The 72,089-nt window shown below is 48.5% G+C and overlaps 1 protein-coding gene and 2 long non-coding RNA genes across 3 annotated transcripts; 2 read left to right on the forward strand and 1 right to left on the reverse strand.

Annotated features, from left to right (window-relative positions):
- Positions 1-443: 443 nt before the first annotated feature.
- LOC122375467 lies at positions 444-53,301 on the reverse strand (the record flags this gene model as incomplete). Its single annotated transcript, XM_043354876.1, has 5 exons — positions 52,755-53,301; positions 23,658-23,725; positions 19,384-19,557; positions 1,067-1,271; positions 444-614 (listed from the first exon to the last, which is right to left on the reverse strand). Coding segments are annotated over exons 3-5 (512 nt in total), but the record flags the coding sequence as incomplete, so codon positions are not given.
- LOC122375466 lies at positions 9,103-15,320 on the forward strand. The gene is made up of 3 exons (XR_006255396.1): positions 9,103-9,128; positions 9,566-9,686; positions 14,904-15,320. It is a non-coding gene; the product is annotated as an uncharacterized LOC122375466 (long non-coding RNA).
- An 11,245-nt stretch (positions 53,302-64,546) lies between the features above and the next one.
- LOC122375468 lies at positions 64,547-67,978 on the forward strand. Its single transcript, XR_006255397.1, has 2 exons — positions 64,547-64,629; positions 67,492-67,978. It is a non-coding gene; the product is annotated as an uncharacterized LOC122375468 (long non-coding RNA).
- Positions 67,979-72,089: the final 4,111 nt, after the last annotated feature.

Genomic DNA, 72,089 nt, shown 5'->3' on the forward strand with positions numbered 1-72,089 from the left:
CACCAGCCACATTCAATCAATCCACCGAAGCTCTATTTGGACAAGCTCAGAGGGTTATATCATCACGCCGTAGTACTAGCGTGTAGCCGGAATTTCCGAGCCGCCGATAAATCCCCGGGAGAACTTCAAACAACGTCTCAGTTTACACAACCCACGAAAGGCTATCAAAGTCGAGAAGATGGCATATCATCATAAGCACGGTCCATTGAATCAGTATTACTTCATCGATTACATCAAAGCCCAGCATTAGCGTCTCTGTTCGAGCCATGAAGCCACCCACCGGCCCCTCAAGCCACGTCTGCTGCATCAAGGCATCTTACTGACTTCCTACCCGTCTTGTGATATGACCTGTCCCGCAACCTGTGACATACAAGCCATAACCCGCCCGACTGATCTGTGATGACCTGACCTGTGACCCGTGACGTGACCTGGCGGCGACTGACCTGTGACGGCGCCCCAGCGGGCCGGCGTACATGACGTTATACATCAGTAAATCCTGTTCGTGTTCGTAGCCGGGTAGCGTCCACACCTCCAGGTTGATGGTGGCCTCGGGTTCGACCACGGCTTCTTCTCCGTCCTGCTCGTGCAGGTACAGAGGACCCAGATCCACGCACCTGCCGTACGGGGGGGGGGGGGCATGAGAGGAGTTGCAGGCGTGTGACAGATGTGTGAGATGGGATATAACGAGGGGTATACTCCGTAATGGGAGCACAACAATGGTGTGGCAAAGGTCAAAGGTGTGATACGGACACTGGGCAGCACAGAGAAATAAGAGTGATGTAACACAGGTAAAGGACACATGTAAAGTGTATTGGAACTTATGCTTGTCGCAGAGACGATACAATAACAGCTGACTCATTTGTGGCAGGATGGTGGACCGCCTCACGGGCAAGTTTCCATGTAGCTGTGACGTTTCTTTAACTCTAAGTTAGCAATATTCCTATTACAAAAAGTCAAGCTAGCCAAACAAGTCAAGCTACCAACCTCAATTAGGTATGCGGACATTTCGCATTATCTCTGACGGTACGACCACCACAGCAGATCAGGCCGCAGGGCGCAGACTGACCTGGGACAGTCAGAGAGTGTGCGAATGTAGGTGGTCATGTTGTACGTGTCTCGCACGTTCACCAGCTCGACCCGCTCGTAGCCGAGCGCCTCCTCCAGGAACAGTTTGAAAATCCAGGCGGTGAGCTGCGACTCGGGCCGGTCGGAGACCTGCAGTTTCATGGCGATCTCGCGCTCCTCCCAGTGCATGTGGCGCGCAGGAGGAACTGCCCGCAGACGAGAGAAAGATGGCTAAGATGGCTAAGATGGTTGGGAATGTGGCTAGGTGAGTCCACTGTCTATTGTGTGAAAGGGTTGGGCGCTTTACTGACATCGATATATAAATCTATGGATGTTCGCTTATGTATTTCTGAGGGGTATCGGTTGCCTGAATTATTCGGTCCGTACGATCTATGAGCCATATCACCATTCACCCTCATACACTGGCAATACTGTTTTCGTTGGGTTATCAGCCATTCATTGAGTCCAGGCTGCGACGCATTCCCGGAATGAAGCACGCTCTTTTCACACAGCGCCAGCTTAGCAAATGTGAGCGTCAATGCGAGGTGATTGCATAGGATCAATGTAGATCACATCACTCATCGATGTGGTTATGCATTTTGTATGCCCATAGCATTTCATCAGGATTCGAACGATATGCCCTGCGATTCATAATAAATTAATTATCGAGTGTTTCTTTCAAACATCAAACATATAAATAATCGATCCAAGAAACTTGTCAGCTGAGCTCACATTACGCACGCAGGCGAGAAGTAAGTGGTTTTGAACTATTTGTAGGTTGGCACTAAGTCGAATAACGGCTTGAAAAATACGCAGCTGTGGATCTACATTCACCTTCAGTGTGCTTAAAGGTTCAAAATGCTCCGTTAGGAGGAAAACTTCTGAGTCTTACGGCGACCTATATTCATGCATAAGGTCATAGCCGAAACTAATGCCTTCCAAGCCAACAGTCACTTATATGAGTATAAATGACCTTGTAATAACATTAGGCATGACAAGCAGCTATATTCCACGCAATACGGGCGATCTCCAGCTCACGTACACATAAGATATATCACTGTCACGGGCGACTGTTCCGCGACAGGTGGCACTGTCTCGTGGGTGTTAGCCACCCACGAGACAATTTTCCGGAGGCTGGCCACCGAAAGACACTTTCCGGCGGCATGTAACGCCCCCGAGGCAATTGAACAGTTTCATGAGATGTGATCACTGCTTGCATCTGAGCAAACCCATCAATATGAATGAAAGAGACCAGAATCAGATGATTGTCAGGCCACCCTGCAGCTCTGCTGCCTTCTGTTGCGAAAAGCTGTAAATCCGCGCCAGGCCAGGCCAGGGATAATTGAGCGAAAAGGAAGAAGTGAGCATTATTCGTAGACTGAGAGCAGTGATGCACTACACATTATAGACAGTTCAACTGCTGAGGCGTGAATGTGACGGCTGACAGGGTGACATCCGGTAATCGATTATTGTAACAGCAGCAGTACATAGGTTACATGAGCAAAGGCACGCAACGAGCAAGCTTTTGCGACAAGCTGGCTAAACATATGGGCATCGTGGTCCTTATATATGTAGAATGTTGTAGTTTTGATCTCTTGATACAACTTCTCCAAATAAATAAAGACCTATAAGGCACATTTTCAGCACTGTCATGCTTCTTTGAACTCATACGTTATTTATACACACGGTCGGTTTCGAGGCACGCCTTTTATTAAGGTGAACTAACCATTCCAGACACGACCCGCGAGGTCGCCCAGTGGAAACACAAAAAGGCTGCAGTTCTGCTGTCAAATCCTGGCCCACTGAGCTAAGGAGTAGCGAGGAATAGTTTTGCCAGAAAAAAAACAACAAAAACAGATTGTTGTGCAATGACACTTGCTTTCACATTAAAAATGGCAATAAATGATTTGCTGTTTTTCATTAGCTAAACGATAATTGTTAGAAAATAATAGTTATTATGAACTGAAGTGATCCCACTATATTGTTTTAATATGCATTGTTTGTTCTTTTACTGTGATGCATAACATTTTTTTATCAAAATATCAGCTTCCGTATTAAAATCAAAATTTTATTAGGCATTTCAACAGATCACGAACAAAGATATGTTTTAAAATTGACGTAATATATGTACATATGTACTCTGTAGACCTAAGAGGGCAGTACGAACACTGGGAAGTGTACAAATAAATGATCAAAGTCACGCATAACCTGCAGTGCATATGCCTTTGAGTTACCCGATAATTAAGTAGTGACTAGGCCGCAATTAATGCCTGCATATCCAACACATCATTGCCCGCATTCCCATCAGCCGTCCATGCAAATGCTATGTCGATCACCGACCTACGTGCTCGGTAGTCAGAGCCAATATATCGTGTTTCGTGGTTACCATCTTGCTGATAGCATAATTTGACAAACAACAACTCCATAATGATAGACAATTTTAAGACGACTTTGAGGAAAAGAGATTAAAATTGCTGTCTATACGCAGAAATGTATTCTGAAATATAAACCAGAATTAAACGATTACCAGTGACCGCCGTTTATCAGCTAGCACTGCGCAGTCGGAAGTATACCTGTTGTGATCCATAACAGTACCCCCGCAGACGGCAATCCCCGCCTGCACAGCGCGACTAACCCGGCGGTGGGCCGGTCATTTATCAGCCCGGGGCGGTCTGCTGCGGTCACCGGGGACCACCGACACGGGGTCAGATCGGGGTCAGATCCGGGTCGCCCAGTCGCCGGCGCAGGCTGCTGAGTCCTCTTCCCCCGCTCGGGTGGGCCCCGCTCTCAACCCACGATCAGTAGTCAGTACCACAAGGGACACTCTCGCGGGCCCCCTCTCAAAGCCCGGGTCACCTCTATACAGTAGGTACCAAAAGGACGGAACAGTCTTGTCTCCTTATACTCCACTAACCTTTCTCACTACCCATGGGTTGACGAAATCAGAGCAGCGCGGAAGCCGTGGGCCCCGATTACCGCCCACACGACTCTGACTCCTGACCAGGATGGTTCTTGGTTTGGCTCGCATTAAACGCCAGCGAGCGGTATTGGCAGCCGGCAGGCGACCATCAACAGCGACGAATGTGACGCACTTTGGCGAGTCTTGCAGTGTCGAACGCGTACCATTTGTTACCAAAAGTAGTCCCGTCCTGTTGCAAGCTAGCAGAGAGCGCACTACTGATCTAAGACAGTACCATTAGAGGCGTGGACCCAGGAGACAGCCATTCTTGACATACAATGCCACTGAAGTGCAAAGTAGCGTTGAGACCGCATTAAATTGTTCTTCAATAGTCAATGGTCTCCGTGGTGTGACCTGCTGACCCACACATTCCCCTTCGTATCACCATGCCTCAGCGCACAGACAACAGTGAGCGCAGACGTGACAGCGAAGCCAAAACTAGGTGGTGGTCCAGCCTGTGACAAACGTCATGGCCGAAGCCGGGAATCCGGACAGTGTGGCGGCTAATTGGGTCTATCGATGGAGGAGGGAGGGGAAAGAGGAGGAGGACGGTTGTTGAAAAGGAGGACGGTTGACGGAGAGGACGGTTGTTAGTGGAGATCACAGAGCAAGGCCAGGAGTGAAGGAGTGAGAGAGAGTGAGAGAGAGAGAGAGAGAGAGAGAGAGAGAGAGAGAGAGAGAGAGAGAGAGAGAGAGAGAGAGAAAGAGAGAGAGAGAGAGAGAGAGAGAGAGAGAGAGAGAGAGAGAGAGAGAGAGAGAGAGAGAGAGAGAGAGAGAGAGAGAGAGAGAGAGAGAGAGAGAGAGAGAGAGAGAGAGAGAGAGAGAGAGAGAGAGCGAGCGGCGACAGTGAAGAACGGTGACGGCAGCCATGGACCGTGAGAGACAACAACCGCGACCACGGAAAGGTTTGGGACGTCGGACCCACCACGTGCTGGTGAGGGGATCAGATCAGACCCACGCACTGGGTAGTAGGCCCACCAACACGGAAAGACCTGCTGCAACCACGACCGGTGCCCACAAAGGATCATAGTTTCTTTCCCGCAAACTAGTGTCATTGATAATTAATGAGCCGTTGAATCATGAAATTATTGAGATCGAAAATGCGACAGCGTGTACGCCTGCAATAATTATCCCGTGTGTGTTGAACAAGAAAGGTTAAATATTTTCTAACAGTTCACTCTCATTGAGAAACGAAATATAACGATACTTTTCAGCTCAGTTTATGTAACATAGCATTCTCCTCCTGCAACGTACTGCGCATATTCTTACCAGAACTCCGCATTCATACAGTCCTACGACGCCAGACATGTTTCAATTACGCCACAAGCCTTCTCGGATGGGGAGGGGCACTCCATTAGTGCACAGTACTGCACATTTCTGCGCCGCGGGTCAGTTGGGAATGGGGAGGGGAGGGGCAGGGATGGACGAGGGGCAGTCCAGACCATAACATCCGGTCGACCCCTCCCCCTTGCCCCAGGGTCAGTCTCAGCTGCGCGAGGGGCGTCTTCCATCGAGTCACAACTATAAATCGTGGTCCATCAAAAGGTACATACCACACAAACATCATGAGTGTTATAGTGACAAACGCACAGCGACATCAAATCTGCAGCGGTGCGCGACGGAGCCAAGTCGCTCCGACAGCTCTGGACAAGCCCGCAGCATAATGATCCGCCGCCTGCAGCTCGTGCTACCGACACGACCTCGAAGATCCCAGCCGACCACCAAAGAGTGTTTATCAAATCCCAGAGGCGTCTCTAGCGAGCATGAGGTGGGGTCGACATGATACTTATAATGTCGACGTCATGCTCACGAAGGCAATGTGATCTTCGAATTGTTTATTACGACGCAGAAAGCTGATACTTTATGGACTATTAGGGAAATCATACTGCAGTCGGGGTTTTATAACTTAATTTAAAATCTTCCCATCCGACGGACAGACGTCATGGGGCCGTTTCTGAGCTGTTTCTTGTTTCGCCATAAGAACTAACTACGTCAGATGCAGGAGCCAATGATACAGCAGTGATTGTTGGCTTTCGGAAACGTCATTATCACAGCTCTCCGCTCCAACTGCGGAGATGAAATGGCGTCGCCGCCGAACGAAGACGGATGCGAAGCACGGCGCAAACGAACAGCCAGGGGCAACATTTTACGGAACGCTTCTATAGTTGATCCCGTTCCAGTGGACCACCATCACGTGACACGCAACCCACCGATATTCTGAATAATAAATGCCCATTCACTCATCAATCGCCCATTTACGAGTATTTATAGCATGATCCGTTCCCGGCAACAACCCGAATTTTACCATCGTGACGTATTTAGATCATTATTCGTCTGTTCTGTATCGCTGGCAATTCCTGAGCATCGTTGGCACGAAGAACATTGGAATCGTTTGCTAGATGACTTTTGAAACACAGACAACCGTGGCTGTTCCGTGAAGTATGATCAGCTTAGCGTGGTTTGCACGCTTGAAATCGTGGTACTTCAGCTAACCAACGGAGCATATCATGATTTCATACGCATTCATTTCGAACATCACCTCATTTTGAAATCAGTCGTTTACAAGTTACAGTTTTGGCTAGCAACTATTGCATTTTTCAGTGAATTTTGGGGACTTCTCCGCCATTGTCGGTCAGCAGTGGTCTGTCCGCCGCGGCTCTCAGCAGAGGCGTCCGGCGGGCCGACCAAGCATTCGACCATAAACACAACTGGCAGCGGCGGGTGGGGCCGACGCGGCTCGCGGGGCTCCGTACGGGGGTCGTACGCGCGCCGCACGACCCGGCGACCTTCGAGCGCGGCGTCTGCGCCGGCCGGCCGGCGGCTGCCCCACGCGCCGACGGCCCGGCCGAACCGCTGCCGACACACCTCGACAAGTGTCGACAAAGGTCCGGCCAGCCGCCGCCGACGGCAGGGCGTGGGCGACGCACGTCTGTCCGATCAGCGGGGCTCTGGGCTCTGTCAGGTGGGCCGGTTGGACGCATTTAGTGTACGCAAGCCGAGGGCTAAGACGTCAGCCGTGAATGCGCGTGTCGAATACAAGCTGCATATAAGCCTTTATGCAAAATTGGATTGCAAGACAAGGCAACCACTAAACCATACTCTTATTTGGGGTTGGTCGTGCGTTGCATTCTGTTTTCCTCAATGGTGATCTCTGGTCAAGTGACTGACCGCGACTTCTACCTGAGTCATGCAAGAGTATGGCAAAGATAAGACGCATGAGTATGCAGTTCAGCGTCTGAATGGCGCGCACGCGCAGGCCACTGCCTTTCGTGCCGTGCCGGCCTATCATATAAGGGAAAGATCCAGACCTATGGCGCACGTTACACCTGTGACGCCTGTGAGTTTGACGATTAAAAGTCCGGCCAGTGATGCTTCTGGGATAACATTATTGCCGATTTATTAATAGAAACATTTATAAGCTTGCAATAAAATCGAGGTTATTGTTTCATGGACTATGCTGAGTGGTTGAACAATCCGTTGAATCTCTCGACATGTAACTGATAAAATGCATTCAATAAAACTTCGATGGAGATTGCCTCCTTTCGTATAAAGCGACTATTTAGTAATTACATACCTACATAGTTGCAAGATATTTTGATGTGCATGAGCAAAGTGCAGTCCCCAACTCATAACCTACTGGTAAGGTGCAAAGTTACAAGATGCAAAGCAATTTGACAGAAATGAACAAAATGCATTCCTGGGCACATGGCACCGTCTACATAGTGCTACTCTTTCATGCCTTCTACTTGGACAAATATGCTGACAAAAAAGAGCCTTTTTGAGTCGGATAATGCAGCGATGAGACGATCAAAAGTTATGAGTCATCTGCGGGCGCTACATGAGCCATAGGGTACAACCAGCATACAGCACTCGTTGCACATCGATACATGCGAACATCTTATGCCCTGAGCATGCACCGTAAGTGCAGTTGCACTGACCATGCATTCCCAGCAAAATATGCAGGCGGCGTATCATTTGCAAAACCATCAAGGGGTCCCCAGCTACCAGTGCGATTATGATGATGATGATTTGGGGCTCAGGGCGTTCGGACTGTGGAGGTCATCGGTGCATGCAGCCACAAGTGCCAGAGAAGCAATAATGCGGCAATAATTAGTAGTTAATTTGGATTAGAGTTGCAAAATTTCCCTACCGCACTACCGGCATGTCGGTAATTTTTCACTACCGCAGGTTTTTTCGTGGTATCTGGCATGTCTTGCCGGTAGCATGCCGGTATTTTTGATTTTGCACACAAAAAAACTTATCAGCATATGATTCAAACTTTGGACACTAAGAGGCTATTGAATTGTAATAACAGCAATCTTAGCCACTGCAAAATACATTTTGTGGTAGAAGTTCCATTGCTAAGGGTAGGCAGGGTAGGGGACAGGGGTAAAACATGGACCTCAGCATTTCGTTAGGCGGCACGGGCGGACATCGATAGCAGCGCCTCTATCGGTCACTAGGGAAAGCTGGGCTGTAGGCGACGAAATACCGGCTGAGTTGTCACAAGTTAAATAGGTTTATAGACATCCGTCTTGTGAAAAAGTTGAACTTTTGCCTTCAATATTTCTACAGGCAATTTTAGAAGTGCCTTCACATACACTGTAAAAAATGTTAGCACAGTTTGAGTTTTCTGACTCACTTTAACGATGTGTTCAAACAACTAACTTGCTAATGAATCCGTATTTATCGAGTAATTTAAACCTTATTGCGAAGCAAAACACGGTTAGTCCAAATCAGGATGAACTAGCTCGGAATCCCCATGTACAATGACACTGTTCGAGTAATCGCCATGTATTCATACCCGCAATTGGCGGACACTGTGTTCCGAAACACGAATACGATTTTGTGGAAGCATTTTTGCGCACGGTTCTACCGTGTTGAATGACACGTTGCCGTGTTTTACCCCTCTGCGTCGAGTTTAAAAACCCGAATGGGGTTATTTGGGCCGCGATCTTGAGGGACATTAACACCAATTAACACTGTGGGTTGTTAACTTACTCGGTTCAGTTTCGCGCCAAATGCAGCGCCGCGTGGGCCTCAGTCGCCATCTTTGTGCGATCCAGGGAGGTCGTGCATCTGTGCTGCGTGTGACGTCTTGTTGGTAAGTACAAGTGATGCTTGCTCCAAATTTTTCTTAGCAATAACATCAGTGATATTAAATGTCTTTTAGGCGTGGTTTCATAAATATTATCCGTGTGGTGACTAGTGTGGCGTTATGGATGGAAAGGAGGAGCCCTCGGCCCTGATTCTCATTCTGCCACTCCACCACTGGTGGCTATGTGTGCGTTTGTAAACATGCTACTTACATGAATAATTTTGACTGTACCTTTTCAACTTTTGCCATATATCTACCAGCTAGTTATAATTAGTCTGCCTGGTTTCTCTCTTGCCCTCTCTCTCTCTCTCTCTCTCTCTCTCTCTCTCTCTCTCTCTCTCTCTCTTTTCCATGGTATCTCCCTCTGCTTTTCTATTTGTCTGTGGATAAGAAGTAGGTAGACATCTGTTTGGCTGCGAACTGACACAATTTATTTATTTCAGAATACGGCTCAAGATGAGCAGAATGAAGGTAAATCTCCAAGTCCCACAGTCAGAGCTCAAGACTGTGAGGCAGGACTTCATTCCTTGATGAATGCGGCTCAACTGCTAACAGGATAAGAAGGTATTGTCCTATTTCTGCCGATTTATTATTTCACATATCACAAATCACAATTAGTGTCTGCATGGGACTCCGTTGTATTTTAGTAGACTAGGGTTTTGTCTTCTATAATATGAAGCCGATATTGAAAATTAAAATCACATGTTTAACATATTTATTATCGTCAAAAGCATAACCGATTACCCAAATCCGACGAGAGCCCGGGCGCCCCGGCGCCCCGCTCTACCCCTGCGCTCTCCCTCTCTCGTCCCGCTCCCATGGCCAGCTGTCCCGCTGTCCAAGCGCCAGGCCGTTGCCATAGCGACGGCTGACGGCCTCCTCCGGCGGACGGATCCGGACGCCGAAACTCAGCCGTCTGTATTTTGATGGTTCTTATAGGTATCTTGTTTTGATGTGCATTGGCTATTGGGTTGATCAGGGTCAGAGGCGGATCCAGCTCAGAGTTTTTGGGGGGCAAACCTTAACAATTTATCGATTCTTTCCATGCATCGTCCATAGGCGTAATGTTAAAATTATGCCGTTTGGGGGGCAAATGCCCATTTTGCCCCCCCCCCTGGATCCGCCACTGATCAGGGTTGATGTTGGACGTTACCGATAATAGGTATAAACTATAGAGTCGATGGTGAACTTACCTAATCGCCAAGTATGTGTTAGTTTATAAACGTTGGCCTTTCGTGTAGAGTATAATGGCAGGGAATGGCCATTTAGAGGTCAAGGGACGGTCACTTCAGTAAAGGGTGCGAGCTTAACCCGCGACGCCCGCGACCCGCTGGGGAGTGGGAGGCACCCCTGTTGTTTTACGCTGATAACTCAAAAAACGGCCGCGATTTTTAACTCGCCGATTCTAGTACTCCTCCGGACATCAATTTCACTCAACTCCTGAAAAATGCGTCCTAGGTCACCTCAGGTCATGAGTTATGGGGGTCAAACTGAGGTCATGTTCGGACATTTTCCGTCTAAAAAATAAAAAAGTCGTTCACGGGAATAAATCACAAAATAGATTTTCAATCAAAAGACTCAAAAATCGCACATTAGGTACAAAATGCATGGCAAAGGAAACTGCTACCACAAAATTTCCGAAAAAGAAATATCAATATTTTGATATTTCTACACTCAAAACTCCTCCAGTTTTTTTTTTTAATTTAGGGAAGTTAAAAACGGAGCATATGTCGGAGAGATCCTTATTCCTTATTGCCTTTACAGGGTGTCATAGGCGGCGGAACGGGGGTGGCACCGGGGCACCGTGCCCCCCCTTGAATTCTGCAAGGGGGGCACCAAAAGCAAGGTGCCCCCCCTTAAATTTGATGTATTAGTACCAGGGCGGATTCGGGAAAACTCTAAGGGGAGGTTCATGAATCGAAGTGGTGCCCCTACCTATGCCCAAAATTAAAACCTCAACGGATTTCGGCCACTTAATTTTGGTGGTGCCCTATTTTCAGTTTTTTTCTTTATTTTTGGTTAGTCATGTGATGACTGGTGCCCCTGCTAAGCCGCTGGTGCCCCTGGAAAGACTGTGGTACCTACCTACCCTGCCCCCTGACAAGCCTACGGTGGGCCCTGACATGACTTAGGTGCCCATGGGCCCTGACAGGCCCGTGGTGCCCCTGACAGGCCTGTGGTGTCCTTGCTAGGCCTGTGGTGTCCCTGGGCCTTGGCAGGTTTGTGGTGCCCCTGTTAGAACGCAGGTGCCCTTGACAGGTTTGTGGTGCCTCTGACAATCCTAAATTGCCAACGACAGGCTTGTGGTGCCCTTGACAGGCCCATGGTGCCCTTGCGAAGCCGGTGGTTCCCCTGCGAAGCCGATAGTGTCCCTGACAGGACTCTGGTGCCCCTGGCAGGTCTGTGGTGCCCCTGGAAGACCTGTAGTGCTTTTGCTAGGCCGATGGTGCTCCTGACGGGCCTGTGGTGCTACTGACAGGCCCGTGGTGCCCCTGCTAGGCCTTTGGCACCCCTGGCGGGCCTGTGGTGCCCCTGTCGGCTGTCAGGCCTGTGGTGCTCCTGGCAGGCATGTGGTGACCCCAGGCCCTAAGTCATGACCCATGTGACCTCCACCCTGGGATTCGCCACTGATTAGTACTGCGATGGCTTCTTGGGAATTATACATGTAGGATAAATGGAATTTATCAAACGACAATAAGGAAGAGACAAACACATATTGAGGATCAGCTTAAAGTTAACCACACATACGGGCAGGGGTGTAATTTTCCTAAAATGATTGTGGGTGCCCAGCTGTAGGGGCGCCCGGCGCCAGGCCGTTTTGGGGCGCGATAGATATTCTTTATGTGGGAGCCTAAATTAACACCGAATTTGATAACATTGCTAGCCGAATGGCGCTTCAAGTGACGTGTCTGACTAAGCAAATACACGCTGAAAAGTGGAAACTGACCGGAAGGACGTAAAAAATATGTAGAGAGGCGCCATCCAGTAGGAGGGGCACCAAATGTGGAGGCGCCAGACGGTTACGACTTACGAGGGCGCCGTGAGACGATGAAAAGGGCGCCATTCTCTTAGGAGGGCGCCGAGTGATTGAAAACGCTATGTGGTCCAGGGGCGCTAAGAGGCCAGAAGGGCGCCGCACAGTCAGTAGTGCTACGTTGGTGGGGACGTGGGGGCGCCAGATGGTTACGAGGGCGCCTTGAGATCATGAAAAGGGCGCCATTCTCGTAAAAGGGTGCCGAGTGATTGAAAACGCTATATGTGGTTCAGGGGCGCTGAGAGGCCAGAAGGGCGCCGAATAGTCGAGGGATGCACGGTGAACAGAGACCTAAGGACGCGAGACGGTCAGGAGGGCGCCGTTAGACCATGAGAATGGCGCGGTGCTGTCAAAAGTGCGCCATTCTCCCAGAAGGGCGCCGAGTGATTAAAAACGCTATCCATGAACGCGAGACGGTCAGGAGGACGCCGTTAGAGCATGCGAAGGGCACCGTGCTCTCGAAAGGACGCTTGCAGCCTTGTAAAAGACTTGTGGGTGCTTTTTCATCATTGCGGGGGCATAATTCAGGATTGTGGGTGCATATGCCCCCACAAAGAGATATAAAATTAGGTACACCCCTGCATACGGGGGTGAACTGCCATTTTCGTTTAGTAAAAAAAAAATAAAAAAAAATCATCGTGTCAGGGCTGTGACGAAAAATAAGTGGCCTAAATCCGATGAGAAAACAGGATTTGGGGTACCCTAGGTTTGGCTCCTTGAGCCATGGTGCCCCCCCTTGTCTCAAATCGTTCCGCCGCCTATGCAGGGTGTCTCAAAAAAGTGTCACGGTTTTGAACATCTCCCGTTTCGTAACCATACACATCCTAAAAATTAACAAAATATGTGTCTGTAAAACTGCCAGTGATATAGTTATTTGAAAGACTAAAAAATAAAAAGCGACTGTTCTCGTGACGTCCGATTTTTTCAGAACTTGTTAGGTACTGAAAGTAGTCTAGAGTAATATCTACGGTACTTGCCCCTCTCTTCCTGACTAAATAGGTATTAACGTTTTGTCGTCTCTTTTAAATGATAAGTCACTTTAATAAAATGTTTGTCATTATAAACTGCTACAATTTGACCTTGCTCGCCGTCCTGTGATGTCATAGGTCAAAGAAAAATGACGTCGGGGAGACGCGTCGAATAACCTATAAGTTGACCCGAAAAGGTCAACTTAAAAATTTGACCTCAGGTCAAGGTCACGGAAGAGGTCATGTTGCAAGTCATTCGATTCGTATTGTTAAGCTGAACACATTCCTGGTGTTTTCAGAAACTGTTTGAGACGGTTCGTGACCTGAGATGACCTCAGAGGCATTTAAGGGGGTCACAGGTGCAATTTTCCGGTTCATTGTGCCATGTTCATCTGTGTCCCGATGTTTGAGGGTATTTACGGCCAAAAGAAGCGGATTTCAATTTTCTTCCATTGACTAAAAGTCAATGGAGGGGTCACAAAATCGACCTGACCTTAGGTCACAGATATCAAAATTCCGAGAAATGCAAATTGTTCATACTGACAGGCTCATGCAAATAACATGAGTTTCAAACTTCTGGGATGTACGAATATACTTTAGAAATGACTGAATCACAAAGTTTAACCCTCGCCCGTATAGGGGGGGGGGGTCGAACGGACCCCCCCTCGGTTTTTCGCAAATAACTCGCGTAAAAAGCGGCCTATCGCGACGAAACTTTCAGTACCCTCGCGTTAATCAATTTTACACCTACCCTGAAATTTTCATGACCCTGACCCTAATGACCTTTGACCTGTGACCTACTTTTCGAGACCATGTTTGGCCGGAATCGCGATTCGGCGTATGTCGGCTCGCATTAGCCGCGCATTTGCAGTCTTTTCGTGGTTTTAAGCGTTCAAACATGGGATATGATGTTGCTCCCATGCATTAGGGTTGGTGTCAAGGTCACCGGAAGGTCAGGTCAGGTCATTGACCTTTGATGACCTCGGTTCACTTTTTCGAGTTTTACATGTTTCTAGGCCAGTTTTTTTAGCTGAATTCGAATTTAGCAACCATATGAACATTTAAGAAGTGGTTTTAGCACCTTCGTAACATGTTACGAAGCTGTAGAGACGGTTGCCACCTACTACGAATACCTTTACTGGTTGACCTGACCTGACCTGACCCGACCTGGCCTAAATGCATGAAGACATCATCTGTGATCAAAATTAACATGATATTCGTGATCAGCACCCCGAAAAATCCCATAACAGCCACGCTTTACGACTTTCTAACAGGTCCCGATTTTCCCGACTTTTGGGTCATTGACCTGACCTGGAAGGTCAACCGATGACCTAGTACCTTAAAATTGGGTATCATCGGCTTCCTCTCGTCACGGGCAATACGCTCGTTTTTTCCGCGAAGCTCTAGCTCGATCAGGGGCGAAACGGCAAGGGGGGGGGTCCAACGGACCCCCCCCCCCCCCTTATACGTTCGCGGCTGGAAAAACACCAATACGGGCGAGGGTTAAAGAGGCATGATCACTTAACTTGGACTGTGACCTGACCTTATGTGACCCGGGATCGAAAATATTACTCACGATGTGAAATTGATGTATTATAAGCTATACCAAGTTTCGCAGCGCTGCTCGCCGATTTTTTTTACACTCGCAAAAAAACTGGCAAGTGTGGCCAACGCTCCCCCCCCCCGACCCCCCACCCGTGCGAAGGTTAGAGTATGTATCATTATGCCGTTCATTCATGCACTTCGTCATTTACTGACATTATTTTTTTCTTATTTCAGACACGAACCAGGAGAAGTTGGACGCCTTTTAGAATTTCCTCTCGTACCGCTATGTGTCATGGGTGGAGGGGAGCGAGGCTGCCATCTCCGAAGACAACACGCCTCTGAGTGTGCGCCTCCTAGTTTGTGCGGCAATGTTCCCCGTGTTCAATGAGAAAATTCAATGCCCCAGCGCTCAGAACTCCCAGCTAGTATTGACGCAATAGCTCTCCCAAATGTCGACCGGAAAGTCGTTAAAAAAATCGTTGCGACGATCGGCTCGACAAGCTGAAGACCGCGCCAGTGAATGCATGTGAAACGGCACCTCTACTCTCCCATCGCCAGGCCCAAAGACGTGTTGTTCATAGGTGTCTTTCACAATACTAGTGTTGCTGATCGCGGAGGACCACTGTCCACTGCTCGCCCGCCGTGGTGTTACTTCTGATGAGGCTCAGAGCGCATGTGTATTGTTTATACTGTGAACAATCTGTTGAAATATATAATGAGTAGATCTGTACTCTGAGACTTAATGAACTTGTCTAACGAGGATGTGTGTTAAAGCAAAACGAACTGTGTTACACGCCTCAATAATTATGTGGAATGAGTTGTATAAATGTATACTTCATGTCGATTTATTGCGGTTAAAGACGTTACCTCCGTTTAAACGCGGCTGGGCCTGTTACAGCCCCGTTTGCATCAAAGAAGGTACGCCTTTCATCGCAATAAGTCCACATGAATTATATATTCATATATTCATTCAACGTGATCATTGAATCGTGTAATGGAGCTCATCTTGCGTTAATATACATTCTAAAAGGAGGTACTGGACGGGAAGTATATGAACACGAACCGAGCTACGAAACACGTTACACGTTTATGGCGAGTTTACTAACATCTAATTTCCGGATATATTAACACAAATAAGTTTATGTAGCCGATAATTATCCGAGCCCAGAAACACCAGTGGTGTTATTGAACACTTAACATCTTTAATGCGAGCTATTTTACGCGTTATTCGATACGCTAGAAACATGTTGGCGAGTTATCGAACTCGGTAACACGTCTTTATCGAGTTACGGAACACCACTTTTTGGAAAGTCAAAACTCATACCGAGTTATGTAGCACGGATTTACCGTGTATGAGAAAACACGGTGGCGTGTTATGAGATACGGCTGTACCGAGTCGTTTTTGGCCATATAACACAAAACGTGCTATCATTTTTTACAGTGTATATTACAAAACCGTTTAAAATATTTTATTCACTTCAAGCCTTCCCTATTGTTCTTGATGATGCGGGAACTATTTCTAATTAGTCTTTCTAGCTTAGTAAAAGAACATATTGTGCAAACGATGAAAAAAGCATAAATGGAAGATTTTAAATGCAATTTTCTGTAACAAATAATGGTAAATTATCTACACATCAAGGAAAAGGTGCATGCTAACTGATAATTTAAAGTTCTTGGGGCCAGTTGGTTTCTTCTTTTCTTACGTCGCCCCAATGGCCGCGAATACACTTGTGATAACGCCTATCGTCACAGGTTTGGCTCTAATTAGAATTGTCAAGAATCTACTGTGGTCTATCAAAGGAAGACAAAGAATACTCATTCATGTTGCAAAAGCAAAACCAATTAGTAAGTCTAATGGTAGGTAATGGGCATAATACAATAACTAAAATAAATAAATGTTCAATGTTCATGGTATCATTCCCTAGGCAAAAGGCAGAATCAAAACAACACAAAACACATTGTTTGGAAACTGGCCTTGAGTCCTGAGATGTGGTCTGAGATACTCTACAAAGAATTTGACACTGAAAATCCAGCTGAAAAGGCAGGTGTTAGGTAGCCCTGAGTCTAACTTTGGTCCCAAAATGAAATGAAAATTAATTTAACTGGCATTTTGTCTTATCTTCACAAGAAAACACAACATGCAGACGAAATGAATACAAAGTGGCGCAATGTGGCGCAAAGGCAACCAAGGATTGACTTTTAAGATCCTCTATCCCCTAAAGAAAGGATGTAAGCTGATGACGTAATATTTATTCATATGCCCTTTTGGTTGAATCACTCTAGAGAAATCAATTTTCTTGTAGTGAATAACACTCACAGTGTTGATTTCATTGGAATTCAATATCGTGTTGGATGATTTTTATCAATGAAATCATTCACGAGGCAGAAGTTTGCAGTCCTAAAACCTTTTTTTGCAGTTTTTTAATCAGCTGGTTAAAAACTGTGTTATGGCGCATCTGTTTCGAAAATAACGAAATCCTTGAAAACCTGTGTTTGTTTCCGCGTTTGAGATGGGGGAGGATATTATATCGTTTTTATACATATTATTTGGTGACTTCTCAGGACAAGTGAGTTATTAACACATATTTTTACAAAGTTCGTAATTCGTATCTTACTCACGAGCCAGCAATCCATGGCGGATAGGATGACCTTGGCGGATAGGAAAAAGCTGATGTTGATCTCGCTTCCTCAGTTAGGAACATGGTCGAATCTGTAGTTTTTGTATTGTGATTTGTGACTATCTATAGTTCATTATTTGGTTGGTACCTGCAACATTTTAGGAGAATGTGGAAAATAAGAACGCTTGTGGTAAATGTGATTGCTGCTCACTGTGCTCACACAGAAACACATTTCAGTAATTCAAGTTCTTTTTGTCCTTGCTTTTTTGATGAATGTGCTAATGCTTTTTGTAGGCAATACCTTTTTGATTACAGGTGATATTTCAACAGCTGTAGACTGGAATTGAGTTTCAAAATTGTGGTATTTGTGGGGCGAACTCAGCCAACATCAGGCTGCTGGTAGTTTTGGTTGGACAATGGGTGGCTGCTGGGTGGGGCGGTTACTGAAATTGCCAAAATGTGGCATCTCATGTAGGGGTAAGCCAGAATCAAGAATGCAGGTTTTTTGGTATGCCGGTAATTTGGCGGTTTTTTGCTTGGGGCGTAGTAGCATGCCGGTATCCCAGAAAATTTTTGTGGGGCGGGGCGGTGCCGGTAGCAGCCCATTGGGAAAACTTTGCAACTCTAATTTGGATGCACTAGGACTCCAAAATGCGGCCCGTCCATCTCGCTTGGTATGGATGCCTAAGGACAGGTGGCTCGCTGCGACAACACCTACAGGTGGGGACATTCTCTTGGCACGTCAAAGGTCAACTGTCGCCAGCGGTCTGCCGCTGCCACCGGCCGCGGGAGCCGGGTGCCGCTGCGAGTGCCGGCCAGTGGAATCGGCGACCTTTCGACCGGCGTCGCCCGTCGGAGCCCCGGTGTTTACCCTGTAGCACGCTGCTGCAGCCGCGCCGATGGCGTAAAACGGCGCCGCGGTCTGACCTCGCAAAGCCCGTCCATTAAACGGTATTCAGAATCCATACAGCACCTCGTGGCTGTCGAACGCGACGATACGGCTGACGCATTACGAGGGCGAGCGTCACGCACCATATGTGCGACGTGACGCACGTGGTAAAGTGTGACGTACGTGACCTGCGTGACGCAGTATCGTCGCATTAGTAACATGCGTCATCGTACTCTTCAGTCACACTTCCTAGAATAAGCGAGCGGGATGGAACACCGGTTCAGCTGCTCCACTGGGGCCCTACGTCTCCGACGGTCGTCGCCCGAAGAAGCCCCTAATATCGCCTGACTGCGACACATGCTGCCACACCCGCCAGACGCCTCCCCTCCCCCACCCCCAGACGTCTCGGTTTTACGATAACAGGAGCGGGTCCCGCTCAGTAAATCACTGCTACACGAGGCGGCGGCGCCCCGTGTCACCGTAGTGCCCATTGGCACCCCGTGCCCCGAGTGACGAGCTCTGCGACCCGGCCGACGAGCCCCGTGACCCGCCATAAACGACCGGCAGGGGTCGATAGGGCACAAAGACGCTCCGTCCTGCCGTCCGGCCGTCACGGCACCGCCCCCAGGGCGAGCGGGGCTCTGCGAGGAGCGGGGCTCTATTTTTTTCTCTCTCTCTCTCTCTCTCTCTCTCTCTCTCTCTCTCTCTCTCTCTCGCTGTGTCTTTCTCTTTTTCCTCTTTCTCTTTCTCGTTCTCTTTCTCAGTTACTCTTGCCGTCATCATCGCTCGCTTACGAAGAACAAGAAGATCAGGATAAAAAACACGTGAATTAAGACGATGCTTTAGGATTATGCGTACCAAACTGCATCGCAAATACGACAAAAGTGACAAAAGCTGCGCGCAAAGGAAGTCCGTAATAACAACCGCATAAAATGACAACACCAATAAATATTGGATACCTAAATTTACTGCGCATGCAATGGTAGCAAAAGTCTCCAAGGGAAGCAATATTTGGAAACACACCTCACCTCGGAATTCGGTCGGTATATAAACGCGTCGATTAAAAACATAACATATGCTGGCCTGGACCTCATCTTCCTTACGGTGCCCCCTGTCCAGTGGCGGCGCCCCAGTCTAAAGAGACTGGCATGGACCTCAGCCTCCTTGCGGTGCCCCCCGCCCAGCCGTGGTGCCCCCGTCCACTGACCTTCGATGTTGGTGAGGCAGCGGCCGTGCGAAGACCGCATCACGGGCTCCACGCTGTGCGCCTCAGCTCCTGCGGCGCTCTGAGCCACCAGGAGCAGGATGAGGAGCGGCGTCAGGGGTCCCCACACGGTCAGCATGGCGAGTGGAGGTCAGAGCTGGAAGCAGAGACGACCACCTGCAACAGAGGTCAGTAGTTAGAAGTCAGCCGGTCATGAGGTTAGCAGTCAGAGGTTAGTAGTCAGCAATCAGAGGTCAGAGGTCAGCAGTCAAAAGTCAGCCGGTCAGAGGTAAGCAGTCAGAGGTCAGTAGTCAGAGGTCAGCCGGTCAGAGGTGAGCAGTCAGGAGGATGGTCATCTGCACTGAGTTACATCCAAATCCTTCATTTAGGCAGCCACCCTGGTTAATTTTTGGGAGTTTGTTGAAGACAAAGAAAACAAGCATAGACCAAAGCTTAAAACAAAAAGCAATACATGGCAGTAAATAATTCTACTATGAAGTGAAGAACAAACATAGTAAGTACCAATAAACAAGAAAGAAAAAATCGTTTCACGATTCATTTCACAACAACGAAGTCTCAGTGCCACATCACAAAAAAACGCAGGCTATAGTTAGAAGCGAGTTTTCAAATAAGTCCGAGCCTACAAAAAAATATAGTCTCAGTACCTCAAACCTCAGCCGGTATCAGCGCAACTATGAGCCAACCAGCTAACTACGTGGGCTTTTAGTGTCCTGGGACGGCCTAGTCATCTCGATTGAGACACGTCTAGAGTAGGCCACCTGTGCTCATAGCACACCGCTCAGTTATCAGGTGGCAAATCAGTCCGTAACACGCAAATTGTCTGGTATATTTCGTCTCCAAACCTTACGAAACCCCTACCGAACTGATGTGGGAAATGCCAGACACGATGCATTCTGAAAGACACCAAACCAATCTCGATAGGGTCGCGGTTGCAGGGTTGAAATTGGGTGTCTCCGCGGCAGACATTCGTTGACATATGTCCACGGTGGTGGTGCAACCGCGACATGAAGCACGCGTGGTGCTCTCAGACGACCAGAGAGGAGACTGATGCAACTTCTGCTCCCGTTACATTCTCAGAGATCGGGTAATTTCCAGGACCCGGGACAGTTAATTTCTTCTCGTTCCGGCTAATTTACGATAAACAAAGAGCAAGTCACAAGCGGATCAGATCAACAATTGGACTGTCCTCAAGAAAAACGAAATGTTCTGCGGCTGTGTACGTCTAATAAATAAGAACTGAGTAGACACAAAGTGCGAGGAAGGTTCGTTCAAAACATTTACGCACATCGCATTTTCAATAACTAAAACATATGGGGCATGGCACAACTACACATCATATAACAACTGAGAAATTGCAAATCTTTAAGCGTCATGCCGTCTTCTGCCTGGATCGATCGACATTTTTACCCAAATTTGTGGGATACCAAATTGAGTGGTTAAAGTTTCAGCACGGTGATCTGTCTTAACTTGTATGTACGCCGAATGCCCATTACACAAAAGCTAAGGATAACAATCTCTTGATCTCCCTGACCGGGCGAGGGTTCAATCAGTATACTCCTTTATACGACTGTCCTATTCAAAGAACCGTTCATTGACGTTCTCCCCGAGATCTGTCACTTTTCCCGCTCACTGCGCTCACACCGAGCGGCACACACTGAGCGGCCGGGCGCGCCAAAACAAACTGGGACCCGATTCATCACGCAGGCGCGTCTATTTCCGTACCAACGACCTGTGTCTGGCCTCCCCCAAACATTCCTGGGAGTGGTTGAATGCCTCCCCGAACCCCTCCGCACCGGGAGGTGCAGTGGGCTCGCGTCAAGGAAGGGACCGCGCCTCACTGTCTTCAGAAGGAACTACATATAAGGAGTAGGCAATTGTTAATGTCGGAACTGTGTATTTATTGACCTTCTTCTTCCATTTCTAGAGCTTCAAACAAGCAGATGCGAAAAACTTCCAGTTAAGCTTTGTTCTATGTGTGCACGTATAATAATGTGCTATAGGTCAACGGTTAATGTCGGTTAGCATCCTGCTGTGGTCATATCTTTCTCGTGACCCTGGATAGTTCCGGTGCCGTACCCGACACTCATGCTCCCTGTCCCCGCCATCGCTGATGCCTGTCACCCACATCAGCCACTTCACTATACGACCACAGGAACATACGATTCACCGGCGAACACAGAGCCGAAAACAGAACGCAACATAAAACCCACATTCCTGTCACTCACATCACCGACGTCACTTTACGAACATATAGCCGATTCACACAGACGGACCAAAATCGTGCTAGCCAACGGCGCCACTAGCGTCACGGTGTTCCTACAGCACCGGTGCTGGCATGTTCACCAGCTGACCAGAGCAGAGAGCGTGACATCGCGGGGGAGCAGCGGCATACCATCGGCTGGTATTTGGTCCAGAAAAGACCTGGTGACCGCTGGACACTCATTCAACATGCCCAGTTGGCCACCCGACAGTGCGAAAAGATGATGAAAGTCCCTGCACTGAACTTACAGTAACTAAACAATGAGAGCCATGTACTTAATTATTAAATCAAAGGCCTTCTAAAGCACATGTCCCGGAGGCTAAACCATGTTAGCATGAGCCAGATAGCGATTGTGTTTGTCTATTTCTGTGCAAAACTGCGATTACAGAGGCACGTGGCGCTCAAAAGAGGGCTAAAGGGCAATGTTAGCTGGCTTGAAATGGATGGATCACGCAATATACCCCGGGTAGGCAAAGTTTCAACTTGAAATGAGTTCCTAATTATATCCAAGACCGCTAAGTATTCAGTGCCTATATTCATTATGATACTATAGAGAACGCAGAACATGTTATTGCTATGGTGGGACATATTCATTATTTGTTATTACTGTTGTTAGAAATGGAACGGTAAAAACCATGGAACTAAAATACGACTGATTATATATCTAGTCCAGTTTTTTTATACATAAAAAGTCATACTTTTGCTGATATAGTGTAGATGCTTATCACCACCTATCCGCTCTGCAGTGGCGGATCCAGGGGGGGGGGGCAAAATGGGCATTTGCCCCTCCCAAAAGGGCATAATTTTAACATTACGCCTATGGACATGGCATGGAAAGAATCGATAAATTGTTATGGCTTGCACCCCCCCCCCCAAAAAAAAAAAAACTCTGAGCTGGATCCGCCTCTGCCGCTTTGTGATACTGAATCTGCGTCCCCAACATTTACTTGCATCAATTGCAAATCTGGTGGAACTGTAAAACTGAAGTAACTGGACCTGTAAGCCGGGGAATTCTACGTTCATCATCACAACATTGATCGCTATTCAAGCATTAACGGGACGTTGAATCGTGATTAGCGGGCCGAGGTGACACGACGCGACACCGAGCCAGTGGGGTCCAGGGAAGGGGGAGGGGGAGGGGGGGGGGGCGATAACGAGAAGGGTGGAGAAGAACAAACAGGCCGGCGGCGGCCCCGCCGTGGCCGGCCGATAACACGCGCAGTGTGAGCCGAGCCGCGGTGTACAAGGGGTGCGCGGAGTGTTTCTCGCGCGGCGCGCGCGACGAACGCGATATAAGTGCTCGGTTTGGTGTACGGAATAACAGGACAACATCAACGGAGCGACAGGAGACGGACGCAGGATGACAGGTGGGCGCAGCGATAGGCTGCGGGGGGGGGGGGAAGAATCTAGGTAGAACGGCCACGAGGAGACGGGATAGGGGGGGGGGACCGTTCGATGGGCGCTATAGAAGTGGTTTGGGGTGTTTGGCGGTGGCTCGCACAGAGCTGGAGGCGAAGATAAACCCGGGTGTTGACGGCCTTTCACAGCCAAACAGGGAGGGGAGTTGATCGGAGGACACGCTAATCAAGCATTAACGGGACGTTGAATCGTGATTAGCGGGCCGAGGTGACACGACGCGACACCGAGCCAGTGGGGTCCAGGGAAGGGGGAGGGGGAGGGGGGGGGGGGCGATAACGAGAAGGGTGGAGAAGAACAAACAGAACCGCGGCGGCCCGCCGTGGTCGGCCGATAACACGCGCAGTGTGAGCCGAGCCGCGGTGTACAAGGGGTGCGCGGAGTGTTTGCCCACCCACCATCCCCATCATCACCGTCCTGTTCTTTGTTCCCAAACGACCCTCGTCGTCCACCCGGGTTTGACGAAGCGGTGGCTCGCACAGAGCTGGAGGCGAAGATAAACCCGGGTGTTGACGGCCTTTCACAGCCAAACAGGGAGGGGAGTTGATCGGAGGACACGCTAATTACTATTTTCACATACCTGTCCACGAAGAGACCATGCCAGCTCACACGGTTATCGATGTCCACCTTCCGCTAGTCGCAGAGGACCTGCAACAGAGACCATGGTTAGTCGCAGATTCACGTATGTATAAATGTGGAGAAACACCGCCATTGGTTATAATCAGATTACAGAGCGAGGGACAAGGGTGGGATGATAGAAGGCAGATTTCTAAAAAAAAAAATGGTTGTTAGGAGAGAGGAGAAGGGTGACGTTGGGTACAAGGTCGTACTATGGCGAACTGGAAACTTCGACTGCCTAAGGCGGTGCGGCTGAGTGTACCAGTCGACTTCCGTGACGTAGGGCCGTTTCAGTAGATTTATGGGGGAGGTACGGGGGTGAATGGGGGTCGGCGGGACCGCGCGGTCCCCTTTCACCCTCCTTCGACGCGACACGGTCGATCGCCCGGCTCAGACTGGCGTCTAGAACCACCAGACGTCTAGACGGCATAACGACATTCTACCTGCATACACTCCCAGCCCATTCGCCAAACCATTTCCGACTTTACGAGAGAACTAATGTAACTACTCACGATAACACCGAAGTTATTAAAACACATCTATGGACACTGACAGGTGCAGCGTGCCACACCCACCGCAAATGTGTGATGACAGATGTATCGAATATGTTCAGCACACGTGCCCACAGCGGTTGACTTTCAGCCCACGCAGGTCCCACACATAAATGATGACTGCGGTCCGTCCCACGAGGCCAGCTTTATTCCGCGGGGGACATCATCATACTCGAATCACGAACGAGTGGCCTGTGATCCAACTTCACGTGGTCCATTCAGGCTGAGAAGCAGCTACCCACTGCCCATCCATACGATTAGAGGCGACACCCAGCAAGTCGCCCGTACCTATACCGGCATGCATATTGCATAATTTGCTAAGTCACTGGGAATTTCAGGGCCCGCAGTCTGCATTGCGGCTTTGGGTGGGATTGCTAACACTTAAAGCAGATGAGTGTGGCCACGGATTGTCGGTTCGAAGAAGTCTGGCTAGAGGGTCGTTTTATGGAATAACACAGCTATCGATTTATGGAAGCCTGTAATTATTGTCATGCATGAATAACTGTGAGTAGCATTGTACGGCTTTAATGCAGCGTTCCCAGCGAAATCCGAACACACAGGCCACAGCCAATCCATTTACTTTACGAATTGAGTTATGACGTCCGTGCAGCCCAAGTGCATAACCAGGAAATATAAATCAAAATAAAACGTCTGCAGGATGGCAGTAAGCACACGGTGATGAAGAAGGTAACGAGAATCACTTGTCAAGTGATACACTAATTGCCCAGCATATCCAGCGGAAATACGCGACAATCCGCTATGCGGGTCTCGTACTGGCTACCGCCATGGTTATCAGAAGACCGGCGCCGGTGCCGAGTCCCCACCCCGCCCCCCTCCCTCCCCAGCGGAAGACCATGTGAACGTGACGTCAGACCAGCGAGGACTGTTGTCCGAAGAAGTCCGCTCGGATCACTGTCCTTCCGACTCTACTTCCGGGCTCGGGCCAAATCCGGTGTCCTGTGCCACACCCCCCCCCCCCCCGGAAGCTCTATACGTACAGGGTGTCCCAGTATTACCCGAACATTTATTTTCTGGCCAAAAGTACGATTGCACTCGATTCTAATGATATACATGCATTATACTTTTATAAGCTATCCCTTAGCTATCGAGCTTGGGGACTGTGTGCTTTTGGTGATCGGTAACGACTCGAGTCAATTATTATCCAGAGTCAAGTAAGAGAAGTCATTTTCCGTTTTCAGCTTCAGCCACTAAGGCAACCATGGTGAATCAACTCCCGTTCTCAACTTTGGAAACGGACTTTCGGCTGAAGTTTTGCTGAAGAGCTTCAGCAGCTCATCTGCAAGCAGTAAGGATTGAGCAAGGCGCAATTACATCAGCTAACGAAGCCAGAGAGAGCAAGAGATAAACCTGATTGACAAGCTTGGGCTCGGCCAAAAAAGGCCATGCACCAGTTGTCAAACGGTGGTTGCTTGTCATGGACAACAAACGTCATCGATCTAGCTAAAAACTATAGCTAAACGATAGATCAAGATTATCTATCAGTAAAACGCCTTTTGGGCGAAGAACGAGCGAGCGAGATAGTGAGCCCTGCACGTGCGGAAGGGCGAGAGGGTGCTTCCAACGGGCTTGCGCAAAGCACCCTTCTAACTGGTCGCTAGCGGTGTGCCAAATTTGAACGCAATCGGCCCAGCCGTTCCTGAGATCTGGAAGCGGCATTCTGCACGTGCGCACGTGCAAACGGGATCCAAAATGACTTTTGCACGGCACCCTACAAACTGGTCCCCAACCGTGTACCAAATTTGAGCGCAATCGGCCCAGCCGTTCTCGAGATCTGGAAACGCCCCCTGCACGTGCGCACGTGCAGTAGCACCCTAACCGCAACACATGGGAATGCATTGCCTGGTGGGTGCCTACCTGTATGCCAAGTTTTAGCGAAATCGCCCCAGTAATTACCGAGTTACTGAAAAGGGAACAAATTTGGCACCTCTTATTGTTGTATTTTGCACGTGCACTGGGGGGTGACCCACATGCATCGAGAGTATCCTATTTTGGGTAGAAGGGATCAGTGTCCCAAAATTGTGTTTTGGCTTGGGTGTCAGAGGCAAAATTCCTCTCCAAAAAGGGGGATAAGAGTGGAAAATTTCCCACTCAGATAAGGCCCAAAAGGTGTGGAAAAGGGATCAATGGCATACATTTCTATACAAAAAGGTAAAATGTAATATGTAAAATGACCAATGCAAATGCTTATTCTCAGTAAAGCTGGGAGTGGAAAATTGCTCTTAGATATTAGAGATGAGAGTGCAAAATGATTATTATTTGGAGGTCGATTCCCACCCTAATCGACATATTTTGGGACACTGGAAGGGATGCTGCTACCCTATAAAAATTACCGCAAGTCAATCGCCCAAGCGGCTGCTGAGATATGAGCCTCTCAAAATCACTACTTTTGCAAAACAGCTTGAACACCCTTGACTTTTCACGTGGCAGTGGCACGTGCCACGACGGTCACTGAGATGTATCAAAAGTAGTCAATTACGGGGTAGAAGGGATGGGGCCAACCAACAAAAAAGACCGCAGGCCAATCGGTCCAGCGGTTGCTGAGATATAAGCCTCTCAAAAGCGTTACAGGCCGGGCCGGGCCGGGCCGGGCCGGGCCGCTCATACTGAGATTTTCCTACATGCCGGGGTATGTCTTAACCCTCGCACGACCAGGCCATTTCTCATAACACGAACGACCAGGGGGGGGGGGGGGTTGTTACGACCCCCCCCCTGGCGTTTCGAAACGGAAGGTCGTAGAGCTTAGCGGAAAAAACCAATGGATTGCTCTCAACGAGATCTCGCGATTGGTGGTATATTTTTTGGTCCTAGGTCAACATTCGACCTACTTATGACCGGTCAAAGGTCAAATTTTCCGAAAAATCAAACTTTTTCAACTTTCCGCGGCGATTGCGGCAAAACGGTGGGAGATATCGACTTGAAACCTTCACTATCGTGTTCCTTGATCAATTCTCTATCGTTTGGTATGTATTTCGTTTCCCTAGCACTAAAAATGGCGCGTTGGGAGCGCCGGAAGTCGGCAAGGTCACAGTCGGCGGCAGAAATTCGAAAAATCAAAATTTAAATTTTTGAAATCTGATTGTATTTTTGGATTTGGGAGGTCCATTTGCTCCCTATAGAAGCTAATATTGCTGCATATTCCCATTGAGGTGACAAGAATTAGCAAAATAGTGGTTCGGGCGCTTTTCAAAAATAGTACCGGACGCTGTTCCTCTTGTGACGTCATAGCTCCGTGACCTGACCTGACCCGGTCAATTTTCTTGCACCACACGATAGCCAATGCTTGCCCCAACATGCATGGGAAGTTTCATCACGATCCATCAAACAATGTGGGTATCACCGGCAGAAAACCTAGGGATTCGGCGCACACGTTTGGTAACTGTCGGCCGGAGGCTGTACCTCTTATGACGTCATAACTCCGTGACCTGACATGACCCGATCAATTTTTTTTCGGCAAAAGATGCGCAAAGGTTGCCCCAGAGGGTATTGAAAATTTCAGCCCGCTACGACAAGCCGTTTAGCGTGCACTTCGAAAAAACCTCAGGGGGGGGTTGATACAACCCCCCCCCCCTAGGCGTTCTAGGGTTAAGCACAGCACGAGCCGGGCAGTAAAACTATGACCAAGAAACTGTCGGTGTCAAAATGTCATGTTATTTGATAGGCCGGGCAGGAAACAAAAGTTTACTGCCCGAGTTTACTGCCCAGGGCAATGACCTCTAAACTACAGTTTGTCGCATTAGCCCAGAGGTATAATTGGCAGGGAATGTATAATTGACATCATTATTGCATGATATTTGCCGCGTAAAATTATAAAACTAACATTTTTTGGTAAGAAATATCTGCTCTGCTTATCAAGGGTTTTGAAATATTTTGTATTGGTTACAAAGCCGAAATTATGGTAAGATATGCGCCTATTAATCGAAATCCGTTATCGCTTGTTTATCTTCGTTTGATATGTCTACTGATACCTTAGGCCTAAGTTATTGCCTTATTATTTGACAGTTGTAGTCCTTTCCTCGAAACAAACATGTAAAATATGGAAAATATAATGTATTTCACGAAACTTTAGCCATATGGCATCAACAATGTACAATTACATAACTAAAGAAAATATTCTTGCGAGAGCACTGGCAAATTCACGTTTAATCACTAGGAATATTATACTTTCTTCTTGTTCTTATGTCGTGACAAATTATTCATATATTATGTTCCTTGGATATCCAGTTGTTGTCAGCCATTCTGAGTTGATATTTTTAGACGCGATTCTTTTTGAAGTAAGGTATTTTGATGCATTTTCTTCTATAAATTTCCTTTAAAGCTTTATCCACAGCAGTAGCGCAATCACTGTTAGGAAACTATGGACAAAACAATTGTATAAAAGTGTCACCAAAACCTGTCGAAACTACTTAGCAGATATGCGGCATGTAGGAAAAATCTTACTGATGCTCAAGGCCGTATAAGTTAGGTAAGATCGTCCGGGCTCGCTAATGTTACAAATCTGCAACACTACGGTGACGTCACCGGAGCATACGCTCCCTGGCTCCATCCGGACCCTGATGCGGCCGCTGGAATCGCTGCTAATCGAAAAATTACTTGTGCAATAGCGCTTTTAAATGACTTTAAAAGGGGGGAAAATATGATAGCAAAATAATAATGAAAATCCCTTGTCCTGACTGGGATTGTATGACCCCGCCACCTATCGGACAACGTCGTAATTAGGGTTGAGTTGGCGATCGCCAGGTGGCTTGTCAGTAAGCTGTCAGCCGGACAGGAGAGGGGCCGTCAGGCTGTAAACGCCAGATCATGCTCAGGAAAATGCGACACGCTTAAGAACGGTCATTTATCTCGAAAAAGATGCGGTGCCCTGTGGTGATATGGCCCACATGACTCGGGACCCGTAAGCCGTATACGGCCTACGGGTACCCTCCCGAGTCATCAGGGTCCTTATAAGGCCCCTGTGGTCACCGGCAGCTCCCAAGGCCCCTACGGACGCGATACATGCTTCGAAAATCGCTAGACAAAGGACTCAGGGGCGCAGCCAAGGGCTTTAGCCCCTCCCAAATCTAGCAGGCGCCCTCTGGAAAGACGCCATCCAGGCGCCGAAGGCGCCCTGGATGCAGCGCCTTCCACGATCATTCTGTGCGCCGATGGCGCCTTTTCAGTGTCCAGCACTCTAGTCGCCCTCGACGGTAAGCCATTGCGACGTCATCATGCGGTACTGGCGCCCAGATTTACAATTTTATATCTCTTTGTGGGTGAAGATGCACCCACAATCCTGAAATGCCGGATATCCACTCCCAATCACCTGACCATCTAGCGCCCTCGGCTCACCTTCAGCGCCCTTCTGTCTGCTCGGCGCGCTTCTGATCTGTCGGCACCCTTCTCGCCCTTCAGCGCTCTCCTGGCCTGTCGGCACCCTCTTCACATTCGGCGCCCTTCGGGCAGACCAGTTAGCGCCCTCATGGACATTATCACACAGCATCCTCCTGATCTGACTCGCCCTCCCAGCTGACAAGTGTACGCCCCGGTGACGTCACGGGTAATGTTAAACAGTCGGGCGCCCGGCACATAGGAAAGCTCGGGATGACAGCCCCCTGCTGATGCTTACTGACCTCAGCCGTACGAAATTATTTGGAAACTCGGCTTGCAAAATTTGACTCCGGCCCTCGTGCTCCGCACTCGGGCCTCCGTCAATTTTGCAAACCTCGTTTCCAAATAATTTCGTCGGCCCGGTCAGTAATATATATTCCCGTTATATTGAAAAGACTCACTTCGCTCGCTGCGCTCGCTCGCTCGTAACAAAACATTAGTCTACTTTGCACCACTATCTTCGACGAATTTTTGGAATTTGGGGTCCTTCGCCTGAAAAAAAGCGAAAACTACGGGAAAAGCAGCGCAAATCACTACAATTCATCCCAAAAACATAACATATAGGTACAACAAAAAAGTATATTGAAGCACACTTTGTGGTCTAACGAAGGTATTCTGTCATTTGAACCGCCCGAAAAAGGCGTGTGTGAACGTCAGATGGCTACAACGCCCCAACAGCAGAGACGGCCAGGCACCCGTCGAAAATAAAATTGTGAGACGTGTTGAGCCACCGTGCACTCATTCGGCTTGATTAATGGCCCAAAGACAACCGTTAGCACAGAGTGCTACTGCGGTAATATTCTACCAGAACAAAAACTGGATGCCGTGAACCATGGCCATGAACGGGTTTGTTTTGGAAACCAAATCTGTTGGAAGCCAAAGGTCGCGCCATGTTCAGACATGGAGCTTCTCAAAATACAGATGTAAAAAACGCGGCAAAAGTGGTGTAAGCAGAAATTTTTGTTTTGGGGGATAATGCCTTATGGCCTGGGAACACTTTGATGTTAAGTTTATCTGGTTTATCTTATACATATGATCGTATTATTATCCCGCATGAGATCAAAGAAAACAGGCCTTCAGTCTACACTCAGTTCCGGGAGACCCGTAACACAACTGAGACCAGCAATGGCTGGCATTTTCCATCATTGTCGGCTGATCTTGTAACAAGCGTATCTATTGCATGCGCTTTTTCACAACCACCCTAGTTGACTATATAGGACGATAAAAAGAAAAAAGCGCAATCATGTTTGTCTTATTTTATACGCTAATTAACAATGTTCGGGTAATTCTGGGACACCCTGTAGTCCACGTAAGGACTTCGTAGTAACGTTACTTCCTCGCACTGACATCCTCGTTTTTCCCAATTGATAAATCTTATACACATAATGCTTTAACCGAAACTAAATGAAATCTGATTTTAGTGCTACAAAGTTTTGAAGGTCATTTGTACTCGAACTTAAACTCGTACTAACTTTATATGTCGTAATAACATGCATGAAAGTGCAATGCTTTGCAAAATATTATAAACCCATACCAACCTATACACGAAATTTCGGGTAAATCATGAGACGATTATAGATGAAAGATATGGTTAGAGATCAATATGTCAAACACTGCATGAAACGTAACGACGGAGGAGAAATGAGGAGACCACCATAAAATAACTCAAAACAATACCAGCCGCGGATTGACGCACGCAGTTCCAAGGCAGACTGCAGCACCTTCGGGTGACATACAGACCGGCGCATCGGTAGCCGAATAATACGGCAGGACTTGCGCACCACCGTTGGTCAGATTGGCTCCCAGACGGGTTACCGGCGGGTTACCGGACGGTTACCAGCTCGGTAATGAGGTGTCTCTGGAGCAGACAGAGGCGGGCCTCCGCCGACTACCTCTGCCAGCGGCAGAGCATCCGGTGTCTATCGACTACACGGACGGGTGAGCCGAGTCAATTGCCTGTCCTCCCCACTCCGGAAAGTCGGTCGGTTTCAGCCCTGCGGATTAGGCCTCACCATGGGCGAGGTGAGCTTTCACTTAGTAGAGAGGAGTGTACTTACTGCTCACATCGAACTGGAATGGGCTACACGAGTACTGGGACCTGGAACGGCTTATAGGTAGCAATGAACCTCCGGATGTAACCACGCTATTGGACACTGCTATACATAGATAACCATCCTTTCACAATTCACATTTCATTATGGTCCCACCTGGGCCTGCCAAATACCTAAAAATAGGCCAGTAAATATTATGCAACACTGCAAAAAGTTATCCCAAATACACCGAAAACATCCTTTCTTGTGTTAGTAACGTGCAAACACAAAACAGAACCACATTATCGTCCTGCATCTCTGCCCAAGGGGCTGTGGTAACGCGCGCCGACGGCATTGAATACAACGAATAACACTGATAAGCTGCGGTTTGCCATCAAAAGTTCCCACAACACTGCTGACGAGCTTTCAGACACGCTAGTCTAATTGATAGCTGCACTGTGACCGACCTTTAAGTGCCATCATTAAGAGCAATTACCAATAGCAATTAAAGGTTGTCTGTAATTTGGGCGGTCGTTACGCTGGCACAAGATGAACATGACGCACGCAAATTCTGTGACACATGTATTCAGATTGGAAAGTCCAATGACAAGGTAGACTTGATGGATTTTAACCGAATTTACTATAGTATATAACTCACTGGCGGATCCAAGGGGGGGGGGGCAACCGGGCCAAAATCAGGTTTAGGTGGGCCAAAATGGGATTTGCCCCCCCCCCCTTTCTGCAACTGATTTCACCCCTGTAAAATCGCCTCTGGGACGCGATCGGCAACATGTGACAAATAGGGTGGTGGCGCTATCGTAGCACGTTGAGTCGAGAGGTGGACGTTTCGGTAGGAATGACAGAATCGCAAATTTCTTAGAGGCATTATTACTTATACTTGATCTGGTGACCTGCCCTTGGGTGACCTAGGGTAAAAATCTTATGCCCGATGCAAAATATATAATTAGCTGTGCTAAGTTTCGCGGCGCTGCATGTCGTTGTTTTCTTGACTTACGCAAAAACTTGGAGTGTGGCCAGATCCCACCCGGCCCTTTACATCAGGGCGAATATCAACCCGCGCCCTGCTGGGGCTCCTGGATTTCCACGCTATGCTGGGGGGCGGGGGTGTTTGACCTCCCCCCCCTTCTAACTCGGCTCCTGTGCTATGTAGCGATACGGGGAAGGCAGCGTTCGAAAGAGTGTCAAAATAATGACGAAATTAATCTGGTCACATTTTGGTCAGGTCAAAGGTTAGATCACTAGAGCCCAGAGGTCATCGAAGGCCAAATTTTCAGGCTGAATGTCAACAAGTTTCAACAAACCGGCGCATAACTCGGAAACCAATAGAGTTACAGTGCTCCGGAAAAGCGTATTTTACAGCCCTATTTGCGCTCTTTCTGGAAAATTCTTTCAGATATGACCCAAGGACAACGGTTTTACCTGCAGGGGAAAAAACTGGCAAAATAGACGATTTTTGCGGAAACAGTTTTTCTGCAATAACTTTTGACTCAAACTTTGCACGAGGTCACTTTTACGGTGGACGGTGAAAACAGGACGCCGTAGGGTATATACCTACAGTCAATTGACTATCAAGAAGTTCTCCCCCTCCCTATTCCTTCCACACGCCACTTGTCACGTGCTCTATCCAAGTGAATTTCAATAGTCTTGATCAAATCGCCCAGGCGCCCTGTTTTTACCGTCCACCACTTTTACCGGCATCGTGTTCCTCTCAAGAAACATCGAATGAAATGAACTATAATTTGACCTCGAAAAGCCAACCTGAAAATTTGACCTCAGGCTAACCCGCGCCCCAGTGGCGGTCTCAGCCAACTTCGTCCTAGTGGGGGGGGGGGGCATATGTTACCACCCACCTCTAACTCAAAAACTAAGAGGGCTAAAAAGACGCGGTAAAAACAGTCGATACCTCTCAATGCGTACGTTTGAAAGTATTTCAGTCATTTTTCATCTTAGAGCAATATTGGGGCCACTGGAGGTCATCAAAGTTCAAAATTTGACAAATGTCATTATATTTCTCAGAAAACATGCATTTGTCTCAGGAACTATGATAGCTAGAAAAACGCATGGAAAACCAATCGATAGCTTTTGAACTCTTCTTTTGATAAAGTCATTATCAAAATTGACCTTAGGTCAACGGTTTAGCCTCCAGAGGGCAAAAACTCCATAAATAGCTGTACGAGTTGTTTTTCGACAATAACTTTTAATTAAAAAATGTAACAACATTTCTATTGCCAGAATCGTGTTCCTCTCACCGAGACGCGTCGAATGAACTATAATTTGACCTTGAAAGGTCAACTTAAAAATTTGACCTCAGGTCAAGGTCCTGACCTGACCGGAAAAGATCATATTGCATATCATTCGATGCGTCTCAACAAGACAAACACAATGAGACCATCCCCAGCGTCCTATATCTTTCCAATCGAGAGTATGGCAAAAATATGTTTGTAGCCTCAAATGACCTCGGTCCTCGGATGACCTTTCTAGAGGCTATTAGCAAAAAAAGACACCATGGTCGTTCCGGGTGGTCCAAATCATTGTGATTCTGAAATATTTGGACTGTTCCTAAGCGTACACACGGATCTAGAGGCATTTTCATTTTTCTCCATTGACTTATAATGGTAAGGCCACGCCACTGACCTGACCTTAGGTCACGGATAATAAAAGATCCGAGATATACAAATTGTAGGCGCCCATAACATCATGCGATCCACCAAGTTTGAAACCTTTCTGACAAACATTTCAGGCTGGACATGATTGCAAACTTTTTTAGGCTTGGTCAGGTAACTTGACCAGGTGACCTGACCTGACATGACCTGGGGTAAAAAAAATTCACACATTGTCCAAAATTGATGTAAAAAAAGCTACCCCAAGCGGCGCGGCGCTACGCGCCGCGGTTTTTTATTCACACGCAAAAAAACGCGACAGGGTGGTAACATATGCCCCCCCCCCCCCACTGGGGCGAAGGTAGGCCATGACCTGACCGGAAAAGGTCATGCTGCCTTCAGTCGATCCGTATTGTCGAGCTGAATACACCTAAGGCGTTTTCATCGCTCTAGTATGCCTCTATGAAAGGTTATTCGCGAAGAACTGTTAGATACTTTTCGTGACGTGAGATGACCTAAGGGACATAAAGAGGGGTCACGGGAGCCATTCCAGTTCATCGTGGCATGTTTACTTGTAATTCGGTGTTTTAAAGTATTTTGAATGGCGTTCGTCCAAAAGAGGCGCCTTTCATTTTCTTTCATGGACTTATAATGGAGAGGTCGCAAAATTGACCTGACCTTAGGTCACCGATGTCAGAATTTCGAGATGAAAATTTGGTACATACGGTTGCTCTTATCAATCGCTGAAAGTTTCAAAGCGATCTTTCACTCGGTGTAGCTATGGCAGACATCGAAACTTTTTATGAGGTGAGGTCACTTCACGTGACCTGGCGACCTGACCTGAGTCACTGAGTGCCCTCGGTCTGAAGTTTACACATATGCAGACAAGATGTATGATCAAATTTGCCAGAAATACCAGGAATGCCAGAAATAACCCGCGCTCCAGCAGGGCGCAGGTTAAACTTACCATGTAGCATGTTTTGTTCGGGGTGGGTGGGTAATCGGTGCACCCTAAGCCTCAGTATGGAGTTTTGAATGGGCTCGGAAAGTGGCCGGTTTTGGCCCCTCCCTTGGAAAATGGCTGGATCCGCCCCTGATATAACTAATAGGTGATGTATCTGTGATCAGTATACGCTCCCTGTCCTTGCCTCCCTCATCCTTCATGGTGCTTAAAAACGACGAAATTACACATGGAATATTCAAAGCGTCTTGGTCACAACTCACAAACTCTACCTCCGTCACAATGGGACACGTGTATCGGTTCTGTTTATATAGGCCACGACGCCGTGACCCTAATTGGAACATCAAATCTCATTTTATCGAAAATTTGAACGGGGACACGCCCGCCTCGTCGGCCCGCTCATGCATGTCAAGTGCCGCTCCTGCATGGCATTACCGCATTCAGCCTGTTGAGCGCCTCGGTGCGGCCGGAAGTGCTCCTCTCGGCCAGACAGAAACAAAAGAAAGGTATCAAATGCAAACAATGCCATTGAATACAGATTCAGGCCATATAAGAAGCCACAAAATTGGCTATAAAATGATAGCTGCTCGTCATGCTGAACTGAGCCATTTGCTCCTCACATTCCTCCTCGGTTAACAGAATGAGGCCATGCCAGTACCTCGTGCTCCTAAAGCAGTCCTTCTTACCCCCAAAAGTCTTTCTGCGAGGGGCAAGGGATGACCCGGGTGACCGCTACCAGCATATGCCCAGTTTCTGTTCCGTGACACCTCAGTCCTGCTAAATCAGAACGTGGATCTAAATATTCGCCGAAAAACTGCGAGGCTGCCACTGCATTTGTCATCTCTTCTTTACCTAATCACGAACAGTTTCAATCAGGGATGCGGACTGCGGAGTCGTGGAAATTTCAGACGGCTCCGGCTCCGGCTCCGGCTCCGGAGAAAAAAATCGGCTCCGGCTCCGGCTCCGGCTCCGGATGAAATGTCATGGCGGCTCCGGCTCCGGCTCCGGCTCCGAGTAAAATGATCCGGCTCCGGCGGCTCCGGCTCCGGCGGCTCCGGCTCCGGCTTCTACTCAGTACATCCCCTATGCGATCACTTAAATACGGGTGGAAGAAAAAGGCGATGGGATTGGTACATGTTGCTTCTGTATTTGTATAACAAGGCTATTTTGAATACCACATTGTTTTACGCCTTGTACTGTCAAGCCGAACTAGGTAAATAATCGTTTCCTCTTAAGAAAAGGAGCCGGAGTTGCCCCCTTTTTTAACGGCTCCGGCTCCGGCTCCGGCTCCGGGCTATATTGTTTCACGGCTCCGGCTCCGGCTCCGGCTCCGGGCAAAATATGCCGGCTCCGGCGGCTCCGGCTCCGGCTCCGGCTCCGGCTCCGCATCCCTGGTTTCAATGATGGAACAAGTACAGCAACGGCCAGCGCATTCTTCAATCTCTCACTTAACCCTAGAACGCCTAGGGGGGGGGGGGGTTGTATCAACCCCCCCCCCCTGAGGTTTTTTCGAAGTGCACGCTAAACGGCTTGTCGTAGCGGGCTGAAATTTTCAATACCCTCTGGGGCAACCTTTGCGCATCTTTTGCCGAAAAAAAAATTGATCGGGTCATGTCAGGTCACGGAGTTATGACGTCATAAGAGGTACAGCCTCCGGCCGGATTTTCACAAACTGAGTGCCAACGCCCGAGGTTTCCTGCCGGTGGTACGGACATCGGTTGATGGATCGTGATGAAACTTCCCATGCATGTTGGGGCAAGTATTGGCTATCATATGGTATAAGACATTTGATCGGGTCAGGTCAGGTCAAGGAGCTATGACGTCACAAGAGGAACAGCGTCCGGTACTATTTTTGAAAAGCGCCCGAACCACTATTTTGCTAATTCTTGTCACCTCAATGGGAATATGCAGCAATATTAGCTTCTATAGGGAGCAAATGGACCTCCCAAATCCAAAAATACAATCAGATTTCAAAAATTTAAATTTTGATTTTTCGAATTTCTGCCGCCGACTGTGACTTTGCCGACTTCCGGCGCTCCCAACGCGCCATTTTTAGAGCTAGGGAAACGAAATACATACCAAACGATAGAGAATTGATCAAGGAACACGATAGTGAAGGTTTCAAGTCGATATCTCCCACCGTTTTGCCGCAATCGCCGCCGAAAGTTGAAAAAAGTCTATTTTTCCGAAAATTTGACCTTTGACCGGTCAAAAGTAGGTCAAATGTTGACCTAGGACCAAAAAATATACCACCAATCGCGAGATCTCGTTGAGAGCAATCCGTTGGTTTTTTCCGCTAAGCTCTACGACCTTCCGTTTCGAAACGCCAGGGGGGGGGGGTCGTAACACCCCCCCCCCCCCTGGTCGTTCGTGTTATGAGAAATGGCCTGGTCGTGCGAGGGTTAATCGTTTACATCGTTAGACGCTCCAGAGTTTGTGCTCATTTTCATCAACCCACTAGACTGCGATACAGCCGTAAAGCGCTAGCGCCTATATGCTTGTTCGCAGCACATCTCAACACAAGCGCATATGTTGGCATTCCAACACGCACCTGAGACGTTCCATCACGTTACACACCATACGACCCATGAACCCTTTCACTACGTACTTACAGGTCGACACACTCTCGGACGACTTGACAGCCCAGGCAGCCCGCAAGAAGACAGCCCAAGTGTCACCCGTCCCCCTCCCCTGCCCGACCACAAACTGTGAATGAGGTCAACGCTCAAACGTAAACGGAAAGGGCGCAGGGACGCAGCGCCGTCCGTCGTCTCCTCAGACGATGCTGAGAAGAAAGGGGGCGGACCATTTCCTTCTGCGACGCCGCCGACGGACAGCCCAAAGGTCACCAGAGCACGATCGGAATAATGTTTTTCTGTGACGGCTTGTGATAAACTTAGACATAAGTTATATAGAGTGGGGCTTGGTGTATTACAGCCCAGAGGAGAAAAACAAAGCCGTAAATGCTCAGTGGCATTGCCAAGAGCATGTCATTCAGAAGAGAGATAACATATCAAAGCAGGAACATGATATGTTTGCTGAGAGTAATACCTTGCGAGTTGTATCATGAAAGAAACGGTCCTCTAAATAAAGCAGAAAAAGCATCCATTTCACATATACCAACTACTAAGGAAGTCATGATGCAACAAATCTTAAACGTATTTAGAACAAACTGCACGGTATTGGCCACAATTGTTTGTCACTTCAAGGCCACAAAATAACACAATCCATCAGTAAATTACCTATGATGTGACTTCTGGCAATCTTATCACCACTCAGTTGCAATAAATGGCAACTTCATTCAGTCGTAGGCAGACACAATGAGATCACTTCACTCTCAATGTGGGATCTGCACCGCTTCATTTATCTCCAACCACCAGGAAGCTAGCTCCCCGCCCCATAACCCAATTCCCTTCATCAGCGATTGTCAGTGGCACTACTCGCAGCCGTCTTGGAGTAACGCTCCAAGCTTGCCACTTAATCACGGTTCTAATTAGAGTGCGATCGAATAGACAGAATTCAGGCGCCGAGGGCTCGTCAAAGGTATCTGGAGTGTAAAATCGTGATAGACAGCTACTACTCGTAAGAGAGCGTGAACGATAGTGTAGCACGCATGCGCAAGTAGCGTGCGTGCGTGCGTGCGAGCATTTGAGTGTGACCAATTGAACCTTTTCTTGTGCTAACCCTACCCGCTCGCTAACGCTCCATAATGGCACGTTGACTGAGCAATGAGCAATGAGCATTGAGCAATGAGTCAGGTGCTGCTGCGCTGCCCCCTAACCGATCCCCTCCCCGTTATATCCATCACCGTCCCTGACCATCGACCTAACGGTCGATCGGTCACTGCTTGACTGCACACGCGCCCAAGTTACAACGAATCCGGGTTTGTCACGGCGCGAATAATTCATAGCTGGTCTTATCAAAACGCGCGCGCGTGCGTTTAAAGTCAGGGAGTGACGACCTATTGCGATGTGCGTCGTGGTGAACATTGCCTTGTCAATGGGCGGGTCAAGCACATGCTTCGTTACAGTTGAACTATCTTATTAAGCTAACATGAAAGTTCACTTTGCAGCAGCGCCGTTATCTAACCAACTAGAAAGGTATTTTTAGGCAGAGCACACATAATTAACATACTGTCATATTATCAAATAATACACACCATCACAAGTTTCAGCCGGAAATAAGAATGTAGCTGTACTAATAAAATGAGCGTGAATTATTACAACTTTTTTAGAAATATTTGCTAGTGCGCGAATTATGTGTGAACGACGCGAGACTTTCCGTCAAAGCAAATCAGGCTTTTCGCTCGAAGGAAGATCTCGCCTCTCACCCTCATTCCCGTGTCGCGTAATACGACAGGACGTATAGCGCCGTTTTAACTGCCGAGGAGAGGACAACGCTACCGCGCCTAGCTCAGGAAATCAGCAATGATGAACCGCTTCCTCGGTGTCGAAGTCGCAGTGCGCAATATGAACAAACAGACGCAACGTTGAAAAGCTGGGACAGAGCTGGATGCGGTAAGAAAAGGTCTGAATATAGGAGCTACAAATAAAAACAAAACTGGTCAGTTGGGTAGATGAATTAGAGATAGTAGAATAAGTTGAACCAGCTGGAAATAGGATTTCGAATCAATTTCTTTATAGGCACGAGAGAAGTTCGATATTACATGCAAGAATATGAGCTAGATAACGATGGAATAAGGACACAAGCTAAATAAAAGCTATGGATGTAGATGCCTGTAGGAAGCTAGATATTAATATGCAGACAGAAACCTAACTAAAAAGCAGCTTCTGGTAAAGAAAGACATCGGTCGATGGTTCACTTACATTTACGAGCCACAAATACGCGGATCCATCCTGTGACCATTTGTTCGCTACACACAGAAAAATATTAACACCGTTAGCGGTGTAATTGCACAGTACATATCTGAGCACTTGAGGAAAGTTAATTTAGTCCCTTCCCCGCTTAAATTACTCGCGCTTCTAAATGAACACCAGGAAGAAGGTAATAGAACACTGTTAGGAGGGTTGGGTGTTTTGCTACATGTAGTAAAACACCCAACCCTCCTAACAGTGTTCTATTACCTTCTTCCTGGTGTTCATTTAGAAGCGCGAGTAATTTAAGCGGGGAAGGGACTAAATTAACTTTCCTCAAGTGCTCAGATATGTACTGTGCAATTACACCGCTAACGGTGTCAATATTTTTGTGTGTACGCAAATGCTGAAATTACTTCCAACTCACTTGATGAGCCACTTCCTAAAACCAAAATACCATAAGTGCCTCGAAACAGCACTCCGCTCCACAAATAGGTATGCCGTTTTCTCCTATGATTACCGAAATTACATATTATAAAAAATAGTTTGATCTGATGATTTCCAAATGGTCACATTGATTGCCAAACAAAAACCAATTGCAATTGACTGCATAGTAAGTTTACATAACATTCCATCAAATCATTGAAACAGGTTGTTACGTAATAAGACGTGGACTCATTATTTATGGTGAAGTCCTATGTACCGTTATAAGTACCCAATACCCATTATACGTGCCAGTTTCTTATGATAAAGCTAATTATGCACATAAATCCAAGTCAACCATACACACATCATGTTACAATACAACATCGGAAGTACGCCTGTTTAGCTGTCACGTGTCACACGTGTGTCCCTCGTCCGGCATGTTTCAAACGCCGGCGGGAGCGATAAGATACGAACCGTCAACACGTTGTGCCGGCCACCACTGCCATTGTCACCTGCCGTTCACAAAACGTGTCGAAACCTCTGTAGGAGGTGTGCCGAGCGGCTGGAGCCGCTTACAGATGGCCCGATAGACCACATGGGTGCAGCCCCTGGCAGAAGATACACAGGTATATGTATGTACACCGGGAAACGGGCACAAGTGGTTGAGTACCTATATAATAGAGACCCCGCGGAGGTCGAGCTGAGGGGTGGGGGTGGGGTATGCGCCGCCACGCCGCCGCGTTTGATGGGCGGCACTAGAACCAAAATGGCAATCACGGCACATGACACGGCGGAAGTGATTGTCACGGAGGGAAACACTTGTGTTGTGATTGACGGTTACAACAAGTGTTCATGATAAATACGTTTTCATTCATGCATCCAAGGCAACTCACAATCACATGGCAGACTAGGATCCGCCACTGGCTATCGCTACGCTCTACATACTTTGATTTTTTTTATATCTACGACGCTTGTTTTTAAACGCCGATACTAATGGCATTACGCGAAGAATTTGATGTATTTCATTAGTGAAGATGAGGCTCTTGACTTACATCGTCTGGGCTCAGACTTTGGAGCTCTGCGACCTTGACGATGGCCGGCAGTTCAAGGCCGGTCAGCCGACCCGAGCCTGGCCCGGAGTATTGATTGGTCTCGGGCGGGGGCGACGGCGGGGGCGGGGGCGGGGGCGGCAGCGCGGCAGAGATGTTGCAGGAAAAGAGCTGCAGTGTGTCGAGAAGGAAGAAAGCCGATAGAAGCGCCATCGAAGCTTGCGAGGCTGGTGATTGGATTTGGCGACCGGTGAACTGGCGATGTGGCGGGCGGCGGCGGGCGGCGGACAGGGACGGCCTGGGGGGGGGGGGGGGGGCAGCGACAGCCTCCGGCGGTTGCAGATCGATGCGGCTTGGCCGGGGCAGGGTGACGCCCGGCCGGTCGGTCAAGCTCGTGCTGGGGTGAAGGTGCTTCAGTCAGTCCTAGCCGCTACTTACAGCGGCCAGTGAAGGAGCCACTCATACTTCAAAGCCTCGTATCTTGAGAGTGAAACGGAATTATGCGGAAATCACTTCAGCATGCAACACATAACAGGTAAATAGAACGGGAAAGCAAGAGATAGCAACTAATTCCTGCCACTCGCCAAGTCAGATGAGCACCACAAACCTGGAGATTACGGGACCCAAACAGCTCCCCCCCCCCCTGCCAGACGAGGGCCCGTGCCGTGTCCGTGTCAGACCGTGCCGCTGAGCAGCGCTCGGCCAGGTCGACGACTGCATTGTCCGTCGGCGCGGCCTTGGCGACAGCCGCGGTCAACGGCACGACAAAAGGGGATCCAGTTACGAGGCAGCCGCATTGGCGTTCGACGACGTCACCTGACCTTGACCGGGCACCGATCGGGGGCACTGGGGCATCGCCGGACGTCACCGCTGGCTTCGAGTTCGTCCCATAAATTCATGGCGATAAATTCTGCTCGAGTAACTCGTTTGACAGCGAAACAGACTATCAGGTTAGCGGGCTTTAGAAACTGAAACAAATCAGATAGAGCGATCTTTGTCAATTGCTCGAAAACACGAACAATATAGCGATCATTAATTTGAACAGGCGTGTTCTTTGCAATAGGTAAATAAGTGTAATGCATATAATAACTTAATATTCTTTGGGAGCTAAATATCACAAAACAATGAGACAGGACAGCACTCTTGGCTATCGCGCTGAACGATATAACGGCGCATTTGCCCTCACCAGCGAATCTCATCTTGATGATCATATGTCTGTAAATCATTCCCATAAATAGGCGACATGCGCATTTCTTCCCGCAGTCTTACTGACCCAGTGACCCATGAGCCGTGGTTACATAACACCTGCTTCACGAGCAAGCCGCGCCTAGTTTGGAGCATGAATAAGTAACTCGGCGGTACAGGTTTTGAATACGTTAATCTCCCCAGGCGACACTGCAATGTCCGAGTTCCCTTTGAACTCTGACTGAGTTCTTTCAGTTTTAGTACAGGTCGGTGACCAGCATACCGGTTATTATGGCGGCAGAGGCGAGAATAGCGCGCTCGTTTGTGGAGCCCTAGGGAAGGCTATAATTTGATATCATTCATATGTGCGACAGTTCTTCAAATCTGAACACCCCCGGCACCAGCCACGTCGCTTTCGTCGGTCATCCCTAACGATTATTACATTCACAAAGCCACTTGACAACGGTATCACAAAAGATACAAGAACAAGATAAAGTTACAGCCGGTCAGTGGGGCACACAAACGTAAGAGGATAAAAAAGTGAATAGAAATGTCGCTCAATCAGTGTTATTGGCAGACTTTTTGATCAAACTCTCTCAGCTCGGTTCATGTTTGTTTCATTTGTTTATGAATGTCACAAAACGCACATAGCCCGACAATATCTTTCGGCAACGTCCTTCGGAAAGGAACGCGTTGACATCAATCGAATATGCAGATACACTGACTTGTCGCGGCTCTGTGAGCATTAATATTGTAAAGGTAAGGAAAGCATGTTCGCCGCAGGGTTATTGCTAATCCCGCAAATTATACATCGCAAATTATCGCCGCTCTTCAGAGATCATCTTATCCCGTACAATCTTGTTCGACTCTTTAGTCTATACCTAGGTGCTATAATACGGATATATAGCAGAATAACAGCCGGCATCTTTGCACTCCAGCCGCTCTATAGAATGCCACGTATTGCCCCGTTGGCATACTACCATCTCGCATACAATTTGATAGAATTTAAATATTTACTGAGTCATCGAGATCACGGACAATGGCTTGTCGCCAGCTGTCGTACAAACAAGTATCCTACACACCGGACTAGCGCGAATGCGCAGACAAGACCAGGTGCCAGCATCTAGAGACCGAAAAATGTGATTATGTAATAAAAGCCAAGTAGTCTAATGCATATCTAAGGGTGTGGATTTTTTGGTTGCACCCCCCCCCCCCATCCATCACAAACCGTGGCAGAGCCCCTGTATTACAGGTGAACTGTTTGAAACAGTGTCTGTTTGTATTGAGGGAAGCGATAAAACATAAATAAACAAACTCACATTGGTAAACAAGGCGAACTTAAAACAATAGAAGTGACGTCCAGAACAATACAAATCAAAAATCCTTGATCCTGAGGTTCGTGCAGCAAAACAATCATCGAAACCGAGTGAGATCCCCATCGACCATACCAAATCTTCTAATTCAGTTAAGTCACGGCCATTACCGATTAAATCCTTTTGATTATACTTGAAACCGAGGTATGCATGGCGTCATTTACCGTGCCCACTCGCTCCATTAACGTACTGATGCCTCAGGCAGAGTCTCGCCATCCGGTCTATCCGGTATAGCGCGTGGTCGGTGGAAACTATCCGGTATAGCGCGTGGTCGGTGGAAACTATCCGGTATACCGCGTGGTCGGTGGAAACTATCCGGTATACCGCGTGGTCGGTGGAAAGTGGAAACTATCCGGTATAGCGCGTGGTCGGTGGAAATTCGCCGATCGCGCCGCACCGATCCGCCCCCCCCCCCCACGATGACTCTGACTCCGTTTGACCCGGTGACCCAGGATGTTCGCCGCGGGCTGAGTCAGAGCCGGTGGCTCTACTCCCGCACCGTGCCAGCTGGACGGCGTCCACTGTCTGCCCCCCGTCCCCCCCCCCCCCCTCCCGTCGGGGCCGAAATTGGCAGTCACGCTGGTCGCCACCGACTCCCAGAGGAGAGGAGCCCCACCAATCCAACGGCGCACTGCCCCAGAGCGGGCACTGGCCCCAAAACATGGCCCCGCAGCCAGGTCGGGACTCTGACAGCCAGCAGAAGCCAGTCAGCCGGAGGCCGAACTGGGTGAAAGGAAATAGGGGGGACTGGGCCTGATTGAGGGGCCACCAGCATTGAGGCACTACATTGGCCGCGTGGAGGCAAGGACGAGGCATGATACTGCATGTCAGTTTGTTTCATTTCTTCCAGTTCTTCCTGATATTGGAAGAAAGAATCATCAAACCATAACTCAGTCCAAGCGACCAGACATGGGCACCAGGACTGCTCGATAATTGTGCATTAGACATTTCAAATCTTAGCAAACACTTGCCAAATACAGCTAATGTTTATCAACATTCCGCACGATTTTTCGAGAGTTTATAGGACAGTGGCCGGTACAGGCGCCGACACAGCCGTAAACACTTCATAGTTCACACTGTGCTCCAGAACCATGCCAGTAATGCGACTGAAGTCGCCATTGCCAGCAACCTATACAACATTTATGCATAGGGATAACGACCAGCAGCTTAGGCAGCTGAGCTGTAAGATAATAAAAACCCAGAACCAAGCTTAGAAGCTTAGAATCGAGCTTGGATCCGAGCAGCTGTTACAGAAAAACAGCGAGTCTCCATCTATCCTATTGAAATACGAACTGTGCTGGTTTCCTAGCTAAAAATAGGTATGCAAGGCGCTCCAAACGGTATTATTACAGACAATTACCGAGCCTTTCTCCGTGCACAAAGGAAGCACCAACTCCACAAGCCAAAACATGGTCCACTTCAACGGTGTGCTGGCCTGCACCTTTCTCTCGGGTTTTTCTCCCTGAGCGGGCCCCAACGGCGTCGCAGAAAAGGGGCTCTAATTAGAGGTGGCAAAATGTGGACCCGGGGACCCGGTCTATGGAACCGGTCTGGACCCGGATGGGTCCAGACCGGGTCCCCCAAAATATTTGGCCGGGTCCAACCGGGTCCTATCATTTCCCTGTGCTTTATGGTAAACATTAATATCTTTTATGCTTTGGCAAACATAGTCATAGTTGATGCAGTTTCCAGTTCATAAGTCCCAATTCCACTTTTGAATTTTAATATTCCAGCAGATTGGGCTACCTAATCTATAGCATACTGATACTGGTCAGTCTTGCTTCAATTTCTTATCTTGTCACCTACAACAGAATAAACAAGTTCTAAGTGCTAGCAATCCAGAAAACATTTCACCAAATGTTTGTACGGATCACTTCCATTCAGTTTGCTGTACAGCACCTAGCAATATTTTGAGCTGTAGAAATCAAATACCAATAACATATGTAGGTAAGTAGGTATGACTGAAATCCATTTATAAATGGACACAAATCCAATTGAAGCAAGGCTGACCAGTGGCATTCTCACCTGCCTTTTCAAAGACATTGACATACCAAAGTCACTATGCCCACCGGAAATCAGAGTTCATGTTTGATATTCAAATGCATTTCATAACTCAAACAGCTTTGAAATTATTTCTATCACGGCCAGAAGACAACTCATAAAACCAACATGCCCTTGCATAAATCCATAAAGCTAAAAATGAATCCAAGGCATTCTCCAGAAACCGTAGTATTGATCAGATTTTAGCCAACTGGCGCCGCATGGTGGCGCTAGCAGAGCGTATTATACATATAGCGCTCTACTAGCGCCATCATACGGCAGCAGCTGACAAAAAACTGAGTCAATACCAATGCCCTTCTCCAAGGCCAATGATTCCGTGTTGATGTGAAAATGGCGCATTTGAGCGTCATATATGCTATACCTTACGCACGCTAATCTACTGCATAAAGGTTACAATTTTGGAACACGTTCGGGAAGAAAGTCTCAGAACCCTTGGTATTTATTCTATGTCTAGGTTCTAACAACAAAATGTAGTTTGTTTTCTACGTTAATAAATTGGTACTTAAGTCATGATCGCAACCTACTTAACCAACTTGCAGTACTTAGAAGTTTATTGCCATTACGATTTTGCAGTACTTTAACCCCAACAAAATTTTGCAGTGATTTAACGCCTGTTTTGTCCAAGTTTTGTCCTTGCATTGCTATCGTGTCGACATTTCTGGCGAACCTCACACAGTTTTCATGTTTCTATTTTGATTTTGAATGTTTCATCGTTTGGGGCCTTCGATAGTTGATAATATTTGTAAGGAAAACGAATATCTTTTACCAAGAATATTAGAAAAGGTATGTATCAGTATGGTTATCTTGTTCCATGTTGATGTTAGGTTCTTGTTCTGACTCTGGTGAAGGCACTGGTCCATGGATCCCCAGTTCACATCATTTTTAGCAGCTGTAGTAAAAGTGGCCTAGGTGAGCATGAAATTCATTGGTCTACTTACTTCTTATATTCTCAAATATGACCTGAATCTGGTTCCAAAATACAAACTGTGAAGCGAAGTGAAATGACCATGGCATGAGTTTTTTACTTTGCAACACAAGTATGCCCAATTGGAAAGAAACTATTTTCGTTTGCTATACCTACAACTGTACACAATTTTCATAATGAATTTCGGGAACGGGTCCATCTGGTTCCAACGCTGACTTAGACCGGGTCTGACCGGTTCCAGAAATGTGCCAGTCAGACCGGGTCCGGGTCCGGGTCCCAAAATTTTCCAGTTTTGCCACCTCTAGCTCTAATCACCACCGGGCGGCCGGGGGGTCAGCTCTGACTCAGCCGGCGGCGGCGCCGGCGGTGACGCGGGGCGGCTGTGCGGACGCGGTCGGCCGCCAGACAGGGCCCCTCGCGCGTACTACGCAGTTAGCGGCCCCGACGACTTTTTTCTCAGCCCGTGTGCGAACGGAGCGCGGCGGCGGCGGAGTGGCCGGCTGGCTGTCCGAGCCAGGGAGCTGGTCACACAGCGGCGCTGTGTCAGAAAATCCATACGAGGGGCCTATTGAGGGGAGTGGGAAGAGTACTAGAGGGTAGGTAGAGTATGGGAGGAGCGGTGGTCGCGGCTGCACCGCCACGCAGACCACCAGCCTACGCCGCCGAGTGCCCACCCGGCCGGGCCTCTGAGGCCAGACAGTCGCCGGCGACGCTGCGTCGGAGCGCTCCGTAATCAAGACGCCCGGGCCATGGAGCGGCGTTGGCTCGGCCTCTGCACACATCCCGGGGCGTCGGCTGAGGACCCCGATCCGGCACCAATCGTGCCGCCGACCTGGCCCGGCGGCGGCGGCTGAGCGGAGGTGGCCGCTGCGCCGCCAGGCTGGCAGCGGTGGCGAGCTGGCACGGCCGGGCATACCAGCCGCCGCCCGACCGGGCACACTATGTCAGTGTGACGTCAAACACCACTGCGTACTGTCCACTGGGGCCGGCACGAGACCCGGGCCAGTCACCACCAGACACAGCCAACCGCGCCGGGAGGGGTGGTCTGTCTGCAGGAGGGGGCCGGGACTGCTCTGAGAGACGAGAGCACGTCACATTAGTGCGGACAGGCGGTGGGCTGGTCCGTGCGACGCCACACGACCGGGAACTGGCGGAGACACCCCCTGTGTGACCAAACATGGCTGGCTGACTGACCACATCCCGTGACCGTCTCAGAAACTGGCGTCAACCCGACCACGTCACGGCTGACGTCATTGAGGGGAGGAAAGGGGGACTAGCTGGAAGTAATATGCCCAGAAAAGATATTATGTTTAAGACCTCTACTGTCGACATGCGGCAGTGCGGAGAGTACATATACCTACCCCCCCCCCCCATTCACCAAAATTTCAAAGGAATGTGGGGACTCATTCCTGGAGCCAGTTCTGTCTTCAACTCTTGTTATTGAATATGATTTGACAAAAAGGCCTAACTGTTGTAAGTTGTCTTTATATAACTGTAATTCTTCACATGCTTACATGGCGGCTTAGCTGTTTGTCACATTTTCTTTCAGCTTCCAAAGCTGCTCAACCGTCTCACACAACAACACTGTATCAACCCAAACACCACGCAGGCGGCTAACACTAACTCCGACGCAGGAGTCCAAAATGCAGCGGCCTTGCGGATTTGCCGCTAGAACCGGTTCACAAAGAGGCGTCAACAGTTAAATGATCGCACTTAGCGAGCAGGGATCACAACAAGGCCGCTATACACAGTGACCCTCGTTAGCTGTATTTTGGCGTTATACGAGCGAAAATTACTTCACAAGGAAATGTACTCCTGCATGCCGCGCCTGAAATATGTCATTGAGTCCACTAGATGATCGTCGAGTCATTGAGTTTACCTTAGAAGCTTGTAATCATGCAGCTACAAGCGATGCTCATTTTCATGGCCTTTAAATCACCGCCCGTTGGATTTCTACTGTACGACCTAGCCGAACACGAACGTGATTCAGCATATTGGCTATGCCGTGCGGAGCCGTGTGGTATCGCCCCTCCCCCTGCGCCCTCCCCGCCAGACGATACTCAAGGTCACGGGCGGGGAGGGACGAGGGCGGAGGGGCGGGTCGGGTCACAACAGAGGCTCGCCGCCACCCGTGTTTGGTCACGTAGATGACGGAAAACTAGCCAGACGAGGAACTAATCGGGAAGGAGATGGGGTGAGTGAAACCAACGACGTACTATTGGTTCGCGGGTTCGCCATATGGGGCCAAGCGGCAAGTCCCATGGGAGAATGGGATTCACGGATTGGTGATCGAAATATGGGGGGTCCGGGCTGGAAGAAAAGCACACCACCCGTTGTCGTTCCATTCCGTTCGCTTCAGTCCCATCTATCGTTCCCACCAGATGTTGTTAAAGGGACCCTCCCACCTTCAAAAAAGTTAATGAATTGGCATGAAAGTGATGTCCCTTGGTTCAGAAAGAGCGAAAACGAATATCTACCAAATTTCACCGAAAAATATTCACTGGTTTTCAAGATATTAGGCTTTTACTTTTGTCTACTTTTTGGGATCCCCCTGTTACTAGCGACTTTATTTGGAAGCAATAATTTGGCAGCCTTAAAGTGCGGCAGACATTGCGCGCAAAGCAGCGTATACCACCACGTGTTAACGATGGTTTTAGTCTAAGATTTAAAAATCGTTAGATCTCCGCTGACGTCACAAATTCTAAGGGGGCATTCCAATGCATTAGCCCCTTAGAATCCGAAAACTGCAAGTTTGAAATTCCATATCTTCGAATTAAAGCATTTTTCGATGTTGTGAGTGCCCAAACCGGTATTTGCAGGCCATGGCCACCAATTTGGCTATCTCAACTCAAAACTAATGTTAAGGTGGGAGTGTCCCTTTAAAGGGACCCTCCCACCTTCAAAAAAGTTTATGAATTGGCATGAAAGTGATGTCGCTCGGTTCAGAAAGAGCGAAAACGAATATCTACCAAATTTCACCGAAAAATATTCACCGGTTTTCAAGATATTAAGCATTTTACTTTTGTTTACTTTTTGGGATCTCCGCTGTTTCTGGCGACTTTATTTGGAAGCAATAGTTTGGCAGCTGAAAGTGCGGCACTTGTTGCGCTCAAAGCAGCATATACCACCGTGTGCTACAAAACGTTTTAGTCAAACATTTAAAATTCGTTAGATATCTGCGCTGACGTCACACATTCAGAGGGGTACCTATTCCTATGCATTAGCCCCTCTGAATCAAAATGCTGCAATTTTGAAATTCAATATTTCCGATTTAAGGCATTTCTCGATGTTGTGAGTGCCGAAACCGGTAATTGTGAGCCAGGGACCCCATTTTGGCTATCTCAGCTCAAATCTAATGTTAAGGTGGGAGGGTCCCTTTAATCGTTCTGCGTCGACAAATACAAACGGGAGCAGGACATTGCGGATCAGCGTTCTCACATTGGGCGAGGCGCCGAAAAACGGGCCAGGTCAGTGCCTCTTTTGCGGCGCTTACCATTAGCCACATACGCCACCGTCCACCGTCTACCATCTACCGTCCACCGTCCGCAATCTAGGGGAGAGTGGGGCACATTCGTGCATGGGGCACATTCGTTTTCAGCAGTTTATGGGAACACGAGTGACTGCACGAGCTCAAGGTAAATTATGGAAATATGTCTATCATTGCCGCCCTTCGTTCACCGTAGAAGACAACACTGTACCTGCTGTCATGCTTGATAAAAACGCAAATTTGTAATATTCGTGAGCTTTCCAAACTTTTCTCATATCATCCATTTTCGTGATCCTGACTCGGAAATGTGGTTCAGCTTTTCAAAATTGGGGGTGAAGAAGCTCACTCTATTCACGGAACTGCTGCAAACTTGTTTGTTGAAAAAGTGTCATTTTTTCCAAAAGAAATTTTGAAATATATTACTAATAACGTTGTGGGGCAGGTTCGTGTACGCACTGCCTGGGGGCACATTCGTGCATATTTTTTTTTAGTTTTGCGATTTATGACTTTATCTGTAGTAGGTTTCTCTAATGACGCTCGCCTGACTCAGTCTCGACTGCTTGCGACGTCGTGACGAGCAATTCACGCGAACTTGGCGAGGTCACGGAGGCCGGCAGTTGGCACATTCTTGTTGGCCAGCCCATTCTTTCTACATATGTTGTGCAATGCATTCTTGTCGAAAGGAATCGAGTGAAATGACCCCCTGCCAATTTCCTTTGGTAAATTTCTGGTAATGCCCGGTAATTTCTCGAACTTTGCAGGGTGAACGGAAGTGCCCCACCTCTTGAACGAATGTGCCCCATAGGTGGGGCAGTTTCGTGCAAATGTTCAGAGTTATTAAAAGTCATTTTTTCTAATGGAAGCAATAATTTTAGAGGATAACTTTTAAAGAGGAAAACTATCTGCAATAGTTCCTTTCCATACTACAATCAACAATTTTGCCATTGCACTAACCAAAGAATAGATATATGGGTTTATCCATTTTTTGCACGAATGTGCCCCACTCTCCCCTACCGTCTACCATCTACCGTCCACCGTCCACAATCTACCGTCCACCGACCACCGGCGTGGCCGGTCCTACCAAACACGTCATTCTTGCAGGATCATGCGTAGCAGACCGATGAAATCGCAAGCAGGGGAGGGGATTAGCCGAAACAACCCGCTTCGCCACGCAGGAACTCGGTAGGCACAAAGAATTCAGTCGCCCCCTCCCCCTCCCCTCCCCCACGTTCGGCAGCGCAAGGCCAGCTCACTACGCAGCGCGCGACGTTCGTTTTTTGGCGCCACAACGGGGCCAACTTCAGCTCACAACTGACACGGCGCCAGACCGAGGGACGAGCAGTGGCGGATCCAGGGGGGCAAAATGGGCATTTGCCCCCCCCCCCAAACGGCATGATTTTAACATTACGCCTATGGACGATGCATGGAAAGAATCGATAAATTTTTATGGTTTGCCCCCCCCCCCCACCAAAAAAAAACTGAGCTGGATCCGCCTCTGGGGACGAGTGACGCCGGGTTCTAAGTAAGCCATGGGATGTGCTATTGGATGATAAGGGTGTCTTGCTGTTGGACGAGATGCGTCATGAATGTGTCTTGTCTCTTGAGGGATCGCAAAATTGTCGGGAGTTTTCACGAATTGCCTTTTGGGCGATTGGAAGATCGGCAGGAGTGGTTAAGTGTGCGGAGAAACAACTAGAAAGCGTTACTCAAATATTTTGTCAACTAGCATGTCGCAGGCTATAAATACTATACAGTCCCCTGCTCAGTTATGTGTCAACGTGCGCCGGCCAACGGGTTACTGATCAGCAAAGCAATCTATAAATAATCCGGCACGGTAGACCGGGCATCTTATGGGAAAGCATGCTCGGTGGGCTGGGGGAGGCGAGGGGGGCGGGGTGAAAAGAGGTGGACGCGCACCGCGGACAAACATGACACTCCCAGTTATCAGGCCCTGGAGAAATTGTAAAAATACCTCGCAGGGGATATACCTACCACCTACCGGTAGGTAAGGCCAAAGCATATAGGGAGACGGGAGACATCACAAGAGAAGAGGAGAAAAGAGAAGAGAAGGGGTGCCATTTTCGAGTGACAGTAACCGAACCTAAAAGTGACGGTAACGGTTATACCACTGTGACGTGACGGTCACGCGAAACCCCCATCCCTCCCGACAGGGGCGGGGGCTGCTTACCTTGGTCGCCGACGGGGCCAACGAACGACCTTGGCAGGGGGCCAGCCACGACGAAACACGTTCGATAGCGGGGAGCACCGGTGGAGACGCGGCGAGATGACAGCTGGGCACACCGAACGCGGCGCGGTGCGAGACCGGTCACAGGTCACGGGGGAGCAGACCACGCGTCACGTGTCAAGGGTCACGGGTCACACGCTGGCAGACCACGTGTCACAGGTCAGCAGACCACCGGTCCCAGGTCACTAAGCCACAGACCACCGGTCAGTGAGAGCACGATTACCAGTCACCAGGACCAAACCTCCGTCAGTTGTCCCACTAGCTTGGACAGAAGTCACTTTCACTGGAATGGTCTGTCGGCTGAGCGCGCACTCAAAGCACCGCCACTCCGAGAGAGCAGGTTCCACCGAGGTAGGTCGGTTTCCCTGAGTGCTCAGTAAGCGTACAGCCGACGTACAGCGGCAGTGGACGCACAACAGCAGGGCAGAGCTGTGTCGACTGTCCCCACTAGCCGCTGCGCACCCCACCTCACCATCGACGCGCCAAAACTGCCGTCGCGTCGGGACCCGCCCCCAGCCGCCAGCAGTCGGCGCGCGCTCCGACTGAAAATATTGGCGGCGTCTTATGTTCCCGAGAGGGACCGAGAGGGGTCGGGGCGCGAACAAACCTCGATTCAAACGCAAAACATTGAAGGAAATCGCATTTCCAATTTATTTTAAAAGACAGTACCATGACTCATCGGGCCACCATTCACCAATGCGTTCTTTCACTGGCGGATCCAGGCTTGCGTTTGGAGGGGGGGGGGGCAACTCATGCAGGAGCCACTGGCGGATCCAGGGAGGGGGCATTTAGGGCCATGCCCCCTTCCCAGAGGCCTAAAGTGGCCCGTTTGCCCCCTCCCCCAAACGATAATGAAACACAGTTCAATCAGTGCGTGGCCCAGGAGCCGAGTGAGACAGGGGGTGTTTTACCACCTCCCGGCCCGCAAAGGGACCCAAGCACTGACTCGTCTCGAAGCGGGTTAACTGGTCGACAAAAGCAATGGTAAGTGTTTACAAAGTAATATAAAGGCATGGGTCGGGTGGGCTACCATTTATATATTTTTCTTTTTAGTAAAAAAAAAATATTCATAGTGTCAGGTGTGACGAAAAATAAGTGGCCTAAATCCGATGAGAAAACAGGATTTGGGGGTACCCTAGGTTTGGCTCCTGCCAAAGGCGGATCCAGCTCAGTTTTTTTTTGGGGGGGGGCAAACCATAACAATCTATCGATTCTTTCCATGGCTCGTCCATAGGCGTAATGTTAAAATTATGCCGTTTGGGAGGGGCAAATGCCCATTTTGCCCCTCCCCCCTGGATCCGCCACTGGGAGACCTCTTATGCTATAGCAGACTGAAAGGACCCAAAGGAGCCTGTCTAGGGCTCCCGGAGATAGACGTGGGCCCTCAGGTGCCCGCCAGAGCCCCCAATGAGGGATATGTGAGGGATACCAAGTGCCTGCAATTGCATATTGCATAAGCCATAACGCCTTTACAAATCAATATATTACCTATCAGTGGCAGATCCAAGGGGGGCCACATGGGTCATGACCCCCCTTGGTGCCCAGGGGCACCTCAGGCCTGTCAGGGGCACTACCGGCCTAGCAGGGGCACCACCAGCCCGCCAGGGGCACCACAGGCCTAGCAAGGGCACCACGGGCCTGTGAGGGGCCCCACAGTAGGGTGTGTCATCGAGGGGGTGATTCTCGCAGAATCAAACGCCGTAAGGTTTTTCCTTGGCACATTGATCAATAATGAATTTTCGTCCATATCCGAGTCCACCAAAATTAAAATTCGTGCGGCGCCAGCCGTTCAAAGTTTTGGCGCCCGCCAATGCTGAGCGTCACCCAGCACTGCGAGTAACACCAAGTATTGTAGGAGGTAATAATGCAAAATAACTACCGCTGAAAATGATGCTTTTGAGCGCTTCTAAGGCTGATTGTTGCAAAAAAGCATGTCCTTAGAGTGTCCAATTATTCTTTTTATTGTGCTCAATGAATTAAATCGAGCATGGCTTCTGAAACTAAAGAAAAAACTGCCCGATTTTGAGAAGCTGGCGGGGTGGAACTGGAGGCGGAGACGGCAAGTGACTCAGATTCGTCTTCTGAAAACACCGACTCCGTGGCATCCTCTGGGCGGTGCTTCTTCTTCTTCTTCTTCTTCAGCATGTCATCTCGTGTGACCTGGCCCGTCTCCACCAGGAAGTCCCGGATGAGTCCAGCCTCGGTGGAAAGGATCTCCCTCAGCGTCGGCAAAGGGCCCCACGGGCGGGTCCGTGGCCCCTGGTAGGCGGGGTAGTCGACCAACAGGTGTTTGGCCGAGTCCGGTTCGTCGCAACGGACTTTCTCGTCAGACTCGGCCGGACCAAGTCGGAATCGGGTGTCTCCGGTGAGTGGGGAGCAGCTCACGCGGAGCTGTGCCACTGTGATCGACGCTCGGCGGTCCAGTCCTCTCTCCGTGGCCCAGAGCGCCACATCGTCCGCATTCGCAGATGTGTACCTCCAGTTCCCGAGCCGCAGTTAAAGCCGGTCATACGAGCCTGCAGGGTTAGCGTCCGATGGCTGCGTTGGTCCTTCAGGAAGACAGCCTCCTGCTGAGTGACTCAGTGGGCGATGAGACTTGTGCACCTGCTCTGAGAGTTGCATTTGCATTTGGCGATATCCAGGAGTTGTTGAATTATGCAGTGGCGGCGCTTTGCTGGTTCCCTGTGTCGTGCTATAATTGTCGTATGGGCATTTCCTAATCAGCTACGTTTTTTTCGCCTCGTGAGTTATGATCCGGATAGCATAGGGCCCTGCCGAAAGTGACACGGCCGCGTACAAAACATTTCGTGATAGGACAGCCGGTACTTTTGTCCCAACAGCGACTGCTGACTAAAGCAGAGGCCTTCAGTTATGTCAGGTGGCTGAGTGCTCAAAGAAGAAATCCAACAAATAGTGCATTTAGGGCCGTGGCGAAAAAAAGGACAAGGCAACTCTGAACTAATGAAGGAATCCCTGTTCGCGATCTACACACGACGAAAGTGATCAAAAGGGACTGCTATAAGCCCTACAGACAGCCCTACAGACTTCTGAACAAAACACCAGAGACACAGGAAGGAACAAAGCGCCGCCACTGCATAATTCAACAACTCCTGGATATCGCCAAATGCAAATGCAACTCTCAGAGCAGGTGCACAAGTCTCATCGCCCACTGAGTCACTCAGCAGGAGGCTGTCTTCCTGAAGGACCAACGCAGCCATCGGACGCTAACCCTGCAGGCTCGTATGACCGGCTATAACTGCGGCTCGGGAACTGGAGGTACACATCTGCGAATGCGGACGATGTGGCGCTCTGGGCCACGGAGAGAGAACTGGACCGCCGAGCGTCGATCACAGTGGCATAGCTCCGCGTGAGCTGCTCCCCACTCACCGGAGACACCCGATTCCGACTCGGTCCGGCCGAGTCTGACGAGAAAGTCCGTTGCGACGAACCGGACTCGGCCAAACACCTGTTGGTCGACTACCCCGCCCTTGACCCCGCCTACCAGGGGCCACGGACCCGCCCGTGGGGCCCTTTGCCGACGCTGAGGGAGATCCTTTCCACCGAGGCTGGACTCATCCGGGACTTCCTGGTGGAGACGGGCCGGGTCACACGAGATGACATGCTGAAGAAGAAGAAGAAGAAGAAGAAGCACCGCCCAGAGGATGCCACGGAGTCGGTGTTTTCAGAAGACGAATCTGAGTCACTTCCCGTCTCCGCCTCCAGTTCCACCCCGCCCGCTTCTCAAAATCGGGCAGTTTTTTCTTTAGTTTCAGGAGCAATGCTCGATTTAATTCATTGAGCACAATAAAAACAGTAATTGGACACTCTAATGACATGCTTTTTGCAACAATCAGCCTTAGAAGCGCTCAAAAGCATCATTTTCAGCGGAAGTTATTTTGCATTATTACCTGCTGCAATACTTGGTGTTACTCGCAGTGCTGGGTGACGCTCAGCATTGGAGACTGCAACGCCGGGCGCCAAAACTTTGAACGGCTGGCGCCGCACGAATTTTAATTTTTTGCAAAAACGGTTGCTATGCCGTGTGTTTGCAGGTCTCAGTGCCAAGGAATTTCTTTACGGCATTTGGTTCTGTTACTGATGACACACCCTACCCCACAGGCTTGTCAGGGGCACCCCAGGTCTGTCAGGGACACCAGAGACCTGCCAGGGGCGCCGCCGGCCTCGCAGGGGCATCATGGGCCTGCCAGGGGCACCAGAGGCCTAGCAGGGGTACCACAGGCCTTACAGGGGCACCACCGGCCTTGCAGGGGCACCTTGAGCCTGTCAGGGGCACCACAGCCCTGTCAGGGCCCAGGGGCACCAGCGGCCTAGCAGGGGCACCACAGGCCTGCCAGGGGCACCACCGGTCTAGCAAGGGCACCACTGGCCTCGCAGGGGCACCATGGGCCTGTCAGGGGCCCCACCGGCCTCGCAGGGGCACCACCGGCCTCGCAGGCATCACGGCATCACGCAGGGGCACCTTGGGCCTGTCGGGGGCATCACCGGCCTGTTGGGGGCGCTTTACATAGGCTTGTCAGGGGCACCACAGTCCTGTCAGGTCCCAGGGGCATCAGCAGCCTAGCAGGGGCACCTTAGGCCCGCCAGAGGCACCACAGGCCTGCCAGGGTCCAGGGGCATCACAGGCCTAGCAAGGGCACCACGGCACTATGGTTGGAAACGGCCTCACGGATGGCCGGGGGTCAACGCGAAAAAATGTTTTGCCCATAACTTGTTAATGCGTAGACCGACTGCGATGAAACTTTGCATAGGTATACCAGTGTCTTTCGTACATCATACAGTAACTCAGAAATGACAAGGTCACGTCACGTCACGCGTGTGTGACGTCATCATTGCAAGTATGTCATAAGTCGACTATGTCTTTCGTTATGTTATCGATATCGCGAGGCATTTTGAACATGTTTTGAATACTGCTATTACTGAATGGATATTGTTGTTATGCTTTAGGGCGAGAAATATGAACGTAGTGACGCACAGTGTCTTACTATTGGTCATAAAGGGTCAAAAATTTGGAGAAAGAGCATTTATGATTTTTTTTAGATTGGGCAAAAAAGTAAGAAATAAAATGACGATCAAATGACAAAACATGCGTTAGATTAACCCGGCAGTTGCTGGGGTATTTCCCCATCCGCCGTTTGCCGGGGGGGGGGGCGTTCAACGCCCCCAGCCGATAACTCGCGAACAAATAGGCGCAGCGAAACGCACGAGGCGCGGCAAACGAAAGAAGAACGTGACGAGACGATTCACATGAATACTTTAAAGCTGAATTTCGAGGTCACAGGTCGGGTTAAGGTCAGGTCAAACACTTGAAATCGGGCTTTCAGTACCAGTAGCATGGACTTCAGAACCTCGCAATCGGTGCCTCGCGTTTCGCGTTTCGATTATATCGTCATCAGTTGGTCCTAAATAAATTCAGTCATCAGTTGGTCCTAAACAATCTGTCACAACTGTCACAACCCTTCATATAAGTGCTAAAAGAGTGGCAGATCAATGTAGGGGTCAGTCAAGCATAGGCCACTGGCCAGGGTCAAAGTCAGGTCAATCAGGCAAGCACATAACCCCGAAAATTAAAACTGGTACCTATTCGCAGCCCATGCATGACACATGTTTTATGGGTACTTTTGGGCGTAGAACACGATGGTGACATTCATTTTATCATACGAGTACGTGGCTGGTTGAAAAAAGATCAATTTCAGAAATGCATGCGTCATGGTCGTGAAGTAGTCACGAGACATTGCCAACATTCAGTTCAAGATTTTGGAAAATGTAGAACGATGATCAAAAACCATAGATAGCCATTTGATTTGCCATGGTATTGGCAGTGTAATGGAGTTTACAGCATGTCTGTATGTCTGTTCTGTCAGTGGATATCCATATCCATACTCCAGGATATCCATACACGTTTGCACGATATTCATACTCCAGGTGCAGGGGCGAGCAGTTACTTCTTACGAGGGGTGCGGAGTCGAAGTCAGAGTCGGAGTCAGAGTCGAGGTGGGAGTCAGAGTCGCCCAGAGTCGTGGCAACGAGCCAGGAGTCGGAGTCGGAGTCGGGGTCGGTCAGGAGCCCGCAGTGGAGGTGGGAGTCGGTCCGAATCGGAACAGCTCCATCGCGACTCCGAAACACTGGCAGGGGTCCGGAGTCGGAGACAGAGTCGGCCGGAGTCATGGCAACGAGTCAGGAGTCGGAGTCGTAGTCGGAGTCGGATTTGGCGCCACCACGACTCCGCAACCCTGCTTCTTACCATCAAATAATGTAGTGTTTTTTGATAATATCATGTGGAGTTTTTGAGCCCTATGGCAGGGCTGCGGAGTCGATGGATTTTCGGCGACTCTGACTCCGACTCCGATTCCGGCTTTCAAAAACCAGCTTCGACTCCGACTCCGACTCCGGGCAGAATTGTCGACTCCGACCGACTCCAACTCCCGACTCCGACTCCGCAGACCTAGCAGGGCTGCGGAGTCGACAGATTTTCGGTGACTCCGACTCCGACTCCGGCTCGGGTTTCTAAAATCGACTCCGACTCCGACTCCGACTCCGGTCACAACTGTCGACTCCGACTCCGACTCCGACTCCGACTCCGCGGCTCTGCCCTATGGGTGTCATTTCACTCAGTTGAGCGTTTTTCGTAATCCGTGACTCGCTTATTTGGTGTAATTTGACCCTCAGTGGTGCCATAATATTCCGGTGTCATTTGAACCCAATGGGGCTCAAATGACACCGGAATATTATGACACTACCGAGGGTCAAATTACACTCAATAAGTCATTTGAAGGGAATATTATGACACCACTGAGGATCAAATTACACCTAATAAGGGAGTCACGGATTGCGAAAACACTCAACTGTGTGAAATGACACCTATAGGATATAAAAACTCCTCATTATAGCGTCAAAAACGCTTATATGTGTCATTTTACACTGACACCGTGTGGATCTTTTGACACGACACCTAAAATGGGAGTCAAAATTTTGGGAGTCAAATGACCCTTGGGTATGTGATTCTGACCGAGATCAATTTACACTAAAAAACGGTGTATGGACACTGTTTTTCAGAATCGGATTACACCATGGGTGTCAGTTGATTCCCAAATAGGGGATCGTGATTCCCGGGGGGAGTAATTATTTTTCTCCGTGTAGGTACGCCTCGGGAGATGAAGCTTCACGGACGATTTTGCGCACAAGTGCGCAGTCTGCTTTTGCGTTCCCCTTACGCAGAATTGAACAGAGATTTATTCTGCCTAAAAGCTCAATGGAGGTCGATGGAGAACTTTTTGTATGTCCAATGAAACATAAACGCAATTTTGCAAATATTGCTGTGGTGACACTGCAAACAGAATGCAATGCCGTTCCTGATTTTGAACACGCATGGGAAAAAGAGTCACTCCACTCGATAGCCAACATAACAAGGATTATTTTGATATATAATAATCCAGTTTTACAACGTCATGGAGGTACTCCACATACTATCACCAGCGCGGTTGTTTAAACCTTTGACGGCGCACCAAAAAAGTCACTGTCAGAAACTCCCGATTCCACGTACAATAATGGAGACTAAATGCGCAACTAAATAATTTTTTTCTGCCCAATTCAAAACATTTCATCAATTTCCAACAGAATGACACCCCAAATATACATATATTCCGAAATTGCCCACGGCCATCCGTGAGGCCGTTTCCAACCATAGTGCACGGGCCTGTCAGGGGCACCTCAGGCTCCCGTGCCCCCCCCCCCCGGATCCGCCAGTGATGCCACACCACGTGAAACACCGCCAACCATGGATGGAGCTTTTCCAGGAAAGTTGGTGGGGCAAAAAGTTGTCAAACCTACAATGTCCGATTGTTAAGTTAGATAAAATTCAACAATGAATCAATTCTTTTCATTACAGAGATAATATTTTGCATTACACAGACATTTCAAAGCTCCTCAATGCGAAAAACATAGGTTTGCTAATCAGTAAAGTCCTGCAAATCGGCTTAAGTTGGTGGGGCAAAACGCTTTTTGGTGGGGCAAAATGGCAAGTTGGTGGGGCAGGCGCCCCACCAAGTGAATAGGAAGCTCCACCCCTGCCGCCAACTACCAGCTGACGCGCCATAAACACGTGCCAACAACAGTCTTTTTTTGAAGGTCGACTCCGCTCGCGCAACTTGCGCGCAACTTTTGACTGACCCTCACTGCTACAATATTGCTTCCATATTATGCTGTGGAAAGCTTTACTTCACCAAGTGGCTAAAAACCTCCATCAAGGTAGGGGAGAGCGGGGCCAGTTGAACCACTTTTTATATATTGACATGCACAGCGAGATCTAGTTGTCATATCGAAAAATGCACAATGCCATGAAAAAATATGCTCTTTTGGCTTTATTTTAAGACATGTAAAATTATGTTTCAAACATATTTAGCTGCTAAACGCATGCTTATAAAACAGCTCTACGCCCGTTTCAAATGACCCCGATGCGAGGGTCAATTGAACCAGCCCATGGGGTCAATTGCACCTATCCTTAACAATGGGACGTTTTCCTCCTTAAGGCCACTTTCTTAAGGAGATATTTTGTCCGGTTTACTTTTCCAAATGCTACATTCAATAGGTCGTTGGAAAGCTAAAAGTGCAAAGTTCCTCATAATAGGTGACATAAAGTACATAGACTATGGTAAAATGGGCGGATGAGAAAAATGAGAAATATCTCAGGCTATAGTGTGCTTTCAAGCAAAAGGCTGGAGAAAAAGGGGTCAAAAATTGAGCTCTATTAAACTACTATTTCAGTTTAAAAGCTCATTTCAAAGGTGGACTATTTCCTTTAATATTTACAGCCCCTGAACAATAACCATTGCAAAGGTCACCGGGGTCCATTGAAACGGCCTGTGGCCCTGTTTCAACTGACCCTCAGAGAAGCGTTTCAATTGACCCCATCCGCTCCCGCCATCTCGCACGCGCCGTAAAGCACATGTCAAACGAGCTGGAGGGACAGCATCATGCTGAATGAAGGGCCAAATAAGGTGTTATTCCGGAGCCAGGAGTTCTTCTTTCAGCAAACAAAGGTATATGACATATCACAAAATATTCATAAGAACGATTTCTCCCAAACGCCCCTCAAAAACACAAAAACAAGTGTCAAATCAAAATTACCGTCCGTTTGCCGCCCAAACGCCGTTGACAAAGGAAGTGGTCGAGCGCGGATGCGCAGTGGTGTCGGCAACGCCATATGTTGCATACTGTTGAAAATAAAGCCATGTTTCATCTGACCCCGTGTTTCAACTGGCCCCGCTCTCCCCCGCACAGGTGAAATGATCCTGGTTAAAAATCCCGCTACCTGGTAGGCAGGTGAATCGATCATACTTGTGATTGGCCGAAGTGGCACGCCAGGCTTATGAAGCTTTGGTAAACCGTACAGTTTTGGAGCCATTGAGTGAGCTGGTAGCAACTGCTGCGCTTCTTTAGCTGACAATTCACCCTTGGCTTTGATCTGACTTATCAGATCTCTCATTTTTCTTTCTTTCGTTTTGGTTGGATCTCTGTTAATTTTGCGGTACGCGCGGTCCGCTAGCAGTTCATCTAGTTTCTCAGCGTACTGATCGGCAGACAAATTCCACCACCGTGTTCCCTTTGTCAGCTGGGAGTATCTTAATATCCGTTCTTGCCTGTAAGCTTCTGAGACCAGATCTCTCTTCCCTCGTGATGTTATCTTTCGGCGGCTCAGATTGTCGAAGAATAGAAGCAATCTTCGCCCTTGCAACATTTGCTTCGATTGGATCTTTTATCTTCTTTATGCCCGCTTCTACAGCGCATATGATCTCTTTAGTAGGAACCAAGCTAGGTGCAGGAGCAAAACCCAAACCTTTCTCCAAAACAGACATTTCCGCCTCATTTAACTCTTTTCCACTGATGTTGGCGACGGAACTCTTGGCGACTGTGTTATTGTGTTGTTTTGAGCCTTTTTCCGCCATAAGTCTGTCAAACTTCAATCTTTGGTTGTCCTTCTTCTTCAGAAACTCCCGCTGCTGGGCCAAATTTGTGACTTGCTCGACTACATCATAATCCTGAGGTACCAGAGTATTCCTCAGTGCTGATTCCAAGTTTGATATGGATTCTAACACTTGCACTCTTCTAGCTTTCAGGGTCGATATTTGTTCTCGTACCAGAGCCATTTCTGCTTTTGTTGTTATCGCCTTGCTTTTGCGACTTTTCTTGAGGTGCTTTCCATCAAAGCCAACACTGAGAAAAATAAAAACTCCCTATAAAAAATAAAGGGAGTTTTTAAGGGTGTATATACTCTCTAAAAGACCCTTTTACGGGTCACATGACTCTTGAAAGTGAGTTTTGTTCCAATGACGACTCTTTTCAAGGTGTATTTTTAGAGTGTCAAGGAGAAATAGGGGAGTCATGGAGGGTGTCAACACCTTATCCATTAAAGGGTGTATTTTTGACACCCTTTAAAAACCCCCTTCACAGAGTCCGTTATATTTTCTAGGAGTTTTTTATAGGGTGTCAAGCGGATGAGGGTGTTTTAAGGGGTGTATATATTAAACCTTTTAAAAGGGTGTTTTTTTGATACCCTATAAAATTCTCTTTACAGAGTACAATATACTTTTAAGGGTATTTTATAGCGTGTCAAGCGAAGACGATGGTGTTTTAAGGGGTGTATATTTTACCCCCGAAAAAGTGTATTTTTGAAACCATACAAAACTCCCTTTACAGAGTCCATTAACTTTCGCATCATGGGCGGGGCATTTCTCATAACACGGAGAGTTGGGTTGATACGACCCCCCAGTACGTATACCTAGGATTCAGCTGAGGGGGCAGAGGAATCCCGGGCCCCCTCCACAGAGGACCCCCTCCAAAGAGTCCCCTCCACAGAGGGCCCCACCCATGACAGAAGGCCCTCACCTATAATAGAGGGCCCCCTCCACTGAGGAGTCAGAGGGGCCGCGGTCAGACACAGACACTGCAGCGGCCATCCACAGGCGGCCCCAGGCAGCAAGAAGGACCCTGCAGCTGTCAGTCCGGTCAGAGGGCCCCAGGGCAGGGGCGCGGGAACTACTTTCAGACTGGGGGGGGGGGGGGCACACCATAATAAAGATCAGCCTGGGGTACCCCCAACTCTAGTTTTCTCACCGGTTTAAGGCCACTGATTTTTCGTCCCTTGGCTTTGTCAACAAAAAAGGAAACATTTGCAAAAAAAGTGCAGTAGTTCGTCTCAAAGTTGTGGGCGCACCGCCCCTGCACGGCCCCAGAGTTGGGGGGGGGGGGAAGCTGCTATGGAGGACCCCGACCGTCCCAACGTGACCCCAGGGACTCCCGCGAATTTCCCTAGACTCTGACGCGACTCCGGCCAACGTGGGGCCCCCGGCCCGCGGGGCCCCGACTCCATCCCGGGCCCCGAAAACACTGTGGGGGCTCCGGTCCACCCCCCCTTTAGTACGTCCCTGTTTTCGCTTGCTTTTTTTACCAGCATCTGTCGTCTCAGTTGTATTGGCCACATGATGGTTGCATGTGACAAGCGCTGAACTATTTGCTGGCCAATTCCCCCCGATATTATTGGCTAATTTTTAGCTCTACCTATTTGAATTTACATTAAAATTTTAAATGAACTTTTCATTTATATTTATTTCAAAAAATATTTTATTATTTTAAGTGAGATATATGGCAAAAGCGATAATTTATTTTAAAAACATTTGTTATATCAGGCGGCGCTGCGTGACGCTAGTTTCCAATTTGTTGTGATGGATTGTGTCGCGACACGTGTTTGTTGTGGCGGGTTGATCGAAGAATGAGATCTATAAGATTGAACCGCTGAAGAAAGGTACGTATTTCACTTGTCATGCTATTTGTCCTGTTTTTTTTTTTTCGCATTAGATCAAGATCATTCAATTCGCCTGTCAAATGATTGTTAGGTACGCCGCCTCTCAGTGCTGGTGCCAGTGCCCAGACTGGAAAACATCCATACACTACGCCGGACGCCCGTGAGACCCTCATGTGCCGAAATTCGATGCAAGCAATTTTGCGGTGAAATTTCTGCATCATTTGCCCTGAAAGTTGGGTGCCTACTTAGTGGTGGATCCAGGGGGGGGGCAAAATGGGCATTTGCCCCCCCCCCCAAACGGCATGATTTTAACATTACGCCTATGGACGATGCATGGAAAGAATCGATAAATTTTTATGGTTTGCCCTCCCCCCAAACCTCTGAGCTGGATCCGCCTCTGTGCCTACTTGTGCCGAAGTAAGCCACTTCTACATAACAATAAAGCATGTGCACATCTACCTACCGACGAAGGCTATATCAACCAGGAATGTTCTGGGGCCTCGGACGCTCTCCCCTGTTTGAGAATCTGAATCAGTTGATGTTCCCATGAAGACCCAATACCACAATGCGCGTGTCACACTAGCGTCATGCTGTGGCAAGTTCAGACCCTCTTCAGACCAGCTCGCAGGGCGAGTCTGCTGCTAGATTGACCAGCGTGCTGAAATATCTGGTGACCACCATTCGCAGTAAAATTTGGTAAATGTCAAGATATAGTTGCTTCAGAATAGGAAGTCAAATCAACAATTTTTATTTGAGAAAACTGCTTTTAAATTGAACTTTCAACCTTCAAAACTGTTAATGAGTTGGCATAAAAATGATGTCCCATCAGGGGGTGTGGAGCTGGAGCTGCCGGAGCGGGCACAATTTGTCCGGAGCCGGAGCCTTGAAACAATATAGTCCGAAGCCGGAGCCGTCAAAGAAGGGGCAACTCCGGCTCTTTTTTTTAAGAGGAAAAAAATAATTGACCTAGTTCGGTTTGGCAGTACAAGGCAGTAAAACATGTGGTACGTCACGGGCCATCACGTGAAAAAAAAAACTGAATACGTATCCCCAGTGTTCCACAGTACGCAATCAACCTCCCAGTCCTGTCTGCTCCTCCATCCCCACGTCTACTGCATGCCCAGAACCTGAGGACCGGTCATCAGGTGACGGCCATTGTTTCGCATAAGGGATGTACTGAGTCGGAGCGGCGGAGCCGGCCCATTTTACTCTAAACCGGAACCGCCATGACATTTCACCCGGAGTCGGAGCCGATTGTTTTCTCCGAAGCCGAAGCCGTCTCAAATTTCCACGGCTCCGCATCCCTATGTCCCATGGTTCAGAGTGAGCAAAATGAATATCTACCAAATTTAATTGAAAAATATTCACCGGGTTTTAAGATATTAGACAATTACTTTTCTTTATTATTCGGAGGTACACTGTTCCTACGACGTCATTTGGACGCAATGATTTGGTATCTTCGAAGTGCGGCAGTTGTTGCGCGCGCAGCAGCATATACCACCACTGCTTTACAAAGAAGTTTATATGATATTTTGAAATCACCAGATCTGCGCTGACGTCACACATTCAGAGGGGGTATTCAAATGCATTAGCTCCTCTTAATCCAAAGTACTGCAACTTTGAAATTAAATATTCTTGATTTAAGGCGTTTCTCGATGTTGCGAGCGCCGAAACCGGTGATTGTGAGCCAGGGATCATAATTTGGCTATCCCAAATTAAAAACTAATAAACCTCGGTCGAGGGGAGGGGGGTGTTGCCCCCCCCCCTCCCCCATAGGGTTTTATTTTGCGATAGCTCCAAACACGCTGGTGATAAGAGCTGAAACTTGGCATACCTGACCTTTGATTCAAGCCGAATCTTTTGACACCAACCGCATCTTCAGGTCAGGTCAGGTCACTGACCTATGACGTCATACGTGAACCTCTGCACGGTCTTCAGATGTCGCAACTTCGCAACGCCTTCAGTGCCAGAGGAGCTTTCACAGGGAGATGTAGCTTTTAGGACCTAATATCCATCAGAGGTCTCACAACTTGTATATCTCGGATTTTTCCTAAAGTTCACATGAGGTCAGGTCGGTCACGGACCTCACCATTACAAGTCAATGGGGAAAAATGAAAACTGCTATTTTGGCGCCGGGAACGATCTCAAACTAGCTCAACCACACAGAATCGTGGTTCCATGCACTCCTTGCAAGTTGCGATGCTTCACTTTTGCATTGTTGACCTTGCGTGACGTCATTTATGACGACACTAGGGTCATTTCATTATAGCTATTATTTAATAAATATTGGCGTGAAAATTCCTAGAGTTAATCGTCGGCATGTGTTTTCTAAAGCAGTTTGATGGCCACCTGTATTCCTAATCCTCTCATTCAAAGAAATCGGATCTACCTTAATTTTATCTTCAAGGTTAACCCTAACCAGAATTCCCATTTGACGTCGCGCTGCAGGTTATCGGCGTTTACCATGTGAGTGTTCAGGACATTTTCTTGTCATTTCCCTTTGTTCGGTTATATCCTTGCCCCTTGTTGTCACGTTCACTTCAGTGCTGAAGGCCTGGCTTTACTATGCGTTTTCTGCGTGCGTTTTTTGCGGGTTTGCGTTTGTTATAAATAATATAACTTTTACATTAGTTATATACAAAAGTTATAACTCTTACATTAACTAAAATTTAATATAAAAAACATCACAAAAACGTAATATCGTTGTTTTTTCCAGAACGATATTACGTAAAATACGCAAACCCGCAAAAAACGCACGCAGAAAACGCATAGTGTAGCCAGGCCTTTACTTGATTATTTCTCCCGGGCGACACAGGATGCATGGTGTACTCTAAAACGACTGTGATATTCCCCTCCTTTCAGATTTGGAGCTATGCCAGTATTTGGCTGAGGCTTCGAAGTGTTGGGGCCTTGGAAGATGTGACGCAGCCGTGTGAGGGACGGCCGGCCATCCTTGAAATCGACGAGATCTTTCAGCTGGATATAGAAGACGCTAACATACATAGTTGGTGAAGGCACGAGAAATACGCTTCTCCTATGACAGAGGCGCCTTTTCCCTTTCTGTTTTTCATTAGCGCTTTCACACGAAAGTGAAATAGTTTTGTGCTATTTGTTAAAAATGGCCAAAAACTGAACACAAGGTCATGTAGGTCATAGTAGTCTTCTAGCCCAGTGAGAGTGCGTGCGAGACTGAGGGCTGTTGCCAAATCATAATCAAGACAGAGCGCGGAGCGACTGTCCGCGTCTATCGAGTGCGTCTCTTGCAAATGGGCTATAGGTCTGTGCATGTACATGTGAAGCTGCTCTGCGGTCGGCGCGATTGGTTATAAATAAATTGACTTGCATTCAATTGAACTCTTTACATTTTGAACTCAGCTGATGGACATATATTTTGGATGGGTGTAATGTATATATGGATGTATATATATATATATATATATATATATATATATATATATATATATATATATATATATATATATATATATATATATATATGGGTGATTTTCTGCCTTTTGAAAATGGGGTGTACAAAAATTACCTTACTCCTTTAAGGGAGTACTTTTTACTCTTTTGAGGGAGTATTTTTTACACCCTCTGACGATCCGGCAGAAAACCACTCCCAAAAAAATCACTCCCTAAATGGGGTCAAATGACTCCTCGGTAAACTCCTATTAAAACTTTCTCAAACGAGTAAAAAATATCCCCTAAATAGGATAAAAAATATTCCCTAAAAGGAGTCACCTCTCCTAGGGAGTATTTTTTACTCTTTTTAAGGGTCATTTTTACTCTTTTTATAGAGTATTTTTTACTCCTTCTTTGGAGTTTTGATAGGAGTTTATCGTGGAGTCATTTTGACCCCATTTAGGGCGTGATTTTTTTGGGAGTGGTTTTCTGCCGGATCAAAAAGGGTGTCATTTTTTTTATCAGTGAAGGGTGAATTGTCAGCTAAAGAAGCGCAGCAGTTGCTACCAGTCACTCAATGGCTCCAAAACTGTACGGTTTACCAAAGCTTCATAAGCCTGGCGTGCCACTTCGGCCAATCACAAGTATGATCGATTCACCTGCCTATACCAGGTAGCGGGATTTTTAACCAGGATCATTTCACCTGTGCTGGGACAAACGGAGCATACGGTTTCAAATTCCGCGCAGTTTGTTGAGCAAGTCAAAAGCCTGACACTGTCACCAGACGACATCATGGTTAGTTTTGACGTCACATCATTATTCACGAGGGTCCCAACAGACGAAGCCATAGACGCCGTATGTGAGAAGCTTCTCAATGACGAGACACTCCCAGACAGGTGTGGAATGTCTGTCGATTCTATCAGAACACTGATGAAGGAGTGCCTAAACCGTAGCTATTTTCAGTGTGGCGGCCAGCTATATAGTCAGCTTGAAGGAGCCCCTATGGGCCTTAGTTTATCAGTCGCACTGGCAAACGGCTTCATGGAGACTTTCGAGAAAACACTTCTTGAAACCGCTCATCTCAAGCCAAAATACTGGCGGCGCTACGTGGACGACACTTTTGTGGTCTGGCAACATGGGACGGACGCGTTAGACGAGTTCCATAGGCATCTGAACAACGTATGCCCGGACATACAATTCACACGAGAGGTCGAAGAAGATGGGAAAATTCCCTTTTTGGACGTAGAAGTGGCGAGAGCGGGAAACGCGCTGAAAACAACGGTTTACAGAAAACCTTCAGCAACCAATTTATATATCCACTTCAGTTCTCACCATGCAGATTCCATAAAAACGGGTGTCATCAAATGTCTAGCCAAACGTGCTGAAGCAGTATGCAGCGAGGAGGGCGCTCGGAAGGAGGAAATTTCACGTCTAGAAAAAGTCTTCGAGGAAAATGGCTATCCGAGACATTACGTGAGACGAGCGCTGAAGCCCAAACAGCGGGCTGCGACGGAGCAGCAGAGACAGGAGCTGACCGATGGCGATAACCGAGCCCAACCGACCGCTGGGCGACCCGACCGGACAGATGCGGCCGTACCGGACGACCAGACAACCGAACGACCCCGTACTACGTACATTAGCATCCCCTACGTCAAAGGAACCAGCGAAAGAATTGCTAGGATTTTAGCGCCCCACCAGATTCGGTTAGGATATAGCTCGAAGCCAACACTCAGGGACAAACTAGTTAAAGCCAAGGACGTACCACCAAAGGATTTGCAAAAAGGTGTCTTTTACAAGACTACTTGTGATTGTGGTGCCACGTATGTTGGCGAGACCGGGCGTCCTAAAAGCATGCGACTTAAAGAACACGTAGCAGCCATAAAGCATGGGAGGTCAGACACATCCCCTTTAGCTGAACACTGGCTCCAGTGTCGCCAACCATTTGACCCAGGTCAGGCTAGCACGCTGGCGGTCGAGCCAACATGGTCCCGCCGTGTCGTAAACTCGTAAGGGAGGCCATCGAGATTCGATTATGCAACCCATCACTGAATCAGGGTGTCGGAAAGTTCTCGCTTAGCCCTATATGGGATAGTGTTTTGAAAAAGTAGACCTACTGGAGTACGAACTGTCTGTAAGTTGTGTCACGTGTTTTAGCATTGATCATTTTGAGAATTTCGTGGATGGCAGTATAGCATGATTATTGTTTGTTTTTTTGAATCGCATTGCCCCTTTGAAGACCTGTCAATAAAGGTCGAACTACAGGGAAAAATAGCTTCTTTACACCCAGAGTCAGTCCGCTAAACGATTTATTATCATTAATATACCTGGGTTTAAATATGACTTTACAGTCTCATATAATTTTTCTGACGTTTTGGAGGGGGCCAAACAGGCCACTTTAGGCCTTTGGGGGGGGCATGGCCCCCGTGGCCCCCACTGGATCCGCCAGTGCGTTCTTTTTTTGTGTTTTGTGGTGAGCAACCGCCAACCGCTGATGAGACAGCGACATTCTCATGCGTCATGAAATACCATATGACCATCGACCGATAATGAATGAATTGTTAATGCCTATGAACACCATGCACATTGCACACCTATGACCGGGACACACTAGTCTAGATCGTTTTCTAGGTAAACTTGGATCAAATTGAGGACACTTGGGCTTGAACAGCAGACCCTGCATGCGGCAATGGTGTCCAGTGGCGCGGGAACCGGGGGGGGGGGCTAGCGGGGGCTGAGCCCCCCCGGCTTTTCGGCTGGGGGGGGCTCGTAATGTAGGTATTTGAGCCCCCCCCCCCCCCAGCTGGAGGAATCGAAATCGGAAATCTACCAACATAATTTCATAGTGCATAGGCGCGGGAACCGGGGAAGGGGGCAGTGGAGGAAGCTTGCCCCCACAACTCTGCGGCCGTGGGGGCGGTGCCCCACAACTTTTCATCAGGAACCGTTGGGCAGCTTGTCCTCCCCAAATAAGGGGTTGTGGGTCACAAAGGAAGAAAGCATGTAAGTGAAAAATCCACCTCTTTCACTGAAACAACAACAACAAAAACAAGAAAAAAATGCAAAAAAGTGAGGTATACCGTCTCAGCTGAGTGAAGAAACTACCGTTTTGGCAGCGTGGAGTAAAGGTTTTAATCTGCCAAATGAGTTGCCGAGCCAGTGAAAGAGGTGGATTTTTCACTTACATGCTTTCTTCCTTTGTGACCCACAACCCCTTCCCCGGTTCCCGCACCTATGGTATGAATCTATGAAATTATGTTGGTAGATTTCCGATTTCGATTCCTCCAGCTGGGGGGGGGGGGCTCAAATACATTACGAGCCCCCCCCCCCCAGCCGAGCTAGCCCCCCCCCCCGCGGTTCCTGCGCCACTGTGTATAAGGTCCTCAAAGATCCCTGTATTGGGCCCTCATAGAACATGAACACCAGTTGGACTCTCAGGGGCCGGTTTGGGCCCTCTGAAAGCTTCTTAGAGCTCAGTAGAGCTGCTTAGGAGTCTTTGTGAAAAGCAAGCCCATGAGCCTTGCGGCACTTGAACGGTAGGTATTCGACGCAGACATTTGACGAGAGTTGAGAAAGGCCCCGAAGATTTCGTGTCACGCTTTGAACGAAAATTAGGTATGTGTAAGCACTCCAAATTCCAAAACTTATGAAAATCAGCTATAAAATGTAATGAAAACCAACTAGGAACAGGGAATGAATCACAGCATTGACATTTCCGAGTCTGGAGTCGGAGCCTTGAAGATTTTGGCGACTGCGACTCCGACTCTGGTTTGGCTGCTCCAACCGAGTCTGACCTCACAGGCATATAAAGGTACCCCCCCCCCCATTTTTCCCGACTCCAAAATCTCATCGGATCTGTATCGATCTCAGGGGGTGCACCCACTGCCCAGTCCGAGGTTGGGGAGGGGGGGGGGGGGCACGCTGCTCCGCTTATCCCCCGTGGCGACGCATAGGCGCGGGAGCCGGGGGGGCAGTGGGGGCAGCTTGCCCCCCCAACTCTGGAGCCGTGGGGGCGGCGCCCCCACAGCTTTGAGACGGAATACCACACTTTTTTGCAA

This window comes from Amphibalanus amphitrite, unplaced genomic scaffold, assembly GCF_019059575.1.
Source record: "Amphibalanus amphitrite isolate SeventyFive unplaced genomic scaffold, NRLGWU_Aamphi_draft 001847F_arrow, whole genome shotgun sequence".
In the NCBI taxonomy this organism is placed as follows: Eukaryota; Metazoa; Arthropoda; class Thecostraca; order Balanomorpha; family Balanidae; genus Amphibalanus; species Amphibalanus amphitrite.